The sequence below is a fragment of the Arachis hypogaea genome, chromosome 2 (genome assembly GCF_003086295.3).
Source record: "Arachis hypogaea cultivar Tifrunner chromosome 2, arahy.Tifrunner.gnm2.J5K5, whole genome shotgun sequence".
In the NCBI taxonomy this organism is placed as follows: Eukaryota; Viridiplantae; Streptophyta; class Magnoliopsida; order Fabales; family Fabaceae; genus Arachis; species Arachis hypogaea.
The window spans coordinates 56,086,456-56,158,544 of record NC_092037.1 but is presented as its reverse complement, the minus strand read 5'-3'; the positions used below and the strand labels follow the sequence as shown (position 1 = coordinate 56,158,544).

General features: G+C 36.5%; 2 protein-coding genes and 1 non-coding gene across 3 annotated transcripts; 1 reads left to right on the top strand and 2 right to left on the bottom strand.

Annotated features, from left to right (window-relative positions):
* Nucleotides 1–37,093: 37,093 nt before the first annotated feature.
* LOC112744643 (probable 2-oxoglutarate-dependent dioxygenase AOP1) lies at nucleotides 37,094–39,967 on the bottom strand. The gene is made up of 3 exons (XM_025794325.3): nucleotides 39,368–39,967; nucleotides 38,244–38,565; nucleotides 37,094–37,516 (listed from the first exon to the last, which is right to left on the bottom strand). Exons 1-3 carry the CDS (start codon nucleotides 39,754–39,756, stop codon nucleotides 37,274–37,276), a joined length of 954 nt encoding a protein of 317 aa, XP_025650110.1. The 5' UTR covers nucleotides 39,757–39,967; the 3' UTR covers nucleotides 37,094–37,273.
* A 12,134-nt stretch (nucleotides 39,968–52,101) lies between these two features.
* Nucleotides 52,102–63,202, bottom strand: LOC112725565 (uncharacterized). Its single transcript, XM_025775464.1, has 4 exons — nucleotides 62,482–63,202; nucleotides 62,174–62,378; nucleotides 61,932–62,071; nucleotides 52,102–52,253 (listed from the first exon to the last, which is right to left on the bottom strand). The coding sequence occupies exons 1-4, from the start codon at nucleotides 63,200–63,202 to the stop codon at nucleotides 52,102–52,104; spliced, it is 1,218 nt and encodes a 405-aa protein (XP_025631249.1).
* LOC112764039 (small nucleolar RNA R71) lies at nucleotides 57,978–58,081 on the top strand. The gene has a single exon (XR_003182984.1). It is a non-coding gene; the product is annotated as a small nucleolar RNA R71 (small nucleolar RNA).
* Nucleotides 63,203–72,089: the final 8,887 nt, after the last annotated feature.

Sequence of the window (72,089 nt, the reverse complement as noted above, 5' to 3'; positions counted from 1 at the left end):
TTTTCTTGTCAATTGCTTTGAGAACTTGGATCTAGGAAGGTAATTGAGATCTAGGCTCTGCTACCTAGTCTCTGGAGTCCTGAGATCCAAATTTACTTTTGGTTCTTCTGTGAACCCTGCTGCACTTTCCTTTCAATTTCTGTTTGAATTCTCATTGCTCCCAATTAAATTTCTGCTCTATCAATTGTGGCAATTCAAGCACATTCCTTGCCATTTAAGTTACTACAATTTACATTTCTTGCACTTTAAGTTTCAGTCATTTACTTTCTTGTTCTTTAAGATTTAGCAAGTTTATTTTCCTGTTCTTTAATTTACTGCAATTCTCCCTTCCCTCTTTATATTCCAAGCAATTTAGCTTCTGTTAAAATACAACCCACTCAACTAAAACTTGATTCGCTTGACTAAATCAACCACTAAACTAAAATTGCTCAATCCTTCAATCCCTGTGGGATCGACCTCACTCATGTGAGTTATTATTACTTGATGCGACCCGGTACACTTGCCGGTGAGTTTTGTGTTGGATCGTTTTCCACACATCACATCTCACACTCTGATTACAGACAGAAAATCCGTCTGTAAATCCGTCAGTAAGTTAAAATATATTTTTTTAGATTTTTTCATTGCAAAATAAACTTATTTCATACAAAATAAATATAAATTTAATACAAATTTTTATCTAATTTGTATTTGAATATTTATATTATTTCAAAAAATAAACAAATTCATCGTATTCTCAAATTGAAAAAAAGTATTATAAACAAACAAGTCAATATAATTCAAAACACAAACAAATTGATACATCAACTATAATTCAAAACAAATACCATTGAAAAAAAATCTGTAAAATCTGTACCGTGACATACACTAAAGGTGTATAAAACAATCTGTTCTTGTAGCTAACCACTATCAGAATTGCCTAAATTTAAACATAAACCTAGTCTAAAATTAAGGCCAAACTGAGTTAAAGTTGTTCACTTCTTCTAAGATCCATTCAATGTTTTCTCTTTCTCCTGGCGACTTGTTCAATTCTTCTAAGATCCAAACTGCATAAGCCAAACAATTTTCAATTAAAAATTATAATCCATTTGCAGGAGATCAGATAAACATATTATAAAAAGAGAAACAGGTTCAAATTTTGAAAGTCAAATAATTTCCAAGACAATTGCAGTTCACAATAATTCAACCTATGTAAAAACAGTGTTATAACTAAAGCATTAAAGTACCACAAATAAAACAATTAAAAAAATGAATAAACATATTACCAATAAATTCTTACACATTGTGCAATAACTGTGACATATTCCATTTGTAGTTCTCTTACAATGCATGTCTGTGCTAAATGATATTTACTAGATTAGACAAGGGTATTAAGTTTAGTAATAATGATTTGGAATTGAGGAGCTATAGACATTACCTAATGGATAAAATGTCACAATCTTTAGAATTATAAATGCAATTCCCAAATGAACAATTTATACGTATATAAATTTAAGAATGAATCTTTTTTTAGTCTTCTATGTTTTGAACATGTTAAATCGATCATAAAATTTAAGTACAATAAGGCAATCTCAAAAATAAACAAACTGAACAAGCATATGCATATTTATGGTAAAATAAGAGCTTCAAGAGACTTAGCAAGGTCCTTCCACTACAATATGCATATCTATGCCCGCATAATAATACACAGTAAACGAATCGGTTAGATTAGAGCTTGTCTCAGATATGGTAACTTTGTTAGGCCTATTGTGAAATCCAAAACAAACATTAGGATCTTCATTTTCCTGCCAAAACTCCACGTCATCAGTCACAACATTTAACCAAGATACAAAAAGAGTAAAGAAATTAAACACTTTACTAAGAGATTAAATAAATAGATAAATTAATATATAAAAAGAATTATTGCAGATTTGAATGAGCAAATATTCTACTAATATACTTGCAGATATTCTCAATACTCTACCATAATATCCAACCAATTACATTCACAGCTACACATTTTATAACAAGTAATTAATTGTTATCCATCCAATAATACAAAATGAAATGGGATCTTCAATATGAACTTTACTTCCAAATACATTTTAGGGAATCCAGTTTCAAAATATCTTAAAACTTCTTTTCTAGCTTCTACCTCCTTTGACCACTATAGCATAACCACTCTCTTACATTGAACATAGGCATGCTAAGTCAGAAACATTTGGCAGCAGAAAGTTTCAAAAGAAAGCACTCACTTTTTTGACATACCTCCTTATTTGTGAACCGTAAAATCCAACTCAATATTCTCGGGACAACATCAATCAAGGTTTTCTGAACATCACTTTCATTTACTGCAATGTTCACATGCAGAGGAATTAATACTTCCCATGAATTATTTGAGTGGAAAATCTCAATAACTACATCAAATAAAATTTCCTCCTGATATATTCCACACTTGAGGTGCATAATATAATACATGATACATATATAGACACAATACTACAAATTCACACCTCCACAAGCATACAGATTCTCAATGTTCCTAAGTAATACCACTTCTATGTAACCTTCCAAGAAGTCAATAGATGGATTGTCTTCTGTTAGCCCAGCCTACACCAATGAACCAAAAAGCATCACTCAAAGAAGAAATATAAATGTGAAGAAGAAAAAAAAGAACCAAAATCTTTATAACTTAATCATTAGGATGAGAAAACAGATAGATAAAAATGATACAATATGAATTTTAGAGACCTGAAAATTTTGGTGAAGCAAGGTTCCAGTAAATGCTGTAGTAGAGTACTAATTGCATTTTAGCATCTCATCTAAGACAGTTCTCCTATGGCAACCAAAACTGCCAGCAACCTGGAAGTTAGCAATAAACACAAATATGAGCAAGCACACAAATATTTCTCTGAATATAGAGGCATTCACCTCAGATAATTAAAACTTAAAAGGCTTTAAATACGCCATAGGATAAAATAAATAAATAAATAAATACACCAAAAAAATTGAACATGGAAATAAATTGATAGAATTTTGTAAGATTAAATGAAGTGCAATGGAGATATCTGCTTCAACAAACAACTTCAAAGAATTTGTATAGAAAAATTATTATTATTATTAGATTAGGGAAGAGAGACTATAATGTGAACAACGAGTCAATCGGACATCCTTTACTCTCTTTAAAATTGGAGATGAACCCAGAGTAATTGGATTGGTGTCAAAATCCACACTTTGTTCTGGATTTATCCTTTTCAAGCCTAATTTACTCATTAAAGGTAGAGCTTTAGCAGAAGCCTTGGGAGTTGGTGAAGTAAGCAATTCGTCAACCTTGTCATCTTTATCCCAAAAAGTCTGCAAACTTCATTGTTATGACACAACCTCACTTAGTATTTAATTAAAAGAAAATGCTTCTCATAAACATGCCTTATCTTCTGAGTAGCTACAAAATGGCAATAAGTTGAGTCTTGAAGAGTCGGCCAATGCTTTAATGACATTCGGCACATGTTTAGAAATAACTTGGGGCTGGATAATAAAACTATTTGATACCTAGGTGGTGCCAAAATTTTTCTGAATCAAAATCTCTATTCTAAAATTATGTGTTTTGTTTCTGGTAACTATCTCAAGAACAAAAATCAGAGATAGAAATACACTAATTCCAAACTTGAACCACTCTCACAAGCACTACATTACTCTTCAGTATAGTTTAAACAAATGAGAATGAAATAAGGAATTAATAAATAGAGACTGACTGAAAGCTTGTAGCTAAAATGAAATGACACATAAGTGAATAGCAATTGCCACGGAAGTTGATTGCAGCTCGATCATATGCCCTGAAAATTAAATCAAATTTACACACTAAAATTCAAATCCATGAAATATTTTTCATTAGCCAAAAAGAAAAAAAAAGAACCGATAACAAAACTATCTAGCTGCAGCATGTGCTGTGTCAAATTCACCTGACAAAGGGCATGATTATCATTATTACTACTAATGCATAATGGCAAAGGACATTCTTTATGGAGTCAATTCTAGTAATAGGCTATGTTTATGTTTGTATTATTATATCATATTATTATTACTACTAATACTACCACCAATATTTCTATTGCTAGTACTATTTGGGAAATAAAAACTAGGACATATTATTTAAAAACAATTAAAGATATTTAAGTGAATAAAAAATCAAATAAACAAAATTTCATGCTCACAACCTCACACTCACTCCACACACAGATGAGTAGAGATTAGAGAAGTTTCTGCATAAACACAAGAATCCAGTGTGACTTTGATACCACAAATCTCCAGTTTCTTGGGAAGCAACTAATACAATCCATTAACTTTTTCCTCACATGAAGTAAGAAGCCTTCTCATAAGATAATAGTTTCTCAATTCTGGCATTCTAGTGATCACTTCATGAGTTACCTAACATGATTCCTTACATTGGGAGAACCATTTAATTTGTTTGGTTCATAGAAACCACCATACATCATTGTCAGCAATGACTACTAAACCTTTTGATGATTAATAGTTGTAAATAAGCATACAACTAAGAAGGTTCTGAGTACAGACATTTTTAAATGTATCAAACAGTAAGGGTTTTGCAAGTTGATGTGGACTCATTATCTTAATTGGTAAAAATATGGTTTTAGAAGAAACTAGTATGATTTTACTCCTTATAAATCAAATTACAGAGAAATAATTTCAAATACAAATACAGTAGTTCAGGGAGTGAAAATTTAGAGAGAGAACCAACCCAGGCTACAAGCAAGTAGAAAGCAACAGGATTATTACTCAACAGCTGATAGAGCTTATTTGTCTGCATAAACAGGATTATTACTCAACAGCTCAGAAAAACAAAAATGTACAACTGAACAATGGCAATAGTCAAACAAAGAACCGAACTTGCAAAATTTCCATTCAATTGAACCATCAGTGCCATTTTTACTAATGCTAAAAGTTAATTACCTCAACTTCCTTCATGCAAGAAGTAGCCTTCTAAACCTGCTCACTCTTCCAGCCTTCGATGACAGCATCTTTTCTCTTGAATCTGTTGTTAATCTTTGCAATCTTATTATTCTACCATGCTGATATCTTTGCATTAACCTCTTCCTTCTTCACCCTTTGCACTGAAACCTCTTCAACTACTTGATGATGATGATGTTGATGTTGATGTTGATGTTGATGATGGCCTTTACTAGAAGCTGCACCACCACTACTAGAATATAAACTCATGAACCTGCACCACCACTACTAGAACCTGCACCACTGCTGTTAGGCTCTGATTCCACCTTCTATGGGTTAATTCTATTTCAGATTTTGGTAGGGTTTTTATGATTTAGGAAAAAATTTGAAGTGGTTTATGAGTTGGAATAAGAAAAGATTATGTCAACAAAAAAAAAGAAAAAGAAATTCATAGATCAGATCAAGCTATCACAGATCGAAAAACCTAGCTAGGAATATATGTCACAAAAAATATGTAAACTTGAATATATGGATACAATAGTTGTTGAAAAGATAACCTGTGTGGCAGAGAGAGCACTGCGACGATGGCGATGAAGAGGGCAGACGCGCGATGAAAGCGGTGGAGAGGGCTCTGCGACGATGGTGACGAAGGGAGCAACGCGATGTGAGTGGCGCCGGAAGGGCTCGTGCGATGCGAGCAGCACCGGAGGGGCTCATGCGATGCGAGCAGCGCCGGAAGAGCTCGCGCTATGTGAGTGGCGGCGACAGCGGCGGAGATAAGAAGTAGCTCGTTGACGCCTTGACAGAGAGAGGAGAAGCTCGTTTGATAATGTGTGGTGTGAATAGAGCTCGATAGGATGGGGATTTAACTCAATATTACCGACGAAAAATTTTAAATTACAGACGGATTTTTTGTCTGTAATAATTTAATAAACTGCAGTGTTTTGTTCATTTAATTACAGATGGATTTTCCGTCTGTAATCATTTTCACAAAAAAATTAATTTTGTCGACAGAATTACGGACAGATTCTTTTTTCCGTTTGTAATTTATGCTAATTCATTTTTTTTTGTTTTCCGACAAAAAATCTCTCTGAAATTTCGTCTATATTTCTGTGGGATAAAATCCATCGGAAAAAATCCGTTTGTAATAACTAATTTTCTAGTAGTGACTGGGCACTGTTACCATACTGAGAACCTCCGGTTCTCATACCATATCTCTGTTATGTTTTTCAGATGGAGGTCGCAACCCACCTCGGTGAGTTGTTTGGATGGTGACGGGAGCGGAGGATCTGGATATCTTTTGTAGTTTTTGTTTATTTTGTATATGTCTCTCATCTTTTGTATTTTGTTTTGCCTAGAGGCTTGTATTTGAGAGAACAAAATTTGTATAATCTGTTTTCACTGTGAGGTTTTTAGTTGGTCTGTATATATGACTAGCCGGCTTAAACTCCGCGAGCCGAGGCTAGATTCTTATGATATTATACTATTATCTTTTGCTTTTTTTGACATCTGTATCTTGTGCTTTAAGTTAGTTGCTTCGTTAACACGGTTGCAGTTTTCAAATCCTATTTTTGAGCTATACCTTTCATCAGGCTTCTAGATAATATTATTTCTTCTATATATTATATGTATGAGCCTAGAAATGTCATAACCTCTGATTAACCTTTGCTTTACGATGCAAGGTAAAGTTTAGGCTAATTATCATGTGACAGGCGCCATCAACCCTCACCAGACTTATCAACCATGTCTCAACACCCCAAGCTTGCCAAAGAACTTCATCACTCAACCCACGCTTGCCACCAAGCTCATTGGAAAGCGCCACTTCAAGCCTCACCACACTCACCCCACGCTCTCCAGCAAGCTTGCTGGAGAGCGCCACTTCACTCAACCTTGCCACAACCTGACCCCAACGCTCTCCAGGGGGTGCTCACCAACAAGCATAGCGCTCTCCTGGAGGGTCACGCTCTCCATTGGCTCTCTCCTCAACGCTCTCCCCCAAGAGTGCCTTCGACAAGCCCAAGCCCAAAGGAGCACCCAACACATGCCAAAGGACCCCTGGAGCATCATTTTAGCTCAATTATATTTACTCAAAGTTCACTCTAAATTCAAGCAAGCAAGCCCATAATTATCAACCAATCAAGGCCACATGAAGCATCTAGAATAGTTAATTTCCATTTTATTATAACTTGTTCTCAATTTCATTTCAATTTGTAATTTAGGCTAACTTATAAATAGGCTTTAGTTCATCATAGAAAGGAATCGAACACCTACAGGGAGGGTCTTCGGACTCCTCTCTTCTCACCCACACTTCTCTTCTCTTCCATTTTCCTTCATACCTACTTTTGTAAATGTGTTGGTTATGAATTACTAACTCTTTCCATTGGGAAAGAGAGCTCTATTGCATGGATTAACTTGTTTTGATTCTTCTTCTTCTCTTCATCTCTCTTTGATTTGCTTGAAAGATTTTCATTCTTCATTAAAGTATTCAATTATCTTGGGAAAGAGATTGAATATACATGGATTCTATTTGAGCCTTGGAAGAGGAATTATAGAATCTTGCTAGAAAATCTTTCTCATATTTGACTAGATTTGGGGTTGGTCGGATATAGTGACATATAATTCTCCCAATGCTTGGATTTAGAAGACTCTGTGGTATAATCAGTAACCAAGCTTCATCTTTTCTCATGAGCAATTAGATCAAGGAATTGGCAATTGTTCAAGATTAGAAAGATTGAATTACTAAGGGATTGGGATTCAATCACTCATGATTTGCCAAGAGATCAATGAGTTGCATGATTGAGGAAGAGATGATAATGTGTTGATTCGTAGAATGCAATATCTCTTGATCCTAATACTTTCTTTTATTTTTACTTCCACAATTTTAACTTTCCGTTTTTTACTTTCTTACACTTTGTTTTCTTGTACTTTTCATTCCTTGCAATTTACTTTCTAGCATTTTACTTTCTTGCACTTTATTATTTCCTTTTATCTTCAAGTCATTTACATTTCTTGCTTACCATGCTTGTCACCCAATTATGATTGTCTAACTAGAAATATCAATTAACTATTATTTGCTTAATCCTTTAATCCTCGTGGGATCGACCTCACTCTAAGTGAGTTTTATTACTTGATACGACTCGTTGCACTTGTCGATAGTTATGGGGATTAATTTTATATAAAGATTAGTTATTTTTAAATATTATGAAATTTATTTATTTTCTCAATCCTGTTTAATTTGAAGAAAATTTAAAAATTTACATCGAAATCATTATTTATCTCCATCCTTAATTCTAATAGATAAAAAATCTTATTGAAATCATTTTTTAATTTTATTATTTTTAAAAATTATTAATTTTTATTTTTATTATATCATCTCATCATATTATACACTATCCTTTTTTCTTATCATTCTTTATACATGTATAACTATTATTGTCTCTGATATAATTATCAGTTAATTTTCCTTCCTTCTTCTTACAGTTACCTCTTTTATTTTACATATAACTTCTATTTTTGTTTTCTTTTTTTATTCTACTGAGTACATGTAGTACTCTTTTCTATCTTTCTTATACTTAATGAAAAAAATGACGATAGATATATGTATGGAAAATGGTAAGAAAAAAATAATGAAAATAAAAATTAAAAAATTTAAAAGAATAATAAAACTAAAGATGATGTAAGATATTAAATATAAAAGAAAAAAATGTTTAGCAATTAAAATTATGCAAGAGGAATTTGACTTGTCCCGATCCTTGGGGGAAGGGCCTGAGGAGGTCGAGTCCCCACTTTGCAAATGGCCAAGGTGATGTTACGCTGATGAGTTCTTCTGGTGGGGCGATGTGGAAGTTAGCATGCTTCTGGCATGGTGGACATGTCTTAACAAACTCGTTAGCTTCCTTTTGCAAAGTCGGCCAAAAGAATCCGGCTCGGAGTACTTTTTTGGCAAGGGCTTGTGCTCCGAGATGGTTGCCACATGTGCCACTGTGTACCTCTTCCAAGACCTCTTTTGTGTTAGAGGTCGGCATACATTTTAGTAGAGGTGTCGTAATTCCTCTCTTGTATAGGATGTTATTTATGATGGTGTAATACTGTGGCTCCTGCTTTACCTCTTTGCCTCCTTTTTATCTATAAGGAGTATCTCTGATTTGAAGTACCTGATTATGGGAGTCATCCACCCTTGATCCTAACCTGATATAGCTAGGACCTTTTCCTCCGAGACTGATGGGCTTTGTAGTATTTCCTGGATGAGGCTCCTGTTATTGCTCCTTGGTTTGGTGCTGGCTAATTTTGAGAGTACGTCAGCTCGGGCATTTTGTTCTCGAGGTATATGCCGGATCTCGTATTCTTTAATTTGTTCGAGTTGTTCTCTGGTTTTGTCCAAGTACTTTTTTATTGCAGGGTTTTTGGCTTGGTAGATCCCTGCTATTTGTGAGGTGATGACCTGTGAGTCGCTGAAGATGATAAGTTTTTTGGGCTCCAGCCTCTTTAGCCAGCTTTAAACCAGCCAGTAGCGCCTCATACTCAGCCTAGTTATTGGAAGCAGGGAACTCGAACTTCAGGGAGAGTTCGATTTGGGTTCCCTGATTACTTTCTATTATCACACTTGTTTCGCTCCTGGTTTTATTGGAAGAGTTGTCCATGTAAAGATTCCAATTTGTAGGGATTTCTGGGGTGTCAGTGTACTCTGCAATGAAGTCAGCCAGATATTGTGATTTGATGGTTGTCCGAGCTTTATATTGGAGGTCAAATTCAGACAACTCGACTGCCACTGTAGGATTCTTCCCGTTAAATCTGTTTTTTGCAGAATGCCTTTTACGGGCTGATTGATCCAAACTTTAATAGTGTGAGCCTGGAAGTATGGTCGAAGTCGTCGAGAGGTTAATATGAGAGCGTAAGCAAACTTCTCTATCTTTTGATAGTTCAGTTCGGACCCTTGTAGCGCTTTGCTGATGAAGTATATAGGTTGTTGTCCATTTTTGTCCTCTCTGACTAGTGCTGAAGCTACTGCCCGGCTTCCTACTGTAAGGTATAGTATGAGTGCTTCTCCTTCCCGTGGTCGGGTAAGGATGGGTGGTTGTCCCAGGAATCTTTTGAAATCCTGGAAGGCTTGCTCGCACTCGGGTGTCCATTCGAACTTCTTTCCCTTCCTTAGTGTGGTCTAGAAGGGGAAAGACCTTATGGTAGATCCGGCTAGAAATCTGGACAAGGCTGCCAGTCGCCCGTTGAGTTGTTGTACTTCTTTGACACAGGTCGGACTTTTCATATCGAGTATGGCCGAGCACTTGTCCGGGTTTGCTTTGATTCCTCTTTGTGTGAGTATGAAACCCAAGAATTTGCCAGCTTCTACTGCGAAGGTGCATTTTGTAGGGTTAAGTTGCATGCCACGCTTTCTTATGGTATTGAATATTTGGGCGAGATCGGACAGTAATAATTCCTCACTTTGTGTTTTTACTAACATTTTGTCCACATATACCTCCATTAGTTTCCCGACATGGTCTGCGAAGACTTTATTAATTAATCTTTGATAGGTGGCTCCTGCATTTTTGAGTCCGAATGGCATGACGACGTAGCATTAGTTTGCTTTTAGAGTTAAGAATGAGGTTTTTTCTTGATCAGGTGGGTACATCGGGATTTGATTGTATCCCGAATAGGTATCCATGAACGAGAGGTATTTGTATCCGGAGGAGGCATCCACCAGAGCGTCGATACTTGGGAGTGGATAAGGATCTTTTGGGCAAGCTTTGTTGAGATTGGTGTAATCTGTGCGCGTCCGCCTCTTCCCATTTGATTTTTTCACCAAGACGACGTTGGCTAGCCATAGTGGGTACTTGACTTCTCTTATGAATCCTGCCTCTAGTAGAGCTTGTACCTGTTCCACCACAGCTTGGGATCTTTCTGGTCAGAGCTTTCTATGCATCTGCTGTACTGGCCAAGATCCTGGATACACTGCCAGCTTGTGGCACATTAGTTTTGGGTCTATGCCTGGCATGTCTGCGGCCTTCCATGCGAAGAGGTCGACATTATCTTCTAGGAACTTTATGAGGGACTCCTTTACATTTTCTTTTTATGATTGCGCCAATATTGATTGTTTTATCTGGGACATCTCCAATCTGGACCTTTTCTATCTCGCCTTCAAGTTGTGGAAGAATTTCATTGTGACCTCGAACTCCCCCAAGTTCGATAGTGTGGATTTCTTCTCCTTTGTCTCTGAGGTTCAGGCTTTCGTTGTAACAGTGGCATGCTATTTTCTGGTCTCCTTTTATTGTAGCGATCCCTTCTGTAGTTGGGAACTTCATGCATAGATGTCGAGTCGAGACTACTGCGGCGAGCTGATTTAGCGTTGTCCATCCTATGAGGGCATTGTAGGTTGAACTCACGTCGACCACGATGTAGTCTATGTTGAGCATCATTGACTGGTTTCCTTTTCCGAAGGTTGTGTGTAGTGAGTTGTATCCGATGGGTTGGATTGGAGTGTCTCCTAGTCCGAATAAGCTGTTCGAATATGTTCTGAGCTCTTTTTCCTCTAGGCCGAGTTTGTCGAAGGCGATTTTGAACAAGATGTCAGCCGAGCTTCCTTGGTCCACCAGTGTGCGGTGGAGGTTAGCATTGGCCAATATGATAGTGATGACCATGGGATCGTCATGTCCCGAGATGATGCTAGCTGCGTCCTCTTTAGTGAAAGTAATAGTAGGGAGGTCGGGTGTTCCTTCTCCTCCCTCGACATGATATACTTCTTTGAGGTGTCTTTTGCGAGATGATTTGGAGATTCTTCCTCTCCAGGGTACGAGGTGGTCATTCAGTTTGTCCGACCTCTTCATCTCTTCTTCTCTTTCTGGGCTCATCTGCTTTGCTGGCTAGGTACCGATCTAGTCTCCCTTCTCTTACCAATTTTTCTATGACATTCTTCAAGTCGAAGCACTCGTTAGTGGGATGTCCATAAATTTGGTGGTATTCGCAGTATTCCGTCTGATTCTGCCTCCTTTTTTATTCTAAGTGGGCGAGGTGGTGAGATCTTTTCAGTGTGGCATACTTCCCGGTATACTTCCACAAGAGACACCCGGAGAGGAGTGTAGTTATGGTATTTTTTAATCTTCTCTCCATGCTATTCTTCTTTTTTCTTGGACTCTTTATCCTTATCTCGAGAGGAGTAAAAGGATCCAGATTTTGAGGTCTCACCTAGTCGAGAGTTTTCCTCCATGTTAATGTACTTTTCTGCTCGTTCTTGCACTTCATTCAGAGATGTGGGATGTTTCTTTGATATGGAGTGACTAAAAGGTCCTTCCCATAGGCCATTGATGAGACCCATAATGGCTGCTTCAGTCGGCAAACTTTGTATGTCCAAACATGCTTTGTTAAATCTTTCCATGTAGTTGCGAAGACTTTCTCGATCTCCTTGCTTGATCCCTAATAGGCTCGGGGCGTGCTTGGTTTTGTCCTTCTGGATGGAGAATCTGGCAAGAAACTTTCTGGCCATGTCGTCAAAGCTTGTGATAGACTTAGGGGATAGGTTGTCGAACCACTTAATTGCAATCTTTGTTAAAGTAGTCGGGAAGGCTTTGCACCGAATTGCATCTGAGGCATCGGTGAGATACATTCTGCTTCTGAAATGACTGAGATGATGGCTTGGATCTGATGTGCCGTCGTACGGAGTCATGTTGGGAGCTTTGAAGTCCTTTGGGATTTTGGCTTTCATAATCTCTTTTGTGAATGGTTCTTGATCTTTGTGGGGGTTGTCTCCATGACTGGGTTGGGTAGTCTTAGCTTTTAGATCGGCTTCCAGTTTTAAGAGTTTGTTCTCTAACTCTTTACGCCACCTAGTTTCCCTTCGAAGGTCCTTTTCAGCTTCTCGTTGGTGCTTAGCTTCTTTTCGAGTTGTTTGAGATGATTTTGTTTAGCCTGAAGTTCCTCCAGGATTTGTGTGTTTGGTGAGTTCTTGTCTCCGTTTGGTTGAGGCGTTTCCTTTGGTGTAGTATCCGCGTCCTTCTACAGCGTTCTATTTTCTAGATCTGAGTTGTGGTCGTTGTCAAGGTTGTCCGCCATGATGATGGAATGACTTCCAGGTCCCTGACAACTGCGCCAATGTTCCGAGGGTTACCTAAAACCGTAGGTCGATCTCAGACAAGATCTTCTGTGCTGGTCGGCGCGGTTGTGTCCGACTTGATGATGATGGCCAGAGCCGCCGTGTCTGACTTGTTGGACTTGGTGGTTGTGCTGATCCTTCGTCACCGGAGGGTGGTGGTACCTGCAAGGGACTCTGATACTTAAGTTAGCAAGGGTATTAAGAAGGTTTTTTGTAGAATCAGAGTATGAGTTATACCTGGGTGTTCTAGCGTATTTATAATGGTGTGAGTGACCTTTGCTGGAGATAAGATAGTTATCTTATCTTATCTTTGAGTGATGCCATCTTATCTTTGAGGAAACCGCCCTTATCTTTATCTAGGCTTGGGCTGCCCTTGGATTTGGGTCGTGTTCCTCTATTTTGGGCCCCTTTTAGGCTTTCCTGGTGATTTGGCCGAGCTCTTTAAGGAGAGGTTGGATATTCCTGATCTAAAGAGGCCAGTCGCCTTGTCTTCAATCAGCCCGGGTCGTACAGCTTGACCCAAGGCATGAACACTAATATTGTTAGATTTAGCTTGTTTTGGTATTTTATTTGTGAAGTGCCTATGTTGGAGATGTTACATTAGACTTTTATTTTAATAAATATGTTGGGTTTGAGTTTTTTCTAAACTTATATAATTTTGACGAACTAGTTTTATTTGTATGCATTATAATCTTAGTTCAATCACTAAAATAAAAAAAAATAATATGATGTTTATTTTAGTATAGTGACAAAATTGGAATCCTAACCGATATTCTAGAAAAATTAGCAACATACTCGCTGTTGACGATGGTGACAAATTAAAGACTCTATTGCGACTGAAATATTTGTGAGATACCTATAGATTTGTTACTAGTTTAAAAAGAATTTGTGATGACATTTTGTGATAGTATTACAACTAATTGACTACATCTTATTTCCTAGCAAATTAGTGACTATTTCATAACTCTACTTTCTCATTTCGAATACCTTTGGTTTAGCGACAATATTCTTACAAATTTGATTAAAGATTTTCAAAGATCAGCTATAGATTTGCTACAAAATGTGACAGATTTATGATCATATTAGCGGACAACTTGGGACGAGTTAGGCTCGGAAAAATTCCTCGCTAATTAGTGTCAACTAAGCATTCTATTTCGTGTACCAAGTTAGCTTGCATTTAGCGATGACTCTGCTGCAGTAGAGTTTGTCACAAATTAGCAACTACCGTTTAGTCTATTTCTTCTATGAAATTAACTTTTACTTTAGTGATGGATTTGCGACTATCTATTCAGTAGGTAAAAAAATTTTCGATGAATTAGCGACTATTGTGTTTGCCTCACTGATCTACGACTTGTAATTAGCAAGGAAAGCATTAGCTGCTAGGCGAAAGCTAATTCGTCACAAATATATTTTGCATCAGATTAGCGATGATTTTACGTCTCTTATTGTAGTAGCTAATCAGCCATATTCTTGTAGGCAGCGCTCACTCTTGGCGCTTTCCAGCAAGCCTCAACATGCCAACCTTCACTCCACGCTTGCTCTCAAGTTCATTGGCAAGCACCATCAACCCTCACCACACTCATCAACCATGTCTCAACACCTCAAGCTTGTCAAAGAACTTCAACACTCAACCCACACGTGCCACCAAGTTCATTGGCAAGCGCCACTTCAAGCCTCACCACACTCACCCCACACTCTCCAGCAAGCTTGCTGGAGAGCGCCACTTCACTTAACCTTGCCACAACCCTGCCAAGACCTTGCTACAACCTCACCTCAACGCTCTCCAAGGGGCACTCACCAACAAGTATAGCACCCTCTTGGAGAGTAACGCTCTCCTCAACGCTCTCTCCCAAGAGTGCCTTTGACAAGCCCAAGCCCAAGCCCAAAATAGCACCCAACGCATGCCAAAGGACTCGTAGAGCATCATTTTAGCTTAATTAAATTCACTCAAAGTCCAATCCAAATTCAAGCAAGAAAACCCACAATTATCAACCAATCAAGGTCCCAAGAAACATCTATAATAGTTAATTTCTATTTTATTGTAATTTGTTCCCAATTTCATTCTAATTTGTAATTTAGGCTAGCTTATAAATAGGCTTTAGTTCATCATAGAAAGGAATCGAACACCTACGGGGAGGGTCTTCGGACTCTTCTTTTCTCACCCACACTTCTCTTCTCTTCCATTTTCCTTCATACCTACTTTTCTAAATATGTTAGTTATGAATTACTAACTTTTTCCATTAGGAAAGAGAGCTCTATTGCATGGATTAACTTGTTTTGATTCTTCTTCTTCTCTTCATCTCTCTTGGATTTGCTTGAAAGATTTTCATTCTTCATTCAAGTATTCAATTATCTTGGAAAAGAGATTGAATATACATGGATTCTATTTAAGCCTTGGAAGAGGAATTATAGAATCATGCTAGAAAATCTTTCTCATACTTGACTAGATCTGGGGTTGGTCAGATATAGTGACATATAATTTTCCCAATGCTTGGATCTAGAAGAGTGTGTGCTATAATCAGTAACCAAGCTTCATCTTTTCTCATGAGCAATTAGATCAAGGAATTGGCAATTGTTCAAGATTAGAAAGATTGAATTACTAAGGGATTGGGATTCAATCACTCATGATTTGCCAAGAGATCAATGAGTTGCATGGTTGAGGAAGAGATGATAATGTGTTGATTTGGAGAATGCAATATCTCTTGATCCCGATGCTTTCTTTTTATTTTTACTTCTAGTATTTTAACTTTCCGTCATTTACATTCTTGCACTTTACTTTCTTGTACCTTCCATTCCTTGCAATTTACTTTCTAGCATTTTACTTTCTTGCACTTTATTGCCTCCTTTTATCTTCAAGTCATTTATATTTCTTGTTTACCATGCTCATCACCCAATTATGATTGTCTAACTAGAAATATCAATTAACTATTATTTGCTTAATTCTTTAATCCTCGTGGGATCGATCTCACTCTAAGTGAGTTTTATTACTTGATATGACCCGGTGCACTTGTCCTTAGTTATACGGATTAATTTTTTCGTATCACGCGCCACCTTCATTAGGCCAGTAGGGCGTGGCACTCCCCAATAGTGGTGTTACATGCTAGGCTTGGGCTGCTCCCAGGGGCTTACCTTCCTCTAAGGCGTGGCACACCTTCTTCACTGTGTAACAGGCCATCCCTTGCTTCCTTCATGGGCGTGGCACACTTCCTTCATGTCGTGGGAACACAATGCCTTGAATCTACCAGGGTGTTGCATGCCTTATACATGGTGTGGCATGCGTTTGCTTCTCCTTCAGGGTGCGTTGCACACCCTTCTTGTGGCATTGCAGGCCACTTCAAGTGTAGTGCAGGGCGTTGCCCGCCTCTGATTCTTCCTCCAGGGCGTTGCACGTCCCTATTGTAGCATGGCATGCTAGCTGTTCTGTATGGTTTGCATTGCTTTGATCCTCACGTACTTAGCTCTGGCTCTTCATGCAATGCTTGCTCCTTTGAACATGTGATGCGTGCGCATCTTTAGTATTTTCTCTTAGAATTCCATCCAATAAACTAAGAATTATTGAACTTAAATAATGTTTTCATGGTTGATTGAGCAATACTTTGAGTTAGTGTGCATTCAATAATTTTAGGAAATTTGGAAGAGAATTGACAAAGATCAAAGAGAAAATGAGGCAAAGAATCACTTTGAGCAAGAATGGAGGAGAAAACAAAAAGCTTTATGTGCAATGTGGGGAAAGCAACGTGCCATGATAAACCAACTACGCACTACCAGGGGCACAAGACACTCTAAGATACAACGTGGGAGAATTGGCGTATAACGCCAAAACAGAAGCTGTGCGTATGCATGACCCATGCATACGCACAAGTTGTGAAATTTGCTCATTCATGCATACGCATGACCCATGCATATGCATGACCCTCTATTCCAAAGTGGTATGTAGAAGACTAGACGTGGGACGTGAAGGCATTCACGTAGGACGTGGCCATCATGCGTACGCATGACCCATGCATACGCACAACAAGAAGATTTTGAGCCATCAAGCGTACGCATGAGGCATGCGTACGCATGATTACACTTTCACGTAGTATGTGAGAGTTTCGACGTACAATGCCAGGAGCAAGCAGAGGCCACAATTGAAGGTTTTCAAGATCACGTACAACGTGAATTTGCTCACGTACAACTTGAACCAAAATAAGAAGTAATTTAGGTCATCAAGAAGGCTTCACATACAATGTGAATTCCTCACATACCATGTGAGATTGTTTGCTACTTCCAGGAACCTAAATCCAGCCAGTAAATCCCCAATTTCTCATCATTTATGTGGTCAATTCATGGCTTAACTCAAGCCCATTAATCATAGAATTTAATAAGAATTTTCAAGAAGTTAAGATTGAAAGCTTTGTTGGAGGCAATCATTAATTAGTTAGATTTGATTTTATTTGAATTTTGATTCTCTTATAGTTTGAATTTAAATTCCTTTTAGGGTTAGTGTTTAACAAAAAATTCAGAGACTTTAGAGGCTTTTCTCTTCTCTCCTTCGGTAGTTTTTATTTTTTCAAGGATTTTTCTGAAGAACATGAGCAACTAATTCTCCTTGGTTAAGGTTAGGAACTCTGTTGATTCCATGGATTAATATACTAGCTTTTTCTTCCTTTGATTTATGCATTGATATCTTTTCAAGAATAGGTTTTCGTTCTTCATCAAAAAGGGTTTGAATGTGTTGGAAAATAATTCTTTCTTTACTTGAATTTCTTTAACTTCTGGGAAAAGTTGATTAATTGAATTAAGCTTGAAAACCAATTCTCACAAAAGTTTTGAAACTAGACTTGATAAGTGACATAAAATTAATTAGGAGAGATTCTTATGAATTATGTTGTTTATGAATCGGTGAACGTGTTTTACTCTTTTCTTAAATAACTGACTAAGTGATTAGCAATTAATTAGGCTAAAGAGAAATTGAATTAGCAAGGGATTGGGGTTTGATTATTGATGATTTTCTATGATTGTATCTTTGTATGATCAAGGTGGAAATTGAAAATTATTAATCCAGAAGCTTCAACATCTCTAAAACTTTAATTCTCCTTTAGCTATATTTTCTTTCAATTCCCAATATTTTCTTTTTTTACTTTACTGTTTATGTTAAAGCTTTTAGAAACCCTGATTTTGATTGTTTGACTAGAATAATCGATTGACCATTGCTTGCTTAATCTGTTCATCCTCGTGGGATCGACACTTACTCACCGCGAGTTTATTACTTGGTATGACCTGGTGTACTTGCTGAATGTATTGTGGTGTAAAACCCGCATCAAGTTTGGTGTTTTCACATTAAGTTTGGTGTTGCCACACTTCACTTATGCAAGGTGTAACACCATAATTACCCTAATCCTTACCTCATGCCGTAAAGCAAAGGTTAATCAAAGGTTACGACGAATCTAAGACTTATACATAAATATATATAGAAGGAGTAATAAGTCTAGAAGCCTGATGAAGAATTAAGATAAGGAAACAAAGTTACCAAAGCGCAAAACGTTCACACGAAGCTACAAACTTAAGGCTCAAGATAAAGGTACCAGATAACAAAATATAAGAGTATAATGATCATAAGTTACTAGCCACAGCCTGCAGAGTTTAGGCCGACTAGTTAGATACTGACATAAAGAGTTTTGACAATAAAACAGCTTATACAGAATATCTCTCATAAAATAAGCCTCTAAGGCAAAATAAATTACAAAAGTGAGAGTACTAATAAAAGTGAATCAAAAGACTCCAAAAACATGATAAAGGTCCTCTGCTCTATCACCATCAAGCAATTCACCGAGGTGGGTTGCGACCTGCATCTGAAAAACAACAACAAAGTATGGAATCAGAACCGGAGGTTCTCAGTATGGTAACAGTACCCAGTAATGTAAGATGTAATACCCCGGGATGCCAGAGGCAATCCTAGAGCTTCATACCAAACAGATATTCAAACTTAAATAAAATAAATAACTTAATTCGTAAGCAATAAACAAAGGTATCTAAACTTAGGGGATTTCTAACTAAAACTAGTCACTGCTGTCCCACAGCCTTTGCTAACCTACCCTTCGTGCAATCCCATCGCCACCGCCTACCGAACCTCCTCAGCACCAGACAAACACAGATAATGCAAGCAAGGAAAATACAGGTAGTATTCATATATATAACAAGTAATTCAAGAAGCAAATAGGCATATTATACAGTTAGGCAAACTCAAGTAATCAAAGCAAGCAAGCATATAGGAGATGCATATGATAAATGTCTGTCCTATTGGCTGTGATATCACATATCGGTTATAGTGCCAAACCCGACACAAAATTCGGTCGGCAACTCTCGGATTAGTCTCTTTGTTGTGCATACTCAGGAGGAATAATTCCGAGGGATAAGTGCCCTACCACCTTCTCCTTTCAGAGGGAAACATTCCGAGGGAGAGTGCCCTACTACCTTCCTCTGGATGCCGTATGATTATGTGGGTTAGTGCCCTACCACCTTGCAACCAGAGAGAAACCCATGCTCAGGAGAAAAATTCCGAGGGATGAGTGCCCTACCACCTTCTCCTTTCAGAGGAAAACATTCCGAGGGACAGTGCCTGGTGGACGAAATTGTGATTCCTATTTTCTTGTAATTGGATTTTAGAAATTGGCACTAGTGGACACAACTCCGTTCAACTAACCAGCAAGTGTACTGGGTCGTCCAAGTAATAAACCTTACGTGAGTAAGGGTCGAATCCACAGAGATTGTTGGTATGAAGCAAGCTATGGTCACCTTGCAAATCTCAGTTAGGCAGATTAAAAATGGTTTATGGGTTTTCGAATAATTAATAATAAAAAGAAGAAATAATAAAAGGGATAGAACACTTATGCAGATTTATTGGTGGGAATTTCAGATAAGCGGATGGAGATGCTGTAGGGCTCTTGGACGCCTGCTCTCCTACTCCTTCTACTCAGTCCTTCTTACTCCTTTCCATGGCAAGCTTTGTATAGGGGTTCACCATCAACTGTGGCTACTTTCATTCCTCACGGGGAAATATCCTGTGCGGCTGTCACTCGCACAGCTAACCAGTCTGGAGGCATCACCCATGGCTGATGGCTACATCCCATCCTCGCAGTGAAAACAATGCTAACGCACTCTGTCACAGTACGGCTAATCACCGGTTGGTTCCCGCTCCTACTGGAATAGAATCCCTCTTTTGCGTCTGTCACTAACGCCCAGCAGGTTAAAGTTTGAAGCACGTCACGGTCATTCATTACCGAAATCCTACTCGGAACACCACAGACAAGGTTGGACTTTCCGGATTCCCAGGATCCTACTCGGAATACCACAGACAAGGTGAGACTTTTCGGATCCTCATAAATGCCACCATCTATCTAGCTTATACCACGAAGATTCTGTTGGGGAATCTAAGAGATACACATTCAAGCTCTGTTGCATGTAGAACGGGAGTGGTTGTCAATCACTCACATTCATAAGTGAGAATAATAATGAGGGTAATCTGACTCATCACATTCATCATGTTCTTGGGTACGAATGAATATCTTGGAATAAGAATAAGAGAGATTTGAATAAAAGATAATAGAACTTCATTAATACTTGAGGTACAGCAGAGCTCCATACCCTTAATCTATGGTGTGCAGAAACTCCACCGTTGAAAATACATAAGCAAAGAGTTCAGGCATGGCCGAATGGCCAGCCCTCTCTAACGTGATCACATGATTCAAAATACAATCCAGGATGTCTAATACAATAGATAAATGTCCTATATATACTAGACTAGCTACTAGGGTTTACATGAGTGAGTAATTGATGCATAAATCCACTTCTGGGGCCCACTTGGTGTATGCTTGGGCTGAGCTTGATCAATCCACGAGTAGAGGCATTTCTTGGCGTCAAACTCCAGGTTATGACGTGTTTTGGGCGTTCAACTCCGGATCATGACGTTTTTCTGGCGTTTAACTCCAGACAGCAGCGTGTACTTGGCGTTTAATGCCAGGTTACGTCGTCATTCTTCGAATAAAGTATGGACTATTATATATTGCTGGAAAGCCCTGGATGTCTACTTTCCAACGCCGTTGAGAGCGTGCCAATTGGAGTTCTGTAGCTCCAGAAAATCCATTTCGAGTGCAGGGAGGTCAGATTCCAACAGCATCAGCAGTCCTTTTGTCAGCCTTCTTCAGAGTTTTGCTCAAATCCCTCAATTTCAGTCAGAATTTACCTGAAATCACAGAAAAACACACAAACTCATAGTAAAGTCCAGAAATGTGAATTTAACATAAAAACTAATAAAAACATCCCTAAAAGTAGCTTAAACTTACTAAAAACTATATAAAAACAATGCCAAAAAGCGTATAAATTATCCGCTCATCACAACACCAAACTTAAATTGTTGCTTGTCCCCAAGCAACTGAAAATCAATTAGGATAAAAAGAAGAGAATATACTATAAATTCCAGAATATCAATGAATATTTAATTTAATTACATGAGCGGGACTTGTAGCTTTTTGCTTCTGAACAGTTTTGGCATCTCACTTTTTCCTTTGAAGTTCAGAGTGATTGGCTTCTCTAGGAACTTAGAATTTCAGATAGTGTTATTGACTTTCCTAGTTAGGCATGTTGATTCTTGAACACAGCTACTTATGAGTCTTGGCTGTGGCCCTAAGCACTTTGTCTTCCAGTATTACCACCGGATACACAAATGCCACAGACACATAGCTGGGTGAACCTTTTCAGATTGTGACTTAGCTTTGCTAAAGTCCCCAGTTAGTGGTGTCCAGAGCTCTTAAGCACACTCTTTAGCTTTGGATCACGACTTTAACCATTCAGTCTCAAGCTTTTCACTTGGACCTTCATGACACAAGCACATGGTTAGGGACAGCTTGATTTAGCCGCTTAGGCCTGGATTTTAATTTCCTTGGGCCCTCCTATCCATTAATGCTCAAAGCCTTGGATCTTTGCTAAAATTTTCGCCACTTTTTTTTTCACTGCATTTTCTTGCTTCAAGAATCAATTTCATGATGTTTTTCAGATCATCAATAACATTTCTCTTTGTTCATCATTCTTACAAGAACCAATAATTTTAACACTCATAAACAACAAGATCAAAAATATGCACTGTTCATTCATTCATTCAGAAAACAAAAATTATTGCCACCACATCAATATAATTAAATTAAATTCACTAATAATTTCGAAAATTATGTACTTCTTGTTCTTTTGAATTAAAACATTTTTCTTTTAAGAGAGGTGAAAGACTAATGGATTTTATTCATAGCTTTAAGGCATGGTTACACACTAATGATCATGAAGTAGAGACACAAAAACATAGATAAACATAACACTTAAAAACCGAAAACAGAAAGAAAATAAAGAACAAGGAATGAATCCACCTCTAGTGGCGTCTTCTTCTTGAAGGACCAATGATGTTCTTCAACTCTTCTATGTCCCTTCCTTGCCTTTGTTGCTCCTCCCTCATTGCTCTTTGATCTTCTCTTATTTCTTGGAGAGTGAGGGCGTGTTCATGGTGTTCCACCCTTAGTTGTTCCACATTATGGCTCAAGTCTTCTAAGGAGGTACTGAGTTGCTCCCAATAGTTGTTAGGAGGAAAGTGCATTCCATGAGGCATTTGTTGATGAACTTCCTCATGTTCTCCTTGGGGGCCGTGAGGAACTTCCCTTGTTTGCTCCATCCTCTTCTTGGTGATGGGCTTGTCTTCTTCAATGGAGACATCTCCATCTATGATAACTCCGGCTGAATAACATAGATGGCATATGAGGTGGGGGAAGGCTAGCCGTGCCAAGTATGAAGGCTTGTCAGCTATTTTGTAGAGTTCATTAGAGATGACTTCATGAACCTCCACTTCCTCTTCAATCATGATGCTATGAATCATGATGGCCCGATCCACAGTAACTTCAGATCGGTTGCTTGTAGGGATGATGGATCTTTGGATGAACTCCAACCATCCTCTAGCTACAGGCTTGAGGTCCAGTCTTCTTAGTTGGACCGGTTTGCCTTTGGAGTCTACTCTCCATTGTGCGCCTTCCACACAAATGTCCATTAGGACTTGGTCCAACCTTTGATTGAAGTTGACCCTTCTTGTGTAGGGGCGTTCATCACCTTGCATCATGGGTAGATGAAACGCCAACCTCACATTTTCCGGACTGAAATCTAAGTATTTCCCCCGAACCATTGTGAGATAGTTCTTTGGATTCAGGTTCATACTTTGATCATGGTTCCTAGTGATCCATGCATTAGCATAGAACTCTTGAACCATCAATATTCCGACTTGTTGCATGGGGTTGGTTATAACTTCCCACCCTCTTCTTTGGATCTCATGTCGGATTTCCGGATACTCATTCTTTTTGAGTTTGAAGGGGACCTCGGGGATCACCTTCTTTCTCGCCACAACATCATAGAAGTGGTCTTGGTGGCTCTTGGAGATGAATCTCTCCTTCTCCCATGATTCGGAAGTGGAAGCTTTTGCCTTCCCTTTTCCTTTTCTTGAGGAAACTCCGGTCTTGGGTGCCATTGATGGTGAATGAAAAAGCTTAGGCTTTTTACCACACCAAACTTAAAATTTGCTCGTCCCGAGCAAAAAAGAAAAGAAGAGTAGAAGAAGAAGAAGAAAATTTGAGTAGAGAGGGAGAAGAGGGGTTCGGCTATAGGAGAGAAGAAGGGGTTTGTGTTGTGTGAAAATGAAGAAGAAAGGAGAGGTATTTATAGGGAGAGGGGGGGTTGGGTTTCGGCCATTTTGGGTGGGAATGGGTGGGAAATTGAATTTGAATGTAATGGAGGTAGGTGGGGTGTATGGGGAAGAGTGGGTTGATGTGAATGGTGAATGGGGTGATTGGGAAGAGGAATTAAGGTGATTGATGAAGAATATTGGGAATTGTGACATGGATATTCAAATCACAAAAATAGGATTAAGAGGGAAGGTGAGAATAGGGTAGGTGGGGATCCTGTGGGGTCCACAGATCCTGTGGTGAAAAGAAATACCATTCCTTCACCCTATAGGCGTGTAAATTTGCCTTCATGCACCATTCTGGCATTCAAACGCCCATTGGTGCATGTTCTGGGCGTTAAACGCCCATGTGATGCTTGTTTCTGGCGTTGAACGCCAGTTTCAAGCTTTGTTTCTGGCGTTCAGCGCCAGATTGTCCTCTGTGTGTGCATCCTGGCGTTAAACGCCAGGATGTTGCTTGTTTTGGGCGTTCAGCGCCAGAAAGATGCTCTGTTCTGGCGTTGAACGCCGGCCAGATGCATCTTCTGGGCGTTGAACGCCGGCCCGTGCGTCCTCCAGGGTGAAAATTTTTTTTTCTTCTGTTTTTGACTCTGTTTTTAATTTTTTGATTTTTTTTCGTGACTCCTCATGATCATGTACCTAATTCAACACAAAAATAACACCAAAACAAAATAAAATAAAATTAGATAAATAAAATTGGGTTGCCTCCCAACAAGCGCTTCTTTAATGTCAGTAGCTTGACAGTGGCTCTCATGGAGCCACAGAGTGATCAAGTCAATGTTGTCTCCACACCAAAGTTAGAGTTTGGATATGGAGTTTGAACACCAAACTTAGAGTTTGGTTGTGGCCTCACAACACCAAACTTAGAGTTTGACTGTGTGGGCTCTTCTTGACCTTGAACTGAGAGAAGCTCTTCATGCTTGCTCTCTTTTGTCACAGAGGGATTTCCATGTGCTTGAAACACAAGGTATTCCCCATTCAATTGAAGGACTAATTCTCCTCTGTTGACATCTATCACAGCTCCTGCTGTGGCTAGGAAAGGTCTTCCTAGGATGATGCATTCATCATCTTCCTTCCTAGTGTCTAGGATAATGAAATCAGTAGGGATGTAAAGGCCTTCAACCTTTACTAGCATGTCCTCTACCATTCCATAAGCTTGTCTTATGGATTTATCTGCCAATTGTAATGAGAACAAGGCAGGTTGTACCTCAATGATTCCTAGCTTCTCCATTACAGAGAGTGGCATAAGGTTTATCCCTGACCCAAGATCACACAGAGCTTTTTCAAAGCTCATGGTGCCAATGGTGCAAGGTATTAAGAACTTGCCAGGATCTTGTTTCTTTTGAGGTAGAGTTTCCTGAATCCAAGTCTCTAATTCACTAATGAGCAAGGGAGGTTCACTTTCCCAAGTCTCATTACCAAATAACTTGGCATTCAGCTTCATGATAGCTCCTAAGTATTGAGCAACTTGCTCTCCAGTCACATCTTCATCCTCTTCAGAGGATGAATATTCTTCAGAGCTCATAAATGGCAGAAGGAGGTTTAGTGGAATCTCTATGGTCTCTGTATGAGCCTCAGATTCCTCAGGATCCTTAATAGGAAACTCTTTCTTGCTTGAAGGACATCCCAGGAGGTCTTCCTCACTAGGATTTTCGTCCTCCTCCCCCCTAAGCATTCGGCCACTTTGATTAAATCAATGGCCTTGCACTCTCCTTTTGGGTTTTCTTCTGTATTGCTTGGGAGAGTATTGGGAGGAGTTTCAATAACTTTCTTACTCAGCTGGCCCACTTGTGCTTCCAGATTTCTAATGGAAGATCTGGTTTCATTCATGAAACTGAAAGTGGCCTTTGACAGATCAGAGACTATATTAGCTAAATTAGAATTATTTTGTTCAGAGTTCTCTGTCTGTTGCTGAGAAGATGATGGATATGGCTTACTATTATTCAGCCTATTGCGTCCACCATTGTTAAAACCTTGTTGAGGTTTTTGTTGATCCTTCCATGAGAAATTTGGATGATTTCTCCATGATGAGTTATAGGTGTTTCCATAAGGTTCACCTAAGTAATTGACCTCTGCCATGGCAGGGTTCTCAGGATCATAAGCTTCTTCAGAAGCTGCCTCTCTAGTACTGTTGGATGCATGTTGCAATCCATTCAGATTTTGAGAGATTATGTTGACCTGTTGAGTCAACATTTTGTTCTGAGCCAATATGGCATTCAGAGCATCAATTTCAAGAACTCCTTTCTTCTGAGGTATCCCATTATTCACGGAATTCCTCTCAGAGGTATACATGAACTGGTTGTTTGCAACCATGTCAATGAGTTCTTGTGCCTCTTCAGGCGTTTTCTTCAGGTGAATAGATCCACCTGCAGAATGGTCCAATGACATTTTCGAAAATTCAGAGAGACCATAATAGAATATATCTAATAGGGTCCATTCTGAAAACATGTCAGATGGACATCTTTTGGTCAACTGCTTGTATCTTTCCCAAGCTTCATAGAGAGATTCACCATCCTTTTGTTTGAAGGTTTGAACATCCACTCTCAGCTTGCTTAGCTTTTGAGGAGGAAAGAATTTATCCAAGAAAGCAGTAACCAGCTTATCCCAGGAGTCCAGGATATCCTTAGGTTGTGAATCCAACCATATTCTAGCTCTGTCTCTTACAGCAAAAGGGAAAAGCATGAGTTTGTAGACTTCAGGATTAACTCCATTCGTCTTTACAGTATCACAGACCTGCAAGAACTCAGTTAAGAACTGATAAGGATCTTCAGATGGAAGTCCATAAAACTTGCAGTTTTGTTGCATTAATGCAACTAGTTGAGGCTTAAGCTCAAAGTTATTGGCTCCAATGGCAGGAATGGAGATGCTTCTTCCATCAAACTTGGATGTTGGCTTTGTGAAGTCACCAAGCATTCTCCTTGCATTATTATTATTATTATTTTTGGCTGCCATCTCCTTCTCTTGTTCGAAAATTTCTGAAAGGTTATTTCTGGATTGTTGTAATTTAGCTTCTCTTAATTTTCTCTTCAGAGTCCTTTCAGGTTCTGGATCAACTTCAACAAGAGTGCCTTTTTCCCTGTTCCTGCTCATATGAAAGAGAAGAAAACAAGAAAAGAAAAAGGAATCTTCTATGTCACAGTATAGAGATTCCCTTATGTTAGTAGAAGAAGAAAGAGGTAGAAGAAAGAAGAAGGATGGATTCGGATTTGGATGAAGAGAAGTGTTAGTAATTAATTAATTAAATAAAAGAAGAAAAGAGAAGAGAAATTCGAAATTAATTTTTGAAAAAGAGTTAGTGATTTCGAAAATTAAAGACAAAATATAATTAAAATTTAAAACAAAAAGAATTTTTGAAAAAGAGAGGGAGAATTTTCGAAAATTAGAGAGGGAGAAGTAGTTAGATGGTTTTGAAAAAGATAAGAAACAAACAAAAAGTTAGTTAGTTGATTGAAAAAGATTTTGAAATCAAATTTTGAAAAAGATAAGAAGATAAGAAGTTAGATAAGATATTTTGAAATCAAATTTTGAAAAAGATAAGATTTTTGAAAAAGATAAGATAAAAGATAAAATAAAAGTTTTAAGAAAAAGATATTTTGAAAAAGATTTAATTTTTAAAATTACTTAACTAACAAGAAACTACAAGATAAGATTCTAGAACTTAAAGATTGAACCTTTCTTAACAAGAAAGTAACAAACTTCAAATTTTTGAACCAATCACATTAATTGTTAGCTAATTTTTTTGAAAAGATAAGAAAAAGATAAGAAAAAGATTTTGAAAATATTTTGAAAAATAATTTTGAAATTTTCGAAAGTTACATAAAAAAAATGAAAAAGATATGATTTTTTGAAAAAGATTTTGAAAAGATAAGATTTTTAAAATTGAAATTTTGACTTGACTTGTGAGAAACAACTAATTTTAAGAAATTTTGACCAAGTCAACCCAAAATTTCGAAATTTTGGAGGGAAATAAGGAAAAGATATTTTTTGATTTTTGAATTTTAAAGAAAAACATAAAAATGACCCAAAACATGAAAATTTTGGATCAAGACACAAGATGCATGCAAGAATGCTATGAATGTCAAGATGAACACCAAGAACACTTTGAAGATCATGATGAACATCAAGAACATAATTTTAAAAAATTTTTAATGCAAAGAAAACATGCAAGACACCAAACTTAGAAATTTTTAATGCATGGAAAATATGAATGCAAAAATGCACATGAAAAACAACAAAAGACACAAAACAAGAAATCATCAAGATCAAACAAGAAGACTTGTCAAGAACAACTTGAAGATCATGAAGAACACTATGAATGCATGAGATTTTCGAAAAAATGCAAGAAAAATTTTTAAAGCATGCAATTGACACCAAACCTAAAAATTAACACAATACTCAAACAAGAAACACAAAATATTTTTGATTTTTATGATTTTCTAATTTTTTTTTTGTATTTTTATTAATTTTTTTCGAAAAACATTTTTGAAAAACGAAAAAATAAAAAGAAAAATTTTTGAAAAAGTTTTTGAAAAGAATGTTACCTAATCTGAGCAACAAGATGAACCGTCAGTTGTCCATACTCGAACAATCCCCGGCAACGGCGCCAAAAACTTGGTGGACGAAATTGTGATTCCTATTTTCTTGTAGTTGGATTTTAGAAATTGGCACTAGTGGACACAACTCCGTTTAACTAACCAGCAAGTGTACTGGGTCGTCCAAGTAATAAACCTTACGTGAGTAAGGGTCGAATCCACAGAGATTGTTGGTATGAAGCAAGCTATGGTCACCTTGCAAATCTCAGTTAGGCAGATTAAAAATGGTTTATGGGTTTTCGAATAATTAATAATAAAAAGAAGAAATAATAAAAGGGATAGAACACTTATGCAGATTTATTGGTGGGAATTTCAGATAAGCGGATGGAGATGCTGTAGGGCTCTTGGACGCCTGCTCTCCTACTCCTTCTACTCAGTCCTTCTTACTCCTTTCCATGGCAAGCTTTGTATAGGGGTTCACCATCAACTGTGGCTACTTTCATTCCTCACGGGGAAATATCCTGTGCGGCTGTCACTCGCACAGCTAACCAGTCTGGAGGCATCACCCATGGATGATGGCTACATCCCATCCTCGCAGTGAAAACTATGCTAACGCACTCTGTCACAGTACGGCTAATCACCGGTTGGTTCCCGCTCCTACTGGAATAGAATCCCTCTTTTGCGTCTGTCACTAACGCCCAGCAGGTTAAAGTTTGAAGCACGTCACGGTCATTCATTACCGGAATCCTACTCAGAACACCACAGACAAGGTTGGACTTTCCGGATTCCCAGGATCCTACTTGGAATACCACAGACAAGGTGAGACTTTCCGGATCCTCATAAATGCCGCCATCTATCTAGCTTATACCACGAAGATTCTGTTGGGGAATCTAAGAGATACACATTCAAGCTCTGTTGCATGTAGAACGGGAGTGGTTGTCAATCACTCACATTCATAAGTGAGAATAATAATGAGGGTAATCTGACTCATCACATTCATCATGTTCTTGGGTACGAATGAATATCTTGGAATAAGAATAAGAGAGATTTGAATAAAAGATAATAGAACTTCATTAATACTTGAGGTACAGCAGAGCTCCACACCCTTAATCTATGGTGTGCAGAAACTCCACCGTTGAAAATACATAAGCAAAGAGTTCAGGCATGGCCGAATGGCCAGCCCTCTCTAACGTGATCACAGGATTCAAAATACAATCCAGGATGTCTAATACAATAGATAAATGTCCTATATATACTAGACTAGCTACTAGGGTTTACATGAGTGAGTAATTGATGCATAAATCCACTTCTGGGGCCCACTTGGTGTATGCTTGGGCTGAGCTTGATCAATCCACGAGTAGAGGCATTTCTTGGCGTCAAACTCCAGGTTATGACGTGTTTTGGGCGTTCAACTCCGGATCATGACGTTTTTCTGGCGTTTAACTCCAGACAGCAGCGTGTACTTGGCGTTTAACGCCAAGTTACGTCGTCATTCTTCGAATAAAGTATGGACTATTATATATTGCTGGAAAGCCCTGGATGTCTACTTTCCAACGCTGTTGAGAGCGCGCCAATTGGAGTTCTGTAGCTCCAGAAAATCCATTTTGAGTGCAGGGAGGTCAGATTCCAACAGCATCAGTAGTCCTTTTGTCAGCCTTCTTCAGAGTTTTGCTCAAATCCCTCAATTTCAGTCAGAATTTACCTGAAATCACAGAAAAACACACAAACTCATAGTAAAGTCCAGAAATGTGAATTTAACATAAAAACTAATAAAAATATCCCTAAAAGTAGCTTAAACTTACTAAAAACTATATAAAAACAATGCCAAAAAGCGTATAAATTATCCGCTCATCAGTGCCCTACCACCTTCCTCTTGAGCGATAATTATGAGTGAGAAGCCCAGCTTCAATCCTCACATTCGAACGTAGGCGGGAGACTGCCACAGCCCCTACGACGGAGAACAATGCATATCATAATCACATTCTCAATTTCAGAGAACATTGCTCATAGCATAAGTCCGTTTATATCCATCTCATAGTCCACAATCATTCATCCTCAATGTCTCAAGTTCATCATCAAATTCACAACACCACAATTTTATCAAACCAATAGTCTTTACAGCACTCTACCATTTCACTCATCTAAAACACCCTCAGTACTCCAAAAACCTAAGTCTCTGTCTTCTAAACTTTTGCCAGAAATATCTAGTTAAACTCACTTATAGTATTCTCTATGTTTAGTACCCAAGAAGAAGCCAAAAATTCTTAAATAGGTGTCATAGAAGTTTACAAGCTTGTTGGGAAGGTGAAGCAGTTAAAAGCAAGATTTTAGTTGAGAAACAGGGCATGTGCGTATGCACAAGGGTGTGCGTGCGCACGCCCAGGAAAGTTTTCAAATGTGTGCATACGTATAGAGGTCTGCGTACACACAGGTAGTAAAAATTTCAACTCTGTTCATCCGTACAAGGCATGTGAACGCCCTCAACTGAGTGCACCTTCAAACGTGTGCGTGCAGACAGGGCTACATGCGCACAGGTTGCAAAATTTCGTTGGTTGTGTATGCGCACAGGTCGTGCTAGCGCTCTCAACAGCATGCCTTCCCCTGAGTGTGCGTGCATATACAAACCAGAAATCACAAATTCTGCAGCATGCATAGAATTCACATTTTGACACCAAACTTTGAATAATCATAACTTCCTCTACAAAAGTCCATTTCCTACAAACTTTACATCCATTTAAAGATTTTTCAATGAACTTTAATTTAAAGCAAATTTCAATAAATTTTGAAAACTGAGGCTTAAGTTATGATCCATCAAAGTTCACTAAAAATCTATTTTTACCAAAAACACTAAAAACTCAATTTCGGCAAAACTCACAATTTAAACTCATACAAATCACAACCCAAACAATCCCAAAACAACATAAAAGTCCATACCATTCCTCTCCCAACTCAACCATCCATGATATCCCAAGTACACCATTCAACATCATACAAATCCTTAATCATCCATATCCAAATCCATCATAAACACTCATAGTCATCATCAACCAACAACAATATCAACACCCACTACAAATCCTCATCAATTAATCTCAACATCAATATTCAAACTCATCATTCATCAATAATATTTTCATAACTCATCATCAAATCATTATGCTCCCAAATATTGCACAACAACATTACACATCAATAATTTCTCATACATAGATCCATCACTTACCACCCATCATTATCATAATAATCACCCAACACCTATCTCAACATAACATAAATAATCCATTAATCTTAACACAACATCAATAATCCATTAATCTTAACACAACATCAATAATTCATCATCGTACTACATATACTCAAAGTCATCATACATCATATTCGTCAACATCCATTTTCAATCCTATCCTATGGTCCACTAGCCTAAGTGTCTAGAGATATTACATATTACATAGAGGAGACCGAAACCATACCTTGGCCGATCCCCAAAATGTACACCGCACCATGATTGGAATCCAACAAGCTTTCAACTCACCAACAAGCCACCAACGCTCAAACTAACATCATATATATATCAAATCAAAACCTAAGATACATAAAACAACTAAAAATAAGGGTTTAGTGAAACCTTACCTTACCCAACGAGATTAGGGGTAAAATCAAATAATACTCCAATGTTAGATCACCCCTAAACAAATAAAATCACAAAATTTACTCAAAAACTAAACCCAAAAACGCAAGAATGTAAGGGCAGGAAACTAGAGCATGAGCTTCAAGTTTTTACCAAATTTTCTTAGATAGAAATGAAATACTTGACGCTCACATGGCCGCAAACGGCTCGTCAATCGGAATTTCGTAGCTCAAGTTATGGCTAAAAGAAGGAGGAGGTGAATAGTGACCAAACCCTTACCTCTCCTCTCTTCTCAAGATGCGCCCCCTTCTTCAAAATGAAGTGGAATGAGCTGAAATGCTCATTAAATGAGCATATATATGTTGGGCCTTGGGCCCGGTTTGGGCCTGGTCCAACCCGTTAGCAGTTTTGGTCCGTTTGGCCCACTTTGGGCCAAAACCTTTAAAATTAGTGCCCGATTTTTTATTCTAAATTATTTTATCCTTTCAAAATAATAAATCAATTTTCAAAATCTTATTTCCCAAAATACGTGGTCCTGGACAGACTAGAGCCTATACTACCAGCTTAAGCGCCAGTACGCATTTTTACAAAAAAGTTTTCGAAAAAGATATATTTTTCAACTCAGAAAAATTCATCGAAATCGAATTTTACCTTTATATGTTCAAATTAAAACTTCTAAATTTTGAATCTACTCCGGGCACTAAAATTATTTTATTAAAACGGTTTTACGTGACAAACTCCGGTTCTTACACAAGGTCCACCCCCATGCAAAAATATTAACAACCTAGTTATGTTACATTGTTTTATCTTTTCTTTAGTTTTGTTTTAATTTGGTTTGTTTGATTTGAATAAGCTTTTGCACTGTTTGATTGCTTTCACTTGATAATCCTCTTTATGCTTATTTCCATCACCATTATTTCTTCTTTTCTTTGTTACTTGAAGACAAGCAACCATTCTAAGTTTGGTGTTGGAGGCTATACTCTACATAGCCTAAAAAGTGATGAAGAAGAAGATGGTGAAGAGAAAGGCAGTGAGAACTAAGGTTGTTGAATTTTAATTGTTTCCTGCCTTTTTAATTATATGCATTCATTTTATTTTGTTCTATCTTATATAATACATTTAAAATTCTTATTTGTCATGTACATATCATTACTTGTCCATCACAACCCACAATTATAATTGTGCTTGCTCCTAGACATGGCAAGGAGTCATGTGCTAAGAAAAAAATAAAAAGAAATAGGGATGAATCATAAAGAGCATGACAATGTGAGTTTGGAAGGCTAAAATAACTAAGATTGTTCAATACAAGCTGAGCTAAATTGCTTGAAGTTTTAGTCTAGAGGACTATTATGAAATCTTTATACATGACAAAGCCTTGAAGAAGCAAGAAAGTAAGGAACAATAACTAAGAAAAAGGGGTTAGAATTGAAGCCAAAGAGTCAGAGTACCACTGACTAAGGAAATTAAAAGAAAAATAAGCTCAAAGAGCATCCTAGTCAAGTGCTTGTGGCACTTATGTATCAAGCAAAAAGCTTGAAAATAAAGTATTTAGAGTCACAAATAGGCTCGAGGTGCAAAGCACCCCCCCAAAATGAGGAAGCCAAAGGCTCTGAGCACCAATGATGGGGAACGTTAAAAGGACAATGTAAGCTCAAAGAGCTGCCTAACTATGTGTTTGTGGTGTTTCTGTGTTGAGCAAAAATTGAGACAAAATATTTAGAGTCACGGTTAGGCTCAAGGTGCAAAGCACCCAATGAAAATAAATTGTGGAAAGAAAGTAAATAAGCTTGCTTCAAGGTGATGGTTCAAGGAAGGACTCTATAATCTAATTCAGACAGAAGCCTTGAAAGATTATAACCAATTGTGTTGAATTGTGCATAAGTGAAACAGAAAACCAAACTCATTTGTATTGCAACCATTCACCCTTGTATTATAAGGTTGGAAAGTTTGATGACTAAGCCATGATTCTTTTCTTTCTTGAGGACAAGCAAGAGCTTAAGTTTGGTGTCGTGATATATGCTCATCTTTAGTATTTTTCTCTTAGAATTCCATCCAATAAACTAAGAATTATTGCAACTTAAACAACGTTTTCATGGTTGATTGAGCAATACTTGGAGTTAGTGTGCATTTATTGATTTCAAAAAATTTGGAAGAGAATTTGAAAATATCAAAAAGAAAAGGAGGCAAGGAATCACTTTGACCAAGAAGAGCGATAATAAACAGAAAGCCCTCTGGATACAAATAGAAAGCCTCCTAAATTGAACAGAAGTGCCATGGCAAATGAACTATGCACTCTCAAGGGCATAAGACATCACTCCAACGTACAATGTGAGAGCATTGGCATACAACACCAAAACAGAAGCCGTGCGTACACATGAGCCATGTGTACGCGCAAGTGGCAAAATTTGCTCATTCATGCGTACGCATGACCCTCCATTTCAACGTAGTATGTAGAAGACTAGACGTGGGATGTGAAGGCTTTCACGTAGGACGTAGCCATCATGCATACGTATGATCCATGCATATGCACAACAAGAAGATTTTGAGACATCATGCGTATGCATGATTACACTTTCGCGTAGTACGTGAGATTTTTTACGTACAATGCCTGGAGCAAACAGAGGCCACAATTGAAGGTTTTCAAGACCACGTACAACGTAGTTTCACTTACGTACAACGTGAACCAAAACAGGGAGCAATTTAGGCCATCAAGAAGGCTTCACGTACAACATGAATCCCTCACGTACCACGTGAGATTGCTTGCTACCTCTAGGGGCATCAAATCAAGCCAATAAATCTCCAATTTCTCATTATTTATATGATCAATTAATGGGTTAACTCAAGCCCACTAATCACATCATTTATTAAGGATTTGCAAGAAGATAAGATTGAAAGCTTTGCTGGAGGCAATCATTAATTAGTTAGATTTTATTTTATTTGAATTTTAATTCTGTTTTAGTTTGAATTTGAATTTCTTTTAGGGTTAGTATTTAAGAAAAAAGTCAGAGACTCTAGAGGCTCTTCTCTTCTCTCCTTCAAAAGTTTTTGTTTTTTTCGAGGATTTTTATTCTGAAGAACATGAGCAATTAATTCTCCTTGGTTAAGTTTATGAGCTCTGTTGATTCCATGAATTAATATACTAGTTTTTTCTTCCTTTGATTTATGTATTGATATCTGTTCAAAAATAGATTTTCGTTCATCATCAAAAAGGGTTTGAATATATTGGAAAACAATTTTTTTCTAACTTGAATTCTTTTAACTTCTTGGAAAAGTTGATTAATTAAATTAAGCTTGAAAACCAATTCTCACAACTCTTTAGTTTTGAAACTAGACTTGATAAGTGACATAAAATTAACTAGGAGAGATTCTTATGAATTGTGTGGCTTATGAATTAGTGAATGTGTTTAACTCTTTTCTTAAATAGTAGACTTAGGGATTAGCAATTAATTAGGTTAAAGAGAAATCGAATTACCAAAGAATTGTAGTTTGATTATTGATGATTTGCTATAATTGTATCTTTGCATGATCAAGGTAAAAAGTGAAAAGTATTAATCCGGAAGCTTCAACATCTATAAAACCTTAACTCTCCTTTAATTATATTTTCTTTCAATACTAACTGTTTGCTTTTGTTATTTTACTGTTTATGTTAAAGCTTCTAGAAACCCTGATTTTGATTGTCTGACTAGAATAATTGATTGACCATTGATTTTTTAATCCGTTAATTCTTGTAGGATCGACACTCACTCATTGTGAGTTTATTACTTGGTACGACCCAATGCACTTATCGATGGTATTGTGGTGTAAAACCTGCATCAACATGCTTTCCTTTACTACTTGTTTTTCTTTCTTAATCTTGTATGTCATTGAGTAACACTTAAAAAATACCTTAGTGGCAAATAAGACTTCAAAGTGATGAGATTATAAAAAAAACTATCATTAAATCTAAAAATACAAAAATTTAAAACAAGAAAAAGTACTAAAGAGCGCATCACTTGGACTGAAATAAATGAGCCAAAAAACTCATAAAGAAATGTTGTGTAATTTGGGGCACCGTTTTGGACTAGACCCAAGTTCCTAGAAGCCAATTTGGCCTAAGAATGATATTAACGCAATGTAAAATGTTCCTAATTCATAATGGAGTAAAACTATGCTGAAATGAAGAAATCCAGTAATCTCAGATACTCTAAAACTATGGGATTGCAGGTTCATAGTATTAAAATATCCAATTATGAAAGAGTAGCCTAAACCGGTTATAGAATAGGAATAACGACCAGATCATGATGAACATTAACTAATACAATTGTTTTCTCAGTAACGGTAGTAAACATGCATTTAAAATGAGGAGTAAGCCAAAATAGATATAAGAGAAGCTACATTAAAAACACTCAAAAACACTCAACTAACTTAAGCACCAAAGTGTCATTGTAGATTCTTCTCTCGGCATGGTTTATGACTGGACAAGAAAGCAAGTTCCTCGATTTTCTATTTGCTCGAATATTTGAAAAACCTTTCGAACATTTTAAAAATGTTTCAATTATACTCTCCATGTGGGCAATTTATGACATGCTAGTGATATCACAGCCTATGAATGTCACATGTTAGTGACACGTATATGATTATCATGTCAGTATTTTTATTAATGATATTAACCATCAAACATATAATTAAAATATATTTAAAACAACATAAACAAATTTAAAATAAAGTATATTATAAGTATATTCTTAAAGTTTTTCAAAAAATTTCTGGAAGAAAAAGTATATTTTAACGAAAAAATTAAAAGAAATTATTACACTATAATGCTAAAAGCGTAATATAGCACATAGAAATTCAATCAAAAGTAAAAATAGCAAGACTAAAAATAGATCTATAAATGTAAGAAAAAGGCAAAGGCTCTAGGAACAAACAGTTGCTTTTAAAATAGAAGAATGTGTTTGTCTATTTATAACTATCATATAACTGGTAATAATGATTTCAAGTTATACCATCATTATTTAATCTAAACTCAAAATACAAATATATCACTTATTTGCACCTATTATGCTTTGTAATCTCAATTCACAAACATGAGTTTGCCTATTTCATCTCAGATGATCGGATAACACACTACTCTTTTGTCGCATTCATCCGACAAGAAGTTGACGACTATATTACATAAAAATTACTGAAATAAACATAACATATCACATATAAAACATCAATAATAATACGAAACGTAAATTTTAACTGACATTAGAATCATAAGGACACCACACAAACTAGCACACATATTTTTAAGTTCTAATGGGTTTGCACAATTGAAATTAAAACCATGGATCAACCAAGTACATCACAATGTATGTGTGTTAGATTCCACAATATGCTTTAATACGTGAAGTAGATTTCAGAGCTTCTTCTGAGAGAAAGAAACGGAGGTACCCGTAATGGTCAAAAGGCTTGTAACAAAGAGGGTTTTCCTCATCCACAAGCTCCTCTTGTGGTTCCATTATGTTATTAACATATGAAAGCAGCCCCGTAGAGTATCTATCTATCTTTGAGTTTACCAAGACACGGTGTTCACAAGCAGGTATTCTGTCATTACTCCACACCTGTGCCATGAAAATTTCAAGTTATTTACTAAGTCAGAGCAACGTAAAAAATTTTGAAGTATATTTCTCAATTAGTTGTGCCAAAAATCAAGTGAAATTATCAAAGACTGTGAACCTTGTTTCGTTTTAATTCTGCACTTTCTTTTAATTTTTTAACATTGGAGATTTATTTTTGTTATTATTAAAATAAAGGTACTTGGTTCGATTATGTTGAGAAAAATAATTCTTTTACTCATAAGTTTTCTCTTAAAACGATGTTATCAATAGGATTTGTTAGCCACTAAATACATTATTTCCTAGTATTTTTCTCATTAGTATTTTTTAAAGTTTTAAAATATTTATCTCCTTAAGAATATCGAAGTATCACCATAATTTTAAAAAATATAAAGTATATATCAATTATAATAAGTAAAATTTATCTTTTTTTATAAAAACCACTTCTTTTTTTCTCCGATCCTAACGGTATGATAATTGCATTTTACTAGAAAATGAAGTACATTGTTCAATTAGGGCCAACTAATTTTAAAATAGAAGGTTTGTTATAAAAAAGAAAAAATAATCTCTACTATTTTTAATTTTTTGAATTTTAAAATTAAAAATACAAGAGATTGGCTTGAGGTGGCTCATAATGTAGTTGGTTTCTTAAATTTTTTCATATTTAAAACAGTGAGAGAAAAAAATAGATGTTGTACTAGCTAGGTACATGTCAAATTTAAATGTGACTAACCTGCAATGCATCACCACCCATAACCAAATACAAAGAGGATGAAACACCAACTTCAAACCATTCCCCATTCTTGAGCTTAACCCCCAAGCCTTCTACCTTCTGATTTAGTATCGTTAGGAAAGCTGTGTCTGAATGAGGAGCCACTCCCAAGTTGCTTTCACCAACTTTTGGTGTTCTGTACTTGTAACTTCTGAGCACATAATCAGTTGAATCCAGTAAACATTCTAATTTCTTGTTCTCCAGTCCATAGCTTTCAAACAACATTCTTTTCACAACGTGGTCTAGTCCTTGTAATTGCTTTGCATAGGAATGGACACTTTTGCTACGTGTTGAGAGTGTAGTTAAATCACAAATATTCAGTCAATATATTTGATGACAAATAAATTATATAAGGATTTAATATTTTTATATATTTACAGCGTAAAAAACTGCTTATAGAGCAAAAAGACTAGTGTTGTGTATCAAGGTTAGGGATTAATTCATCATTAGACAAATCAATGGAAAAAGAGGATTCATTACAAGAGCAGCGAAAATTCTCTATATATACTAAAAATTAGATATTAAATTAACTATGATGTATTTGTGTATATTTAATTATTTATACATATTTGATTCACACATTTTTTAATTAAATAATTACCTAAAAAACAATCAAACTTGGTATAGCAGAATAATAATCAAACTTATAATAAACTAATAATCAAATTTATTTACAGGAATATACTTATGAAATGCTAAATACATACTTTTATACGTAATATTTGATTAGTGATTAATTCTGAGTGTATATATAACATAATTATAAAAATAAAAAATGGATAAAATAGTAAAAAATAAATCAAAAGCTAACTAAAACTAAATATATATGTGCATAAATATCTATCTAAAAAGAATTTAAGAAAAAGTCTACTTCTATACTTATAAACACCAGCTACGAATCTTTATAACTCCTTTTGTTTTTCCTTTTGTAAAGAATTTAAGAAGTTCAACTAAAAGAGTAAGAAACAAAGTAAAAAAGAAAATTACAAACCTTATTTACTAGTATCAAATTTAATTAAAGGTCAAACACGAGTGTTCATATAGAATTACTCTAAATTTGAAGTTCACAAGAAAAAGTTAATTACCAGAAATGATCATTCCCTTGAGGCCACATAACATGGGTAAACTTTCGACACTGATCTACGCTGAGCGGATCCACGATACCCACAGATTCATACAAGGGTATTCTAGAGAGTTGACCAGAATAACTAAATATAGGCTTCTCAGTGGTGCTCTTCCTTTTAGTTTCAATTGGAAGATCAAACAGTTGTTCCATTGCAGAGTAAACAGAGTCATAAACCTCTGAATCAACTTCGTCATACAGTGCGAGAAAACCACCATGATCGCCAAGCGCTGTACGCACAACTTGGCATGTTGAAACCCAAGAGTCACTACCAGGGTTCAGATTTTCGGTTGTGAAGTCTATTAGTGGTAACGAGGGATGAGAATTATTAAACTGTGTTTGGGATCCCATGATTATGATGATCCCTTAATTTTGGACTCTTTTAGCTCCCTAATTACCTAATGATTATTTTGTGTTACTGACGTTTTGTTTAGGCTATATAGCTAGCCTCGCTTGATTCATCAATGGTGCTTGGTTTCTTTTATCGCTTGATTCATCAATGATTTATCACTTGATATTATAGTTTGATTACTCCATTAATTTAAGTATATGAGTTCAATACAAATTCTATGAAAATAGTTTTCTTTTTATTCCACGGTATTTTTTAATAATTTGAGAGGTTAAGGACTAATTCGTTACTAATTTAAATTTTATTTAATAGTTTGTTATTGGCCAATAAATTATTTCATACACAAAGTAAGATTCAAATTCCTAATACTTACTTAAGTAAACGATTAAATTAATTACTCGACCTATCCAAATTAGTTGTTATATAAATATAACCGAATAACAAAGAAATATTGTGAGGTTATGGTAACGTGTCCTTCAAATATAGTAGTTTTGTTTTTTGGTATGATTCTCAATATTTATTGATGTATTTAACAAATAAATAACCATTATTAATCTGTCATTGCTTGATTTTGGGGGCCCGTATTTCCGTTCAGGACCACTAAATATGACGTCCTGGATTGATTTGATTAATAATAGTTTATTGATTAAGCATGACTGAATTAAAGAAACAAAAAAAAAAAACAAAATCATTAATCACTTAAAAAAATACAAATATAATGTTGATAAAATAATTTAAGTATGTGTTAATTTTGTAGTTTTCTACGATATTTTTTAACTGACAAGTCAATAATTAATTTAAATTTTATTTAAAAATTTATTGTTGATCATACACAAAATAAAATTTAAATTCTTAAATAATTTATTTAAACAGACTAATAAACTAATTATTAGACCAATCCGACTCAAATAATCCATCAACTTTATATTTACTTGATTTGATGAGGACCACAATTTATGACATGTATTGGATGTTTTATTGCAAAACAATAAAATTTTAATTATGTGAGATAGTATGTGCATTTTATTTTCAAACTTTTTAAAAACAGATAAACTAATTGATGACTACTCCTCGTCATTTCAATGTTCTACCTGCTAGTATAATAATAGTCATTTTCTTAATTAGTTGGCTAAATTATCCCCAACTTGAAGAAATTAAAAATAGAAAAAGGACAAAAACAACGATTTGAATATATTGATTGTAATTAAATATTTCAAATATTCAAAGCAACAATTATTGTGAATAAAAAAATATGCTTGTTGAACATACATTTTATTATATTCTGTAATCATAATTCATATCAATTACTAGTTAGATCTTTTGAAATTAGAGGTGACAAACGGATCTAAATTTGTTGAGTCGGTCTGTATAACCCATTAAAAATTAAAAAAGATAAAATAGGCTGAAAAATTGAGATTGTTACACATTAAAAGTCCACCTAACTCAAACTACTTAAACTGTGGGTTTTGACGGGCAGGACGGGTATTCTCGTTGGGCTGAGAGATTTTTTTAAGATATTCTAATTTAGTGTTTTGCACCACAAGAAATATCGTTAAAATCGATGGCAAAATCGACGGCTAAGCCGTTGATAATATAAAATTCGACGGCAAAATAAACGGCGTAGGTGGTCGCTATTAAGCTTGTTGATTTTTTAAAATTTTAATAAAATCGACGGCTTGCTTAGGCGTCGATAATAATTTAATAAAATCGACAACGTTTCTGTCTATAATATGAGTTTGAAAATGTTACCTTCTTATTAAAATCGACAACGTTGTCGTCGATATTATTAAATAAAATCGACGCCATTTTCGTCGATATTTGATTCAATAAAATCGACGATATTTTCGTCTATAATGCTTAATAAAATCGACAATGTTGCCGTCTATATTTAATTCAATAAAATCGACACGGTTGCCGCCAATTTAATTATTTAGATATCAACAAATTCTGTGTCTATATTTTGTTTTTTTTTGTCTATTTTAAACTTAAAAAGCGACAACTCTGCCGTCGATTTTAATAGTTATATGTTTTAATTATTTTTTTATTTAAAAAATAGTAAACAATTAATACAAATAAACTTTTAAATATAAAAATAAAATAGTAAACAATTAATACAAATAAACTTTTAAATATTAGATAATAAATTTACAAACTTATCAAAATAATAAATAATTCTCTAATATAAAGATTTAAGACAAAATAAATAAACTTAGACTTATATTCGTTTAATATTGTGAAAATATTTTTCTTGGTTGCTTTTTGTTTTTCTTGTTGGGAGCTCATAGCTTGTATTCTCCAAAATTTTTGAGATTCCAAAGCTTGTGCATCCAAATCTTGTTGTGAATTCCTTTAATTCCATCCATGTAACAAGCATTTGAAATTCTCAAATTCCTATATAGTACAATAACAACAAAACTCACAATGCAATGGGTGAGAACTCATAGAAGGAAAAGGAAATAAAAACAAGAGATAATAAGAACAAGCAAAATAGACTTCTAAAATTAGCAAAAAAAAAAAATAAGCAATCAATCAAACGCAAACTATTCACATATTCACATATAAACATATTTACAATAGCCAATAACAAGCACCATTACAACTCTCCGACAACGGCGCCAAATTTGATGATGGCCTAAAGTGGGTTCAGAATTTATCTCAAAATAAGATTGGCGTTGTAAGTATATTTCCAAATCCAACAATTGACCAATATCAAATTTAAATCTAAAAATGTCACAATCAATACAAAAATACTGGGATTTTTAAATTCCGGATTGTCTTCCCTAGGAATTGCAATGAAGTGTCTATTATTGACTATGGAAAAGTGGGGGTTGATGACATGAGATTGCAAGAAATATAAAGTGAAATGAAATAAAAAGGCAAGGAAATGGAAATGGCAAGAAAGGTAAATAACAAGAAAGTGACTTAACATGCAAGTAAAAGCAATGCAAATAGAATTTAAATGCCAAAAAGAGCTCTTGGTGAGAATTGGGTAATTAGGACTTCCTATCCTAGTTGTGGACCACAAACATGATAATTTTTTGTGGATTAATCCCAAGTAGTCAACCCTACATCGAGAATAAGTCAAAAGGACATAATTAATTTCAATCCACAAGTCCTAATCAACTCACTAATTAACTTAGTGAAAGACTAGCGTCAGTGGAAACCAAATTAATTAACAACCCTCACACAATGTGGAATGGACATCCACCACTCAAGTTCACTTAAACCACACAATTTCCCAACCAAGAGTGTAGAAAACTAGGCTAAAATCCTACCAAGCATTTTATCAAACACTTGGTAGGCATAGAAAGAAAGCATGATAAAGTGACGAGAAATAATAAATGCTACAACTACCAAGCAAGGAAAATAAAGATAGAAACTCAATAAAGCACTAAAAGAGGCATGAAACATAAAATTGCATTAAATGTAAATGAAAGTGACAAGAGTGCAAATACATAAAAGTGGCAAAAATAAAGAAAGTGACAAGATAAAGTAATGAAATTAAGACAATAGAACAAGGAAAAGTAGAAGAAACTAGATTAAAACAAGAATTAAAAAGAGAAATTACAAGAAAAATAAACTAAGAACCCTAATTTCTAGAGAGAAAGGGGAGCTTCTCTCTCTGGAAAAATAACCTACATAATGCTAAACTAACCCTAATTTCTCCCCCCTTGTTTCCACTTGAATTGGGGTTGAAATAGCTTCAGAAATGAGTTGGATTGGGTTTTGGGGGCCCAGAAATCGCCCCCAGCGATTTGCAATTAATGAGCTCACGTGCATGCAATCATGCGTACACACGACCTACGGTGCGTAGGCATCTTTGCGCAAAAATTCCATCGTGCGTACGCACGACATTTGGTGCATACGCATCCTTGCACGAAGTCACCGTTGTGCGTACGCACGCGTCACTGTGCGTACGCACCTTTGCAGAAGCTTTCCTACTTCATTTTCTTCATGATTTCTCCCTTTTGCATGCTTTTCTCTTCACTTCTTCCATCCCATACTTGCCTTGAAAACCTGATATCACTTAACAAATACATCAAGGCACCAAATGGGATTAAAGTGAATAAAATTGACTAAATTAAGTACAAAAGAACATGTTTTCACTTTCAAGCACAATTTAGGAAGAAATACCAAAAGCATGCTATTTAGGTGAATAAATGTGGGTTTATGTGATGGAATCCACTCAAATCATGTCCTCATGTTAAACCAACCAAAGGAGATGAATGAAGGGGTAATTATTAATGCAACTACCTACATGCATGTAACTATACTAAATGCTATCTATATATATCTATACTATGATTCCTATTGAGTTTGGTAAAAACCAACAAAAGAATCTCAATCAATCCAAAATAAAAACTTAGGGCTAAGACAAAGCAAATATAGCAATATGATCAATGTCTAAAGATTTGATTTGAAAATTTTCAAAAATTAAGTTCAATAACTTGAAAGAAGATACAAGATAAGGAATGGAAACATAGAATTGAGTGATTGAACCCCTCAACGGATGTGTTTACACTCTAGTCGCTCAGTGTTTAGAGCTTAATCACTCAATCCTCCCTTAATCATGTTTCTCAAAGATTTGCAAGTCATCTAACAATCAACTAACATTTGATGCGTGAATGCAAATATCATGAGGACTTTTGTGGGTTGTAATGGGGCTTAGGTAAGGGTAGGATTAACATGGTTAAGTGGCTAATAGATTGGATCTTTGATTAGCTCAAGTATCCCACCCAATCCTATATCATCCTATATACATAACAAAACAACCTAACTACCCATTTATCCCTTTTCTCACATTCACTCATGCATGCTTCTTTTCAATTCAACCACATATGCATCTCTTACTTACATTCTTATTATCATTTTTTTCTTTTTTTCTTTTTCTCTTTTTTTCTTTTCTTTTTTTATTTTTTTTCAAAAATTTTTTTTCTTTGATTACCAAAGAGGGATGCATATATTTTAAGTGATAGATGCGTGAGTGTTTACCCATTTTTCCAAATATTCTCAATGAATACCCTAAAGCACTAACTACCAATATTTTTCCACAAATTCCCCCACACTTGATTAACACACACACTCAAACCCAAGCTAATCAAAGATACAATTCAAGGACATAATGGTTTTTCACTTAGGGTGAATGATGTGCTTATAATGAGAACAAAGGGAAATTAAAAGGCCCAAAAGTAGTTTGCAAAGGTAGATGTAAGGGATCGCCGTATGGGTTAGTGAGTTCAAATTCAAAGATGGCCTCAATCATACTAAATGCAATTCAAAACATCAAATATAGGACATATAGACTAAAGCAAATCTAAGATCACAATCATAAAAGGAGTATAACACACAAGAACAAAAATGATGGTTGAAAATATGTAACCACACAATCAAAGCTAAAATCTCACAAGGTATTTGTTCAAGCTCTTTTCTATGTTCCATAAGAAAGATCCTTCAAGCAAGTTCAAAAACAAATTTTCAAATCTAATCAGTGGAACACCTTAAAAGGAGATTTCTTCAAATTCTTTGTTGTTTTACGAAAATTATTTACTATACTAGGCAACATGCAAATATAACTATCATAAAACTATAATCAAGCAAAGATATATACAAACAAACTAAGCAAAGCATAATGTAATAAAATACTAAGCAAATATTCACAAAAATATACTAAAAAAAACTAGAAAAATAGTGCAAGTGTTGAGAAAGAAAGATTTATGCCCCGAAATTGCGGATCCTTCCCTACACTTAGACGTTGCATGGTCCTCCGTGCATGCACACAATCCGGGGGTGACGAGATACTCTAAAAGGCTCCACCTTCATATGGTGGGCACCGGGGCTCTAGGTTGCTATAGAAAACAAGAATTGAGAAAAAGTTAGATGTGTGGTATGATAAAAGGCAATATGTGTGTCCTAAGTGTGCGCGCACTTTAGAACATACACATTGGCCGGGTGAAAACGACAACCACATAATCAAAAGAGATAGCATGTTCCTCAATTAAATATCCTAGAGTGCAAGTAAAGAATAAGCAAGAATGAATGCACAAATAACCCTAGGTAACCACAATGATGATATGTCACCATGTCATATTTTTCTATGTTTTTTCATACAAGAAATTGATGATTTGTGCTTAATTATCGCATGATTTTGTGTTTAATTGGTATATTTCCTTGATCTTTTGATTTTATAAATTTTGTAGAAAATAAGAAGAAAAAGAAGCAAAAAGAGCACAAAATAAGCTGAAAAGAAGAAAAGAAGAATTTTGGACACACTTTGAAGATTGAGCACACTTTAGAGCTTTATGCCACGCTTTTAAAAGCTTGGCCCATGACCATGAAGCCGTGGCATGCATTAATGCCTTATGCATGCATATAAGCCAATAAATCATGGCGTTGCACAAGTGAACACTAACGTTCATCAATTGAGTGAATGCATGCAAGTAATATTAGTTCAAGGCATTAATAAAGCATGCATGCACTTAATTGAGAAAGAATTGAATGAATGCAACGTTAATGCATTATTAAGTAAATATAAGCATGCATGCAAGAAATAATTCATTAGTAATGCCAATGGATGAACCAAGGCGTTAAATGAATTAATTGGCATTACTATCAACTACACCAATGGAAGCATGCATTAAATTTACTTAGTAAATTAGCCCAACGTTTGCGCTCACGTTTGCCTCAAACGTGAGGTCAAATGTTGGTAGAGGAACACCCTGGAGGGAGCTAGCGTTTGCACCAACGTTTACCTCAAACATGAGGTCAAACGTTGGCTGATGAATTGATACCTGGGAGGACTCAATGTTTGAGCCAACGTTTGGCTCAAACGTGAGGTCAAACGTTGGCCAAAGAATGCCTTGGAGGAGATCACGTTTGAGCTCACGTTTGACCTCAAACGTGAACCCAAACGTGAGTGACAGCAGCTGGCCTTCTGCATAATGCCACACACGAAGACGTTTAAGTCAATGTTTGCCTCAAACGTTGACTCAAACGTAAATGCTTCTTAGTCCGATTCACAAGTGGATTTTTTTCCAAGGCCAAGAGCAATCAACAGAGGCTATTTTCAACCCAAATCCATCAAGGCCAAAAGCCTAATTAACACCACTCAAAGGCACAAGAGATAGTTAGAATAGAAATTTCATTTTAATTTCATTTTTATTTTCATTTTGTAGAAAGTCTATATAAAGCATCATTTTCATTTTAGAAAGGAGGTTGGCTCTAATAGGGAGCTCCATTTGGGAGAGGCTGGCTCCAATAGGGAGCATTAGGATTAGAGAGCTCTCTCTTTTAGTTTTTATTTTTGTTTTGAATCTTGGGTGGAGAATTGAAGAAATTCTGTTTCAATCTCACCTTGAGAATTCTCTCTGTTTTCTTCTTCTGCAAACTTTTAAGTGAATTGTGATTTGAATCAAAGTTTTCTTCATTGCTTTCATCTTTAATTCTTCTGCAAATCGTTCTCTGTTGGATCAAGGAAGGAATTGAGATCTAGACTTTCTTTCTAGTCTCTTTGATTTCCTGAAATCTTCAACTTTATTTTGTAATTGAGCTAAATTCAATTCTGTTTTACTCTTCCAAGAAATTTTGCTTTGCTATTTAAATCTACTACATTTTATTTCATCTTCTACTTTTCTGATTGAGTGCATCTTGAATTCTCTTGTTTAATTTTGAATCCTAAATCCCAATTCCTTTTATTCTTCCTGCAATTTAACTTTCCAGTTACTCAATCTATTGCTTTCTTTAATTTCCAGCACCCACACCCTTTACATTTAATACAATTTACATTTCTTGTCATTTAAGTTTCTATCAATTTATGTTTATTGCACTTTAAGTTTTCTGCCCATTTTACTTTCTACAACTTTAAATTTCTTGTCATCTACATTCTGTTGGTCACTTTTCACTCAATTCATCAATGTTAGCTTGACTAAACTAATCACCCACTAAAGTTGCTTGATCCATCAATCCCTGCAGGATCGACCTCATTCTAATTGAGTTATTACTACTTGATGCGATCCGGTACACTTGCCGGTTAGATTTGTGTGTTGGAAATCCATTTTTCCACAAAAACACCATCAAGTTTTTGGCGCCGTTACCGGGGATTGATTAGATCCACAATGATTAAGTGGGTGAGAAGTCTAGATCAAGCATTTTTTTGTTTTTGTTCTCTGTTCTAAGTTGAAACCAAGGTGTTTGTGTTTTTGCCTCACTAAGAAATTCTCTCTTTGTGACATGAATTTCAATTCTCATTGGTGTTGTGTTTTACAAAATCAAAATGGAGTTCAACTCATCTTATAATCAAACAAATTTTATGGGATATTACCCATCATCACCAATCTCTAATGATGGTTGGGAATATCAGCAAGAAAATACAGATTATGAGCACTCCAATCCATGGAGATTTGCTTCAGAGACACAAGATGAGCAAGAGAATCATATGGGATATTTCCCTCCACCACAAAATGATTCAAGTTATTATTCTAATAGTGGCTGGAAATATCACCAAGAAACTACAGATTTTGAGCAATCCAATCAGTGGGGATACGCTAATCAGGATAATTCCATGGAATACTACCCAACACCACAAAATAATTCATGTTATTATGCTAATGGTGGATGGGAGTATCAACAAAGAATAAACAAGTATGAACACCTCCCAGAGCCACAAGATAATTTAAACTGCTATAACAACCACTCAGATTGTGATTGGGAGGGTCAAAATCAAAGAGATCTTGATGATATATACTGTGTTCATCAAGAAAAATCATCATTGGAGTATGCTTTCGATAAGTTCATGCATAATTGTTCCCCAATGCTACAAAATGAACCATACTGTGATTACAATGATTCACATTGTGGATGGGAGGATCAAAACTAGAAAGTATTTGACAGTTCATACCCCACTTATCAAGAGCCATCATCACTTGAGCAAACCTTCAATTCACTTATATAAAATTGCCCAACCTCACCTCCCAGTTCCTCATTTGAAGATTGTTCATCACTTGATTATGCCTCAACACAAAGTCTCCTTAAAGATCCATACAATTCATTCCACCAACCACAAAACTTATTTTATAATCCACATGATTCATCCCATACCACTCAAAACAACTTCACCAAAGTACCACATATCCAGAAACTCATTCTCAACCTTCATCTTTTGAGCTAATAGCTGAGGATCCCCTTCAAAAATTCAGAGAATTGTTGAAAAAACAAGAACAACTCATGGAGGAACAACAACAATCCTAGAGAGAAAAAAAATCCTTCTTCAGAAGATGGATGAGCATTTTGAGAACAGAGGGAAACACTTAGAACCACTAAGCAAGAAGAATGAAGATCACTTGGTAGATGTGAAGGAGAAAGTGGAAGAGCAAGACGAGGAGGCTACTGTATCAAGTGAAACTCCAATGGAGAATGAAGTGGTGAAGGTATTTGAAAATGAAACTGTACTTGAGGAGACAAAGGAACATGAACATTCACAACCCTCACAAACTTTCCTTGAATCTGTGATCGAAAAATATGAAGAGGAGATGAAGAAATCTTGGGAAGAACAACAAACCTCCTCCATGAAAGTACTATTAAGTAAAATGTTGAATGTGAATGAGGAATTGGAAGAACGAGAAAGTAAGGAAGACAATCAAGAGAATCCACACTCAAGTGAAGCAGAGAAGCACATGAAGAAAGAGCCTATTGAACCACCATTGCAAGGAATTCTTGATGAAGACAAAACTCCAATAATCACACAGCAACCAAGTCTTGAATCCAAAGAAGTGAAGGCAACTAACAAGAGCACCAATCCTATCCCTGATCCAGCAAGCAAGATCAATCAAACCATTTGCAAAACGAAGCTTGCTGAGGAAAGGCCAAGACAAGGGACAGTAGCTGAATCTTCTCCCCCCTTGAGGTCATTCCTCTTAACCAACTAGAAGAAGAGGAAGAAAGTGAAGAACAACATGTCAAGCTAATGACACTAAAAGAGCGCTTGTTGGGAGGAAACCCAACCTTGGGTAACATTTTATTTCTTTGTCTGGTTCATTTTCTTTGTCTGTTTAGTTAAATTTCAATAAATTGGCATATGATCACATTCTAAGTTTGGTGTTGCCCTGCAACAAATTATTTTCAATCCCTTTGGATGATTGCATCAATTTTACATGGAAGTGACACACTAAGATTCTAAGTTTGGTGTGCCACTTACTTTTTTTATGCAAATCATCCAGCAACACCACTTGTCTGCATAATCATAATGCCTTTGAAGTGTTATCTTTCATTTAGTTGGACAATTTTAGTTTTCTTTTTGTTTGAGTCATTTTCTTGCTTTATTAACTGTTTTTGTTAATACATCACTAAGAGATCCTTATTCATGACAGATTCTTTGCTTGGTGATTGTATTTAACATATAACAGTTCCTTGTATTTAGTTTTAGTTCAAATAAATTGACATATGGTTGTATTCTAAGTTTGGTGTTGCTATGTAACAAAATTTACTTCCAATTCTTGCTGGATACTTGCATCAATTCCAAGTGAGAGTGTCACACTAAGTTTGGTGTGCCACTTATATCTTTATGCAATGTATCATGCACATCATTTGATTTTTGCAATCACAATGTCTTTGTTTCTCTGTGCCTTGATAGTTATTCTTAATTCTGCTTGCTTCAACACATGTATCACTAACATTTTATTGTGTAAGACATTCATGATCTATCTTAGCCCTATAGCCATTGTTCTAATTATTTCTTGAGGAAGAGAAAGCATCCTGAAGTTGGTATGGGATGAAGAAGAATGGGAGGAAAATGACAACAATAGAGAATATGAATTACAAGGCTGTAAAGTTTCTTTTCCTCTCATTTGTTTATAGCACTTTAATTTGCATGATTGTCTTTATATTCCCTGTATGCATGTGAGGTATGAATAAGCATAGCCTAAATTTTGATTTGCAACATGTTGCTGTGACATTATGACTACCAACTTGAGTTTTGTGAATTCAAAAGCAAAAAAGCATCATGATCATAAACGAACAAGGAATTAAAGAAGAACTTAGCATGTGCATACAAGTATTGGAAAGCTAGTATGATTGATTGTTGCTCAATTGCATTAGATTTTATTTAATTGAAGTTTTCATCTAGGACATTTTGTGAAATCTTTTGAAATCATGAAAACCTTGAAAAAAAAGCAAAAAAAGGGCAAGAAAAGAAAAAGGGAAAGAATGAGAAAGCTGAAGGCTCTGAGTACCAATGACAATTCTATTGTTAAGTACTTGTAGTGTTTATGTATCAAGCCAAATGCTTGAAAACAAAACACTTAGAAGTCAAGGCTAGGCTCAAGTGCAAAGGCACTCCCTCAAAGCTCAAGGTTCTGAGCATCAATGATTAGAGAGTCAAGAAAAGAAAAAAATGAGCTTAATAAAGTCCTCTAATTCAAATGCTTGTGGTGCTTATGTATCAAGTGGTAATACTTGAAAACAAAGCATTTAGAATCGTAGCTTTGTTATCAACTCATGGGGCAAAGCACCCAAAAGGAGAAGCTAAAAAAAAGCTTGTTTCATGGAAGAATTATAAGGAAAAGATTTCATAAATTGAACTAGATAGAAGCATCAATCATTTACATTTCTTTTGTGATTGTAGCATGCATGGAAAACTAGCCTACCATGAACATTGAGTTGCTATTCTTCTTACCTTGGATTGTCAATCTCTATTGCATGATTCTTTTCTTGCTTGGGGACAAGCAATGTTTAAGTTTGGTGTTGTGATGACATGTTTTTCTATGCTTTTTCATACAAGAAATTGATTATTTATGCTTAATTATTGCATGATTTTGTGCTTAATTGGTATATTTTCTTGATCTTTTGATTTTATAAATTTTGTAGGAAATAAGAAGAAAAAGAAGCAAAAAGAGCACAAAATAAGCTGAAAAGAAGAAAAGAGGAATTTGGGCACACTTTGAAGATTAAGCACACTTTGGAGCTTTAGGCCACGCTTTTAAAAGCTTGGCCCATGACCATGAAGCCATGGCATGCATTAATGCCTTATGCATGCATATAAGCCAATAAACCAAGGTTCAGAAAACCGGACCGATCATCAAACCGCTCTAATCACTGGTTCACTGGTTCACTGGTCTAACCAGTTCAACCGGTGGTTCAACCGGAAAAACCGTTTCAGAGTAGAATAATAAATAAATTATAAATACACATCCTAAAATATAATTATAGTCTGATACAAATCTTAAAATATCTTCGAAATTAAAAACACTACATAAAATATCATCAACCAAATACATATGATCTTATCAAAATCCAAACTCAAAAGTTAAATAGTAATAAAAGCATATCTAAATGTTAAATCCCAACATCATGGTTTATCAATTATCAAAATCCGTAAGAACTTGTTGCAAATCTGCTTCGGTGGGATGATCTTTACCTTCATTCCCACCCTGATCAGCAGAAGAAAGAGATGCAGCATAAAGACCACTACTACCACCGCCACTTGGATATAAATCAGCATCAATTTCACCTAATAAAATAGAAATGTTATCATTATATTATTGGTGGACGAAATCGTGATCACTGTTCTTTAAATTGTTTTTATTGTAAAATTATGGAATTTAGAAATTGGCACGAGTGGACACAACTCCGTTCAACTAACCAGCAAGTGTACTGGGTCGTCCAAGTAATAAACCTTACGTGAGTAAGGGTCGATCCCACAGAGATTGTTGGTATGAAGCAAGCTATGGTTACCTTGTAAATCTCAGTTAGGCAGATAAAATAGTTTGGGTTTCGAAAATAGAAATAGGAAAGTAGAAATAATAAAAGGGATAGAATACTTATGTAAATTCATTGGTGGGAATTTCAGATAAGCATGTGGAGATACTGTATGGCTCAAGAACGCCTACTTTCCTACTGCTTCAACTCAGTCTTTCTCACTCCTTTCCATGGCAAGCTGTGTATAGGGGTTCACCATCAGCGGTGGCTACTTTCAATCCTCTCGGGAAAATGATCCTCTGCGGCTGTCACTCGCATGGCTAATCGTCTGGAGGCATCACCCATGGTTGATGGCTACATCCCATCCTCGCAGTGAAAACTACGCTCACGCACTCTGTCACAGCACGGCTAATCACTGGTTGGTTCCCGCTCCTACTGGAATAGAATCCCTTGATTCTTTTGCGTCTGTCACTAACGCCCAGCACTTGCGAGTCTGAAGCACGTCACAGTCATTCATTACCGGAATCCTACTCGGAATACCACAGACAAGGTAAGACTTTCCGGATTCCCAGGATCCTACTCGGAATACCACAGACAAGGTGAGACTTTCCGGATCCTCATAAATGCCGCCATCTATCTAGCTTATACCACGAAGATTCTGTTGGGGAATCTAAGAGATACACATTCAAGCTCTGTTGCATGTAGAACGGAAGTGGTTGTCAATCACGTGCGTTCATAAGTGAGAATGATAATGAGGGTTATTAATCATCACATTCATCATGTTCTTGGGTACGAATGAATATCTTGGAATAAGAATAAGAGAGATTTGAATAGAAGAAAATAGAATTGCATAAATACTTGAGGTACAGCAGAGCTCCACACCCTTAATCTATGGTGTGCAGAAACTCCACCGTTGAAAATACATAAGTGAAAGGTACAGGCATTGCCGAATGGCCAGCCCCCATGTGGTCACAAGACCGAATGATCCAAAGACTTAACTGTCAAAAGATGTCAAATACATTAGTTAAATGTTCTATTTATAATAAACTAGCTCCTAGGGTTTACATGAGTAAGTAATTGATGCATAAATCCACTTCCGGGGCCCACTTGGTGTATGTTTGGGCTGAGCTTGATGAATTCACGAGCTGGGGCTTCTCTTGGAGTTGAACTCTGAGTTATGACGTGTTTTGGGCGTTCAACTCCGGATCATGACGTTTTTCTGGCGTTTAACTCCAGACAGCAGCATGAACTTGGCGTTCAACGCCAAGTTACGTCGTCATTCTTCAAATAAAGTATGGACTATTATATATTGCTGGAAAGCTCTGGATGTCTACTTTCCAACGCCGTTGAGATCCCGCCGATTGGAGTTATATAGCTCCAGAAATTTTATTTCGAGTGCAGGGAGGTCAGATTCCAACAGCATCAGCAGTCCTTTTGTCAGCCTTTTTCAGAGTTTTGCTCAAGTCCCTCAATTTCAGCCAGAATTTACCTGAAATCACAGAAAAACACACAAACTCATAGTAAAGTCCAGAAATGTGAATTTAACATAAAAACTAATGAAAACATCCCTAAAAGTAGCTCAAACTTACTAAAAACTATCTAAAAACAATGCCAAAAAGCGTATAAATTATCCGCTCATCACAACACCAAACTTAAATTGTTGCTTGTCCCCAAGCAACTGAAAATCAATTAGGATAAAAAGAAGAGAATATACTATAAAGCCCAAAATATCAATGAATATTAATTTAATTAGATGAGCAGGACTTGTAGCTTTTTGCTTCTGAACAGTTTTGGCATCTCACTTTTTCCTTTGAAGTTCAGAGTGATTGGCGTCTCTGGGAACTTAGAATTTTGGATAGTGTTATTGACTTTCCTAGTTAAGCATGTTGATTCTTGAACACAGTTACTTATGAGTCTTGGCCGTGGCCCTAAGCATTTTGTTTTCCAGTATTACCACCGGATACATAAATGCCACAGACACATAACTGGGTGAACCTTTTCAGATTGTGACTCAGCTTTGCTAGAGTCCCCAGTTAGTGGTGTCCAGAGCTCTTAAGCACACTCTTTTGCTTTGGATCACGACTTTAACCACTCAGTCTCAAGCTTTTCACTTGGACCTTCATGACACAAGCACATGGTTAGGGACAGCTTGATTTAGCCGCTTAGGCCTGGATTTTATTTCCTTGGGCCCTCCTATCCATTGATGCTCAAAGCCTTGGATCCTTTTTACCCTTGCCTTTTGGTTTTAAGGGCTATTGGCTTTTTCTGCTTGCTTTTTCTTTTTCTTTCTATTTTTTTTTCGCCACTTTTTTTTTCTGCTTTTTCTTGCTTCAAGAATCAATTTCATGATTTTTTTCAGATCATCAATAGCATTTCTCTTTGTTCATCATTCTTTCAAGAGCCAACAATTTTAACACTCATAAACAACAATATCAAAAGACATATGCACTGTTCAAGCATTCATTCAGAAAACAAAAAGTATTGTCACCACATCAATATAATTAAATTAAATTCAAGGATAAATTTGAAATTCATGTATTTCTTGTTCTTTTGAATTAAAACATTTTTTTATTTAAGAGAGGTGAAGGAATTATTGGATTTATTCATAGCTTTAAGGCATGGTTACATACTAATGATCATGAAGTAGAGACACAAAACATAGATAAACACAACATTAAAAACCAAAAAGCAGAAAGAAATAAGAACAAGGAATGAATCCACCTGAGTGAGGGTGGTGCCTTCTTGAAGGTCCAATGGTGCTTTTTGAGCTCCTCTATGTCTCTTCCTTGCTTCTGTTGAATGATTCTTTAGTAATTTTGGTGTTTCTACCCTTAGTTGCTTCCAATATTTGTGTGGAGGATAACTTATCCCCTGAGGTATCTCAGGGATCTCTTGATTTGCAGCCACATGTTCTACCACTGAGCTAAGACGGCTTTATATTAGTCTTTCCATCTCCCAAGACTCAGAGGTGGAAGCTTTTGTCTTCCCTTTGAGGTTTCTCTGGCCTTAGGTGCCATTGATGGTAATGGAAAAGCAAAAAAGCTATGCTTTTACCACACCAAACTTAAAATATTGCTCGCCCTCGAGCAAGAGAAGAAAGAAGAGAGGAAGAAGAAGAAGAAGAAAATGGAGGTGAGTGAGGGGAGATGGATTCGGCTATATGGGTGGGATTTTGGTGTTAAAGAGAAGTTGAATTGTAAAGGTAGGTGGGGTGTATGGGGAAGAGTGGATAGATGTAGGTGGTGAATGAAAAACAGAAGGGATGACCATGAATGGAAAGAGAGAGGGCGAGGTAGGTGGGGATCCTGTGAGGTCCACAGATCCTGAGGTGTCAAGAAATACCATTCCTGCACCAAATAGGCATGTAAAATGCCTTCGTGCATCATTCTGGCGTTCAAACACCCATTGGTGCACGTTCTGGGCGTTCAACGCCCATGTAAAGCATGTTTCTGGCGTTGAACGCCAGTTTCATGCTTGTTACTGGCGTTCAGCGACAGTTTTTCCTCTCTGGGCACTTTCCTGGCATTCAGCGCCAAGATGTTGCTTGTTTCTGGCGTTCAGCGCCAGAATGGTGCTCTGTTCTGGCGTTGAACGCCGGCCAGATGCATCTTGCTGGCGTTGAACGCCAGCCTGTGTGTCCTCCAGGGTGAAAAATTTTTTCTTCTGTTTTTGACTCTGTTTTTAATTTTTTTGATTTTTTCGTGACTCTTCATGATCATGTACCTAATTAAACACAAAAATAACAATAAAACAAAATAAAATAAAATTAGATAAATAAAATTGGGTTGCCTCCCAACAAGCGCTTCTTTAATGTCAATAGCTTGACAGTGGCTCTCATGGAGCCACAAGGTGATCAGGTCAATGTTGTGTAGTCCCAACACCAAACTTAGAGTTTGGATATGGGGTCTTAACACCAAACTTAGAGTTTGGTTGTGGCCTCACAATACCAAACTTAGAGTTTGATTGTGTGGGCTCTTCTTGACCTTGAACTAAGAGAAGCTCTTCATGCTTACTCTCTTTTGTCACAGAGGGATGGCCATGTGCCTTAAACACAAGGTAGTCCCCATTCAATTGAAGGACTAACTCACCTCTATTGACATCTATCACAGCTTCTGCTGTGGCTAGGAAGGGTCTTCCAAGGATGATGCAATCATCCTCTTCCTTCCTAGTGTCTACGATTATGAAATCAGCAGGGATGTAAAGGCCTTCAACCTTTACTAAAACATCCTCTACCATTCCATAAGCTTGTCTCAAAGACTTATCTGCCAATTGTAATGAGAACAAGGCAGGTTGTACCTCAATGATTCCCAGCTTCTCCATTACAGAGAGTAGCATAAGATTTATCCCTGACCCCAGGTCACACAGAGCTTTTTCAAAGCTCATGGTGCCTATGGTACAAGGTATTAGGAACTTGCCAAGATCTTATTTCTTTTGAGGTAGAGTTTTCTGAATCCAAGTATCCAATTCACTAATGAGCAAGGGAGGTTCACTTTCCCAAGTCTCATTACCAAACAACTTGGCATTCAGCTTCATGATAGCTCCTAGATATTGAGCAACTTGCTCTCCAGTCATGTCTTCATCCTCTTCAGAGGAAGAATAGTCTTCAGAGCTCATGAATGGCAGAAGGAGATTTAATGGAATCTCTATGGTCTCTATGTGAGCCTCAGATTCCTTTGGATCCTTAATAGGAGACTCCTTCTTGCTTGAGGGACGTCCCAGGAGGTCTTCCTCACTAGAATTTTCGTCCTCCTCCTCCCTTGTGCATTCGGCCACATTGATCACATCAATGGCCTTGCACTCTCCTTTTGGATTCTCTTCTGTATTGCTTGGGAGAATACTGGGAGGAGTTTCAATAACTTTCTTACTCAGCTGGCCCACTTGTGCCTCTAGATTTCTAATGGAGGATCTTGTTTCATTCATGAAACTGAAAGTGGCCTTTGACAGATCAGAGACTATATTGGCTAAATTAGAATTGTTTTGTTCAGAATTCTCTGTCTGTTGCTGAGAAGATGATGGATATGGCTTGCTATTGCTTAGCCTAGTGCGTCCACCATTGTTAAAGCCTTGTTGAGGCTTTTGTTGATCATTCCAGGAGAAATTTGGGTGATTTCTCCATGATGGGTTGTAGGTGTTTCCATATGGTTCACCCATGTAATTAACCTCTGCCATGGCAGGGTTCTCAGGATCATAAGCTTCTTCAGAAGCTGCCTCTCTAGTACTATTGGATGCATGTTGCAATCCATTCAGATTTTGAGAGATTATGTTGACCTGTTGAGTCAACACTTTATTCTGAGCCAATATGGCATTCAGAGTATCAATTTCAAGAACTCCTTTCTTCTGAGGTACCCCATTATTCACGGAATTCCTCTCAGAGGTGTACATGAACTGGTTGTTTGCAACCATGTCAATGAGTTCTTGAGCCTCTTCAGGCGTTTTCTTCAGGTGAATAGATCCACCTGCAGAATGATCCAATGACATTTTCGAAAATTCAGAGAGACCATAATAGAATATATCCAATATGGTCCATTCTGAAAACATGTCAGATGGACATCTTTTGGTCAGCTGCTTGTATCTTTCCCAAGCTTCATAGAGGGATTCACCATCTTTTTGTTTGAAGGTTTGAACATCCACTCTCAACTTGCTCAGCTTTTGAGGAGGGAAGAATTTATCCAAGAAGGCAGTGACCAGCTTATCCCAGGAGTCCAGGCTATCCTTAGGTTGTGAATCCAACCATATTCTAGCTCTGTCTCTTACAGCAAAAGGGAAAAGCATGAGTCTGTAGACTTCAGGATCAACTCCATTCGTCTTTACAGTCTCACAGATCTGCAAGAACTCAGTTAAAAACTGATAAGGATCTTCAGATGGAAGTCCATAAAACTTGCAGTTTTGTTGCATTAAAGCAACTAGTTGAGGGTTAAGCTCAAAGTTATTGGCTCCAATGGCAGGAATGGAGATGCTTCTTCCATCAAACTTGGACGTTGGCTTTGTGAAGTCACCAAGCATTCTCCTTGCATTATTATTATTATTTTCGGCTGCCATCTCCTTCTCCTGTTCGAAAATTTCTGAAAGGTTATTTTTGGATTGTTGTAATTTAGCTTCTCTTAATTTTCTCTTTAGAGTCCTTTCAGGTTCTGGATCTATTTCAACAAGAGTGCCTTTTTCCCTGTTCCTGCTCATATGAAAGAGAAGAAACAAGAAAAGAAAGAGGAATCCTCTATGTCACAGTATAGAGATTCCTTTATGTTAGTAGAAAAAGAAAGGGGTAGAAGGATGAAGAAGAATTCGGATTTTTAGATGAAGAGAGGTGAAGAAAAGTGTTAGTAATTAATTAATTAAATAGAAGAAGAGAAGAGAGGGAGAAAAATTCGAAAATAATTTTTGAAAAAGGGGTTAGTATTTTCGAAAATTAAAGATGAATTAAAATTAAAATTAAAACTTGAAACAATTAGTTAATTAAAAAGAATTTTTGAAAAATATAGGGGTATTTTCGAAAATTAGAGAGGGAAAAGTAGTTAGGTGGTTTTGAAAAAGATAGGAAGCAAACAAAAAGTTAGTTTGGTTGATTGAAAAAGATTTGAAATCAAATTTTAAAAAGATAAGAAGATAATAAGTTAGATAAGATATTTTGAAATCAAATTTTGAAAAAGATAAAAATTTTTTGAAAAAGATAAGATAAAAGATAAAAAGATTTTAATTTTAAAAATTTGAAATTATTTACTTCACTAACAAGAAACTACAAGATAAGATTCTAGAACTTAAAGATTGAACATTTCTTAACAAGAAAGTAACAAACTTCAAATTTTTGAAACAATCACATTAATTGTTAGCTAATTTTCGAAAATATGATATAAAGATAAGAAAAGGATTTTGAAAATATTTTGAAAAATATTTTTTTGAAATTTTCGAAAAATAGAAAAAATGAAAAAGATATGATTTTTGAAAAAGATTTTGAAAAGATAAGATTTTTAAAATTGAAATTTTGACTTGACTTGTAAGAAACAACTAATTTTAAAAATATTTTTTTTTGACCAAGTTAAACCAAAATTTCGAAATTTTGGAGGGAAATAAGGAAAAGATATTTTTTTGATTTTTTGATTTTTTAAGGAAAAACACAAAAATGACCCAAAACATGAAAATTTTGGATCAAGACACAAGATGCATGCAAGAACACTATGAATGTCAAGATGAACACCAAGAACACCTTAAAGATCATGATGAACATCAAGAACATAATTTTGAAAAATTTTTGATGCAAAGAAAACATGCAAGACACCAAACTTAGAAATCTTTAATGCATGGAAAATATGAATGCAAAAATGCACATGACAAACAACAAACAACACAAAACAAGAAATCATCAAGATCAAACAAAAAGACTTGTCAAGAACAACTTGAAGATCATGAAGAACACTATGAATGCATGAGATTTTCGAAAAAAATGCAAGAAAAATTTTAAAAGCATGCAATTGACACCAAACTTAAAAATTAACTCAAGACTCAAACAAGAACACAAAATATTTTTTTGGTTTTTATGAGTTTATGATTTTTTTTTGAAAAGAAAATTACCTAATCTGAGCAACAAGATGAACTGTCAGTTGTCCATACTCGAACAATCCCCGGCAACGGCGCCAAAAACTTGGTGGACGAAATCGTGATCACTGTTCTTTAAATTGTTTTTATTGTAAAATTATGGAATTTAGAAATTGGCACGAGTGGGCACAACTCCGTTCAACTAACCAGCAAGTGTACTGGGTCGTCCAAATAATAAACCTTACGTGAGTAAGGGTCGATCCCACAGAGATTGTTGGTATGAAGCAAGCTATGGTTACCTTGTAAATCTCAGTTAGGCAGATAAAATAGTTTGGGTTTCGAAAATAGAAATAGAAAAGTAGAAATAATAAAAGGGATAGAATACTTATGTAAATTCATTGGTGGGAATTTCAGATAAGCATGTGGAGATACTGTATGGCTCAAGAACGCCTACTTTCCTACTGCTTCAACTCAGTCTTTCTCACTCCTTTCCATGGCAAGCTGTGTATAGGGGTTCACCATCAGCGGTGGCTACTTTCAATCCTCTCGGGAAAATGATCCTCTGCGGCTGTCACTCGCATGGCTAATCGTCTGGAGGCATCACCCATGGTTGATGGCTACATCCCATCCTCGCAGTGAAAACTACGCTCACGCACTCTGTCACAGCACGGCTAATCACTGGTTGGTTCCCGCTTCTACTGGAATAGAATCCCTTGATTCTTTTGCGTCTGTCACTAACGCCCAGCACTTGCGAGTCTGAAGCACGTCACAGTCATTCATTACCGGAATCCTACTCGGAATACCACAGACAAGGTAAGACTTTCCGGATTCCCAGGATCCTACTCGGAATACCACAGACAAGGTGAGACTTTCCGGATCCTCATAAATGCCGCCATCTATCTAGCTTATACCACGAAGATTCTGTTGGGGAATCTAAGAGATACACATTCAAGCTCTGTTGCATGTAGAACGGAAGTGGTTGTCAATCACGTGCGTTCATAAGTGAGAATGATAATGAGGGTTATTAATCATCACATTCATCATGTTCTTGGGTACGAATGAATATCTTGGAATAAGAATAAGAGAGATTTGAATAGAAGAAAATAGAATTGTATTAATACTTGAGGTACAGCAGAGCTCCACACCCTTAATCTATGGTGTGCAGAAACTCCACCGTTGAAAATACATAAGTGAAAGGTACAGGCATGGCCGAATGGCCAGCCCCCATGTGGTCACAAGACCAAATGATCCAAAGACTTAACTGTCAAAAGATGTCAAATACATTAGTTAAATGTTCTATTTATAATAAACTAGCTCCTAGGGTTTACATGAGTAAGTAATTGATGCATAAATCCACTTTCGGGGCCCACTTGGTGTATGTTTGGGCTGAGCTTGATGAATTCACGAGCTGAGACTTCTCTTGGAGTTGAACTCTGAGTTATGACGTGTTTTGGGCGTTCAACTCCGGATCATGACGTTTTTCTAGCGTTTAACTCCAGACAGCAGCATGAACTTGGCGTTCAATGCCAAGTTACATCGTCATTCTTCGAATAAAGTATGGACTATTATATATTGCTGGAAAGCTCTGGATGTCTACTTTCCAACGCCGTTGAGAGCGCGCCAATTGGAGTTCTGTTGCTCCAGAAAATCCATTTCGAGTGCAGGGAGGTCAGATTCCAACAGCATCAGCAGTCCTTTTGTCAGCCTTTTTCAGAGTTTTGCTCAAGTCCCTCAATTTCAGCCAGAATTTACCTGAAATCACAGAAAAACACACAAACTCATAGTAAAGTCCAGAAATGTGAATTTAACATATAAACTAATGAAAACATCCCTAAAAGTAGCTCAAACTTACTAAAATCTATCTAAAAACAATGCCAAAAAGCGTATAAATTATCCGCTCATCAATTATAAACTAACAACATTCTAATAAATCATTAGAAACTAAATATACTATACTCACGCAATAAGTCATCCACATTACTAGGAAGATCAGGCTCTTTCTCTACAACCTCTTCAGTCACCCAGAAGTCAACTTGGCTGATACTTTCATAATCAATTGGATCATGTTGTGTCTTTTGCTTTCTTTTTTCTTTTTCCTTCCTAAAAAGTTAAATACAATATATGGAGATTTAATAATTTACAAATTTATTATGATAAAGATTACAAATGAAACAATATAGTATTTCATGAAACATATATTACCTGGATTTAAGACGCAAATTATAGGTAACATAAACAATGTCATTCAGTCTATCATGCTCCAATCTATTTCTTCTTTTTGTATGAATCTGGTCAAAAAGGCTCCAATTTCTCTCACACCCAGAAGAAGCAGATGCTTGGCTAAGAATGCGAACAGCTATCTTCTGTAGACATGGAGCAGAGCCTCCGAATAACCTCCACCATTCATCTACCAATTATAAAACCATAACATATTATAAGATATTAATTAAGAACATAGGAGCATAAAATAAGTTACTATTGATTAAACAAATATTCAACCATATTCTTACCAGGCTTAAGTTCAGATGCAGCTGGAATAACTTCTTGTCTATCAAAACTTTCCTTCCGATCTCTATATAAATGTATTTCTTTCATTGCCTGAACTGAATCCAAATTGTTACACTTGCAATACAAGGTAACAAGATCAAGCAAACCTTGCATAACATCAGGTGCTTCTTTATAATTTTCATTAAAAAAGAATTTAGGATTCAGGAAGTAAGCTGCCGCATGAAGATCTTTCTTCAAATGCTTGTCCCATCTTGAGTTGATAATATCTGTGTACGGCTGATATGCAGTCTTGGATTGCCTAAACATCTCCTTAATTGCATCTTCTGCCCTTAGCATTCCTTCATAAACATATCTCAAAGATGGGGGGTCATCAGCATCAATAACCCTCAGCAAGTAAATCAGAGGGCCCACAAGTTTACATACAGTAAAGCAATCGTCCCAAAATTTGGCGTCCAGAATAATAGCACTCACAGCTCTACCAGTAGCACTCCTTCCTAATTTGTGATCAGTGAAAATTGAATCTACAACCAATTGTTGCAACTCCTTTTTATGGTCAAAGATGCTCTTCAATGTAATAAACACAGTTGCAAACCGGGTTGCACCAGGACGTACAATTTCTCTCCAATGAGGTCTTTGTCTTAGCCAAGATAAGAAAACCGTATGATTGTACACAAATACTGTGATCTTTGAAGCACGAGTTGCAAGGTTAGAAATATGCGCCATGCTGCTTATATCTTTTAAAATAAATTAAGGCAATGAGCAGCACATGGTGACCAATAGATATTATCATATTTTCTATTGATAAGCCTACCAGCAGCAACATAATTGGCTGCATTGTCAGTCACAACATGCACAATATTATTTGGGCCAATCCATTCAATCACCTCAGAAAACAAAGTACACAAGTGTAAAGCATTTTTTACCATACTGGAAGCATCTACTGATTTCACAAAGCACAAACCTTTAGAACAATACACCAAGAAATTGATTAACGTTCTTTGTCTTTGATCTGCCCAACCATCAGCCATGAGGGTACATCCAGTTTCCTTCCATGCACTCCTATAACTATCAACTAGCATTTGACTTTCTCTTTTAAGATCAGCCAACAAATGAATCCTTAACTTATCATAAGAAGGCCCCTTGTAACCAGGTCCAATACCAGCAACACCATCCAACATATCTTGGAAATATGGCGACATCACAGCATTAAATGGAATTTTACAATCGAAAAGCCACCGAGCAAATCGTTTATCAACCTCGTGTATCGCCTCTTTGTTTTGCATAACACTTTTAATACTTGGTTGAGCTCCTGGAGTTGTTCTTCGTGCAGACATAGTAGGAATGACTTTGGCTTTTTTCTTTGGATCGCCTCCAACTCCTTGCTGACTCGAGGTACGCTGTTGTTCCTGTTCTTCTTGAGCTATTGCCTCATCAATTGCATCCTCTACCTCATCACCACCCTCTTCACCAAAACTTACTTTTCTTTTCTTTTTGCTGGCCTGAATATCTTTCAACAAACTTTCCATCTGTTTTTCCACATCATATGGAACTTTAGGACATTTTTACACATCTCCAGTAATCTTTGCTAGATGTTTCTTCATCCTGTGAATTCCACCTCCATTGAAAACTTGTAGACAAAATAAACATTGATATTGTGGTTTTCCATTCACGTGTTGTAGAGCAACATATTTCCAAGCTAAATCTGTTTTTCCCCTAAGGTTAGAAGAACCTTGTGACTGACTATCATTAGCACTACGGGAATTAGGATTAGCAGCATCATTCGGAATAGGAGTATCGGCAGGCATGTTATTATTCACAGAAGCATTGTTATTAGCAGTTGCTTCTTGATTAATACTATCTTCCATAACTGAAATTAATAAAACATGTATGAAATTAAACAACACAAGACAACACAACACAATGAACATACACAGAAATTGAACAGTTCACAGATGGAATTCCAGAAATTAAACAGTTCACAAATGAAGTTGAGCTGCAAAATAGAAGACCAGCCAGCTTAACATTCAGATTTTGACCAAACACAAATTGACCAACAAATAGAAATTGTGCAACAAAGAGGAATTAAGCTGCAAAATAGAGCAGAAATTGAGTAGAGGACCAAACACAGCCACTTACATTTTAGATTATTAATTTTATATGCTAATTGCTAACCAACAAACAGCCAAACAGAAATTGATCATATTCATAGGAACGAAGAAGGAAGAAGATGAGCACTGAAATCAGAAAATGCACAGAGCAAGTTCACAGAAATTGAACAGTTCACAAATGAAATTGAGCTACAAAATAGAAGACCAGCCAGCTTAACATTCAAATTTTTTATTTCTTATGCTCAACAGCAAACAGAAATTGAGCCGAGGACCAAACATAAATTGACCAACAAATAAAAATTGTGCAACAAAGAGGAATTAAGCTTCAAAATAGAGCAGAAATTGAGCAGAGGACCAAACACAGCCACTTACATTTCAGATTATTAATTTCTTATGCTAATTGCTAACCAACAAACAGCCAAACAGAAATTGATCATAGGAACGAAGAAGGAAGAAGATGAGCACTAAAATCAGAAAATGCACAGAGCAAGTTCACAGAAATTGAACAGTTCACAAATGAAATTGAGCTGCAAAATAGAAGACCAGCCAGCTTAACATTCAGATTTTTTATCTCTTATGCTCAGCAGCAAACAGAAATTGAGCCGAGGACCAAACACAAACACAAATTGACCAACAAATAGAAATTGTGCAACAAAGAGGAATTAAGCTGCAAAATAGAGCAGAAATTGAGCAGAGGACCAAACACAGCCACTTACATTTCAGATTATTAATTTCTTATGCTAATTGCTAACCAACAAACAGCCAAATAGAAATTGATCATAGGAACGAAGAAGGAAGAAGATGAGCACTGAAATCAGAAAATGTACAGAGCAAGTTCACAGAACTTGAACAGTTCACAAATGAAGTTCACAGAAAATTAAGCCAAGGTCTAAGTTCAGTTCACATTGAGGACAAAGAGAAAGAGAACATGAGCAGAGGTCTAAGTTCAGTTCAATTCACAGAAAATTAAGCCGAGGTCTAAGTGCACAGAAATTGAACAGTTCATATTGATGGAAGAACATGAGCAGAGGCGAAGGACAAAGACTCAAAGAGAAATGAGCAGAGGACGAGTGACTCACCTGGGGTCGATGGAGGGCTACCGTCGATGAGAGGCTACTGCGTGCTGGTGTTGAGACTTGAGAAGATGAAGACGATGGAGCTGAGGATGGCGACACCACGGGCGCGAAGGATGGCGACAGGGGGCTATGGTTCAGGCAGCGCGGCTAGGGTTCTCCTTATCCATTGGAGATGATTCAGATGATGATTGATGAATGAATGAGGTCGGGGCTCAGGGGAAGAAAGGGGGTGCTCCACGGGCAGGTCGGGTCGGGTTTATTTTTTTATTTTTTTAAAACGTAAAAACGGCGTCGTTTAGCGTAACCGACCAGTCACCGGTTCGGTCCAACCAGCCAGTTTTTGACCGATTCGGTCCGGTCCGGTTTTCAGAACATTGCAATAAACCATGGCGTTGCACAAGTGAACACTAACGTTCATCAATTGAGTGAATGCATGCAAGTAATATTAGTTCAAGGCATTAATAAAGCATGCATGCACTTAATTGAGAAATAATTGAATGAATGCAACGTTAATGGATTATTAAGTAAATATAAGCATGCATGCAAGAAACAATTCATTAGTAATGCCAATGGATGAACCAAGGCGTTAAATGAATTAATTGGCATTACTAATCAACTACACCAATGGAAGCATGCATTAAATTTACTTAGTAAATTAGCCCAACGTTTGCGCTCACGTTTGCCTCAAACATGAGGTCAAACGTTGGCAGAGGAACACCCTGGAGGGAGCTAGCATTTGCACCAACGTTTACCTCAAACGTGAGGTCAAACGTTGGCTGATGAATTGATGCCTGTGAGGACTCAATGTTTGTGCCAACGTTTGGCTCAAACGTGAGGTCAAACGTTGGCCAAAGAATGCCTTAGAGGAGATCACGTTTGAGCTCACGTTTGACCTCAAACATGAACCCAAACGTGAGTGACAGCAGCTGGCCTTCTGCATAATGCCACACACGAAGACGTTTGAGTCAACGTTTGCCTCAAACATTGACTCAAACGTAAATGCTTCTTAGTCCGATTCATAAGTGGATTTCTTCCCAAGGCCAAGAGCAATCAACAGAGGCTATTTTCAACCCAAATCCATAAAGGCCAAAAGCCCAATTAACACCACTCAAAGGCACAAGAGATTATTAGAATAGAAATTTCATTTTAATTGTAATTTATTTTTAATTTTATTTTCATTTTTATTTTGTAGAAAGCCTATATAAGGCATCATTTTCATTTTAGATAGGAGGTTAGCTCTAATAGGCAGCTCCATTTGGGAGAGGCTGGCTCTAATAGGGAGCATTAGGATTAGAGAGCTCTCTCTTTTAGTTTTTATTTTTGTTTTGAATCTTGGGTGGAGAATTGAAGAAATTCTGTTTCAATCTCACCTTGAGAATTCTCTCTGCTTTCTTCTTCTGCAAACTTTCAAGTGAATTGTGATTTGAATTAAAGTTCTCTTCATTGCTTTCATCTTTAATTCTTCTGCAAATCGTTCTCCGTTGGATCAAGGAAGGAATTGAGATCTAGACTTGCTTTCTAGTCTCTTTGATTCCCTGATATCTTCAACTTTATTTTGCAATTGAGCTAAATTCAATTCTGTTTTACTCTTCCATGAAATTTTGCTTTGCTGTTTAAATCTGCTACATTTTATTTCATCTTCTACTTCTCTGATTGAGTGCATCTTGAATTCTCTTATTTAATTTTGAATCCCAAATCCCAATTCCTTTTATTCTTCCTGTAATTTAACTTTCCAGTTACTCAATCTATTGCTTTCTTTAATTTCCAGTACCCACACCCTTTACATTTAATACAATTTATCTTGTCATTTAAGTTTCTGTCAATTTATGTTTATTGCACTTTAAGTTTTCTGCCCATTTTACTTTCTGCAACTTTAAATTTCTTGTCATCTACATTTTATTGGTCACTCTTCACTCAATTCATCAATGTTAGCTTGACTAAACTAATCACCCACTAAAGTTGCTTGATCCATCAATCCCTATGGGATCGACCTCACTCTAAATGAGTTATTACTACTTGATGCGACTCAGTACACTTGCCAGTTAGATTTGTGTGTTGGAAATCCATTTTTCCATAAAAACACCATCACACAACTAAAGGGAATTGAGTATATGAGATATTAGTTATTGAAATTGTGCAAGTGAAAGTGCAAAATTAATAGAAAATGACAAAATAAACAACAACCAATTCAATGATGAAAAGCAAACTACTTATTCATCCTTAGGAATAATGAAATAATCACATGTATAAGGTGCTTGTTACAAAAAGTGACAAGTCTTGATAAGAATCAAGTCAAGTCAACTCAAAAAATGCAAAGCATTAACAAGGAACAAATACCTTGTTATGTGATTATATTCACTTAAAACCATGATGGATAAGTAGTTCAACTCAATCCACTAAGGTAAAAGTGCACAATTCATGATTAAGATGCCAAACAAGGATATAGTCTAACACATATGGTCGCGACAACACATGCATTAAACTTGCAATTCAATTAGGCAATCACACAAGGACTTAATACATAGTGCACATATTCATCAAAACTTAAATCAAAATTTAAGCAAGAGCAACCCAATAATCATCAAACACATGTAGTTTATTCAATTAGCAAATAACTAAACTAAATCTAATATAATTACCAAAATAAAAAATGAAGTGCAAACAAAACAAAGTAAAACAAGTAGAGAAGAAGGCAAAAGCAAGAGGAGAGAGGGGTGGAACGAAGAAGAAGAGAAGAAGTAGAGAGAAGAGAAGAAAAGAAGGTAGGAGAAAACAGGGGCGTGCATACGCACAGGTATGTGTGCGTACGTACAGGTATGTGTGCATACGCACACTCAACGAATTGAGGGAGGTGTGCGTCCGCACCAGGTGTGAGAATGCTATCAGCAGAGAGGGAATCAAGATGCGTGCGTACGCACCTAGGTGTGCGCACGCACACAAGATAAAGAAATGGAGGGTGAGCGGATGCACAAGGCGTGCGAGTGCTCTGAACAGAGAGGGGATTAAGGGGTGTGCGTTGCACACACGCAGAACACTTTTTTTGAAAATATGAAACGTCGAAATTGCCAGCTATCTCGCCATCTGTGTGTACGCACACAGGTCCGTGCGCACGCACAAGAGGCAAAAAGAAGGGGATGCGGACGCACAAGGTGTGTGAACGCTCCTAGTAGAAGTGGTGCAAGCTGGTGTGCGCATGCACAGAAGGTAAAGAAATGGAGGGTGAGCGGATGCATAAGGCGTGCGAGCGCTCTGAACAGAGAGGGGATTAAGGGGTGTGCGTGTGCACAAGCATGTGCGCACGCACAGAACACTTTTTTTTGAAAATATGAAATGTCAAAATTGCCGGCTATCTCACCATCTGTGTGTACGCACACAGGTCCGTGCGCACGCACAAGAGGCAAAAAGAAGGGGATGCGGACGCACAAAGTGTGCGAACGCTCCTAGCAGAAGCAGTGCAACGCACATATGAGTGCGCGTGCACAAAACGCAAAAATTGGGGTTGTGTGTGTACGCACAGGTGTGTGTGCACGCACATTCTCTGTTTTTTCTAAAAAATTTTAGTGCTCTAAGGCACCAAACTGGATGTCCAAAATAGATTTTCAACCCCAAAACATATTATTCATAAAAAAAATAATCTAAACTGAAATCTAATCAATTAAGATTGAAATTAAACTAAACCTAAGCTATTTAAATGAGATAAAATGCAATAAATTGAAACTATGTACAAAGAGAGGGTTGGAAAGGTGTTACCATGGTGGGGTGTCTCCCACCTAGCACTTCTATTTAGAGTTCTTAAGTTGGACTTTATTGAGAAGCTCAAACAATACTTGGGTCTCCATGTTCTCCATTGATTGCACCAAGCTTTAATGGAGTGTCCAACAAGCCATGATCTCCTAACGAGAAAAACAAAAAGCCAACAAGAGAAACATATTCACAATATCAACATATTCATAATAGCAGCCAAAAAGCAAGATATTCACATACTAATATATTCACAATAGCTAAAATCAAGCAAGCAACATATGTACAATCAACCAAAATGCAAGCTATTTACATATTAACATATATACAATAGCAAAAAACATACACCATTGCAACTTCCCGGCAACGGCGCCAAATTTGATGTGAAAGAATTTACCGTCGATCTAGATTTTCACAAAAATAGAATTCCATCGTTGAAAGTATAGTCTAGACCAACAATTAATTCCCACATTAAATGTTTACAAATTCTAATTAATCGAGAGTATTTAAACCTTGGGTCTTCTTCCCTAGGAGTTGTAATGAAATGTACATTTATTGGCTATGAGAGAGAGCATGGGGGATGGGGAATGCAAGATAGGCAAGAAATATAAAGTGCAATGAAATAAAAAGGCAAGGAAATATAAATGGCAAGAAAGGTAACTAACAAGAAAGTAACTTAACATGCAAGTAAAAGCAATGCAAATAGAATTTAAATACCAAAAAGAGCTCTTGGCGAGAATTGGGTAATTAGGGCTTCCTATCCTAGTTATGGACCACAAACATGATAATTGTGTGTGGATTAATCCCAATTAGTCAACCCTACATCAAGAATAAGTCAAAAGGGCATAATTAATTTCAATCCACAAGTCCTAATCAACTCACTAATTAACTTAGTGAAAGACTAGCGTTAGTGGAAACCAAATTAATTAACAACCCTCACACAATGTGGAATGGACATCCACCACACAAGTTCACCCAAACCACACAATTTTCCAACCAAGAGTGTAGAAAACTAGGCTAAAATCCTACCAAGCATTTTATCAAACACTTGGTAGGCATAAAAAGAAAGTATGATAAAGTGACGAGAAATAATAAATGCTACAACTACCAAGCAAGAAAAATAAAGATAGCAACTCAATAAAGTACTAAAAGAGGCATGAAACATAAAATTGCATTAAATGAAAATGAAAGTGACAAGAGTGCAAATACATAAAAGTGGCAAAAATAAAGAAAGTGACAAGATAAAGTAATGAAATTAAGACAATAGAACAAGGAAAGGTAGAAGAAACTAGATTAAAACAAGAATTAAAAAGAGAAATTACAAGGAAAATAAACTAAGAACCTTAATTTCTAGAGAGAAGGGGGAGCTTCTCTCTCTAGAAAAATAACCTACATAATGATAAACTAACCCTAATTTCTCCACCCTTGTTTCCACTTGAATTGGGGTTGAAATAGCTTCAAAAATGAGTTGGATTGGGTTTTGGGGCCCAGAAATCGCCCCCAGCGATTTGCAGTTAATGAGCTCACGTGCATATAGTCGTGCATACGCACGACCTACGGTGCGTAGGCATCTTTGTGTAAAATTTTCATAGTGCGTACGCACGATATTTGGTGCGTACGCATCCTTGCATGTAGTCACAGTTGTGCATACGCACCTTTGCAGAAGCTTTCCAACTTCATTTTCTTCATGATTTCTCCCTTTTACATGCTTTTTTCTTCACTTCTTCCATCCCATACTTGCCTTGGAAACCTGAAATCACTCAACAAATATATCAAGGCACCAAACGGGATTAAAGTGAATTAATTTTAGCTATTTTAAGGTCTAAAAAGTATGTTTTCACAGTTAAGCACAAATTAGGAAGAAATTATGAAACTATGCTATTTCAATGGATAAATGCAAGAAAAGTTGATGAAATCCACCAAATTAGAGCAAATAAATATCATAAAATGTGGATTCATCAAGGGACCATCTCCCTTTGTTACCTTGGTGTTCTGAATTATGGCATCACACATCACAACCTGGAGCGGGGAACTATCCTCTGATGTGATGTTGATCTGTGTGAAAATGGTTGCAGGTAACCCTTTCATCAGACATAACTGCAATGTTCTGCCTCTACCAGCTGCTGGACTAATCTGCCCTCTAACTAAATACGTTACCTTGGTGTTCTGAATTATGGCATCACACATCACAACCTGGAGCGGGGAACTATCCTCTGATGTGATGTTGATCTGTGTGAAAATGGTTGCAGGTAACCCTTTCATCAGACATAACTGCAATGTTCTGCCTCTACCAGCTGCTGGACTAATCTGCCCTCTGACCGATAATCCATCACTAAGTTTGAATCACAAAAGAATATTTCTAACTAAATACATGGTTCTCTATACAAACGAGATATATGTACACAAACATAGTTAAAATGGAAACATACCATGGGGGAAGGTAGGTAACGCTGCAGTATAGATGGAATACCTGTTCCAACATACGTGGCATCACCTGTTCTAGTATAGGTGGTATCATCTCCTATAACTGGTTTAAGAGAAAACAGAACAATCAATAACACTTTTTTTTCCTTCCAAAAACTTAAGGTTTAGTTTCTCAATATGGAAATAAACAAACAAACAACCAACTCACTTCAGCTATAAACAGATAATAGATTAAATACTCACCACTTTTCGAATTACAGG

What these genes read in the sequence shown, in the direction of transcription:
- LOC112744643 (XM_025794325.3), bottom strand. Translation starts at nt 39,756, where the DNA reads ATGGGATCCCAAACACAGTTTAATAATTCTCATCCCTCGTTACCACTA. An exon ending in CAAGGGAATGATCATTTCTG is followed by an intron (nt 38,566 to 39,367) that starts GTAATTAACTTT and finishes CTCAACACGTAG; the next exon opens with CAAAAGTGTCCATTCCTATG. An exon ending in TGGGTGGTGATGCATTGCAG is followed by an intron (nt 37,517 to 38,243) that starts GTTAGTCACATT and finishes TTCATGGCACAG; the next exon opens with GTGTGGAGTAATGACAGAAT.
- LOC112725565 (XM_025775464.1), bottom strand. Translation starts at nt 63,202, where the DNA reads ATGGCGCATATTTCTAACCTTGCAACTCGTGCTTCAAAGATCACAGTA. An exon ending in AATTTGCGTCTTAAATCCAG is followed by an intron (nt 62,072 to 62,173) that starts GTAATATATGTT and finishes TTAACTTTTTAG; the next exon opens with GAAGGAAAAAGAAAAAAGAA. An exon ending in TAATGTGGATGACTTATTGC is followed by an intron (nt 52,254 to 61,931) that starts GTGAGTATAGTA and finishes CTATTTTATTAG; the next exon opens with GTGAAATTGATGCTGATTTA.